Here is a 72,089-nt window from a genome sequence, read left to right on the forward strand (position 1 = left end):
CTCACATTCACTCAGAACTGCAGCTAGAGGGCGAGATGATGGGATTTGGCTGAAAACTCCTTGAAAACAAATAGTACGACAGCCTATATACTACTAAATATACTGCTAAATATATACTACTAATATACTACTCAAGCTTTGTCACCCTTTGACAAAGCTTCCCTTAAAAAAATAATGTGGTATAATTCATGGTAATATCACAGTTCTAAAAGATCTATCAGTTCTCTCACTAGAGATTTCAGGAACAGTGCTTGCCAAACCTAGCTTCACAGTAAAGTTGTCTGGCAAAATTTTTGTAGGAAGACACACATATGCCAGCCCTCTCTTATATAGCAGTAGTCAATTACAAGCAGTTCATGTCCCTATATGTGTATGTGTGTGTGTGTGTGTGTATGTATAATATATATATAATATATATATGTTAGATTCCATATATATTAAGGTCTCCAGATGATTTTTTATACAAAAGAAGGTAGTTTTGAGATATAGAAAACAATAGTTTAGGGCAAAACAACTGGCACTTGGAGACAGCGATATATTCTCTATCTATCACTAAGTAGCTATGTCGCTTTTCCTGTCACTCGGGATCCAGCATTCAGCCTGGCACAGCACAGCCCTACTCAGAACCATTTGTTGCCTGACGAGCACGGTTTAGGTTCCAGGGTGCTGCTTCTGTGCATCTCTTACCCAAGGCACTCAAACAAAAGGCAACTGCCCCCTAAAGCCGCCTAGGAAGGTCTGTAAGTTTTGTCGCTGCCAACATAAGAGATGATAATGCTTCACAGTGCTGGGAGGGCTTGAGCAGCCGAAGAGCTTGGGTAGGAGAAAAGACAAGTTAATTAACGTGTCAAATCATTCCTTTCAGAGAGCATAAATTCAATAGAAACTTGCATAATGAAATATCATTTCCATTTCCTTGCATCTTTTTGGTGTTCTGAATCATTGTTTGAGAAGTACCTACAAATTAGTACAGTTTTTGCAAAAATCACACATATGTCTGAGGAATTTTACAATATGAAATGACTCATATTATTCTTAATTTTTATGTGCTTAGGTCTAGTGTGAAATGTAATTCTGACCCTTTATATTGGTTACTGGATTGATAGGAATACTGTAACACACTAGAGAACTTGTGGAAAATATATTAAATTATTTATATATGCTAAATTCCTTAATAATGCAGAAAAATTTATAAATTTTGAATACCAACATTTCTAGTTTTTATACCTTATGTCAGGGATTGGCAAACTATATAGCTCACTGCCTGTTTCAGTAAATAAACTTTTACTGCAACATAGTTTTCCTCTTGGTTTACTTATTGTTGCTGACTTCTTTTGTGTTAAAGCATCAAACTTGAGTCATTGTCACAGACTATATATACCCTTCAAAGCCTTTTCAGAAAAAGTTTGCCGGTTCTGCTTTAGGTCATTACTGAAATAGAATGCAAAATATGTGAAAATTTTAAGAAACAATGCAATGTTTGTATTGAAATTAAGTAAATACAATACATTTTATGGAAAATACAGTCATTAATTAATATATGGCTTTTTTATTTCTCATCCAAACATTGCCAGATAATCAAAAGTTTGCCCAGACATGGACAAGAATAATTAAATCAAGTCATCTTCAATAATTTTCTGAATCATATAAAAAGATAGTTAACACATATTTTGGATTGCTCATCACCTAAATTGGGCAAGTTAGGATGATGGACTGTGTTTTTTTTAAACAAGTGGTGTTTGATGTAACTCAGTATTTAGAAATGTGTTGTATGGGCCATTTGTATTCTTATTTCAGTTCCACATAGTTACCCTGGACTTGTGGATTGTATTTCATCCTTCACTCTTAACAGGAAATGCATCATTGTGTAGAAGACAGACCCGAAAAGAGCCAGTTGTCAACTTCTGTCAAGCCCTGAGAGCAAGGTTTTCTAGATGGCCATGGCATTGTCAACCAGTGAACTCTCCTCCTTTCTGGCTCCAGTTCTTTATGGACTTTGATATTAGTCTCACAAAACTGAGAACACAAAATAGGAAAGAGCAAAATGGTTGGCCTTGACCACTCCCAACACCCCATTTCCTCCCTCAGCACACAGCAGCCTGCCAACCTGCAACAGGCCTGACTGGGTCAAGGGAAGAAACCTCAACTTAAATCGAATTTGAGTTTTGATTTCTACCCAAGATTGGGCATTTGAATTACTGAATTGAGACTCTATTATGCAAATTAAAGTAAATGATTATTTTTTTGTAACTCATGTGTGATTAGAGATGTAATGGGGCCCCACTGAATAAAACTGAGAGGCTGAGAGACATAAATAAAAAGTGCTGTATGATCACAACCCATAAGTCCTGTTCATGAAACCTAACAGTTACATATATGTTAGTGCTTTTTTAGTTACCAATGACATTCTATAAAGTAGGCTCTAGGACAGTGCTTAAGATTCCAGACTCAGGCAGTCTTGCCTGGGTTTGAGCTCCAGGTTCACCACTTAAATATGTGGCTGTAGGCAAGTTATGTAGTCTCCCTATACCTCAAACAGGCAAAACGCTTGATAAGCATATTGTAAAAGAGAACTGGAGTGAAGAGTGAAAGAGTTAATGAGTGTCCTGTGCTTAGAATTTTGCTCTTTGTATTTCTTAGTCTTTATTATTATTGCAGTATAACATATAACTTTTATACAGTATAGGCACAAATCTTAAGTGCACAACTTGGTGAGTTTTTACATGTACATACACCCACCAAAAGACAGAGATCAGCATTTAAAATATGTCATGTGTCCTAAAAGGCTCTTTATTCCCCTTCCAGTCAATACTCCCCCCACTGAAGGAAACCACTATTCTGATCTATTATCGCCATAGTTTAATCTGGCCTGTTTTTGATCTTCATGTAAATTAAATGTTACAGTGTTCACTCTGGGTTTGGTTACTTTTGCTCAATTTTTTTTTCTGCAAGATTCTGTTCTGTTGCAAAGAGAGTAGTCATTCATCTCATTGTCTCATTTATTGAATTTAATTTATACATCAAGTTCAATTTGGGATGAATTTCTGTTTTAAAAATATCAATTCTTCCAACATGATATTTCCACTGATGAGACCTTCTTTACTTTTACTCATCTATATAACAGCCTTCTGTGTCATGTATTATGCATTTCCTCACAATTAACACAAGGTGTTTACTTTTTTATCCTCTTGTAAACCATAGTGTTTTTTAAAGGATGTTCCGTTGATTGCTAATACATAGAAATACAGTATGGAGAAATCCTCAGCTACCTTGCTAAAATCCCTTTTTGATTAAAATAGATTGTAGATTCTAGGATAATGTGTAGATGTTTACAGATACCCTTAGTAAGATTAAGGATGTTTCTTTTAATTCTAGTTTTCAGAGATGCTTCCTCATAAATATATGTTAAATTTATTGATTTTTAAATATCTTTTAAGATAAATTATGTATATTTTCTCTATATATTGCTAATGTAGTAAATTATAGATGCCATAAATTTCCCTTTAATCACTATAAATGATACATTGCACAAGTTCTCCTGTGTAGTGCTAGCTATTTTTATCTACAGTAATTTGACATAAAGAAATGTTTAAGAACTTTCTTAAGCCATAATGTAGTCAAAATCTGGTCTGATTCCAAGACTCTTGCTTGTAATTACCATTTTGTGTCTGGGTGTGTATCTCATGAATAATTTGGTACTTTATATTATAATTACATTTTACAGGTAGGAAGCAGGTAGAATTTAAAAAGTCATGCATATCTCAACACATACCATGCTTTTCTTTTTTATCCAAAGAGAAATGGCTTAACCAGATTTTAGAGTACTGAAAAGGCAAAAATAGAACTTTGAGGTTTTCAGAGATAATAACTACAACAAGCAGCTACCAGCTGTAGGGTTGGAGGAAAAGGTTCGGATTATCAGAATTTAGAAGTGTGAAGAAAAGATCCTGCAGTGTTGAGATCCAGAGGTCACAGCGCTAAATTGGTGTTAGCATAGTGTCCTGTACAACTGATCTTAAAGTCTGAGACAAAGTGTTGTCCATTGTTGCTAATATACCTGAAACTTCTTCTGTGAGTCTTACGTTACCTTATATAGAAAAAGTGTATTGCATATGTGTTAAACATCTTGAAGTGGGGACATTACCCTGGGTTATGTGAATGGGCCCTAAATGGAATCACAAGTATCTTTCTAAGAAAGAGGCAGAGAGAGATTAAACACAGAGGGTGTGCAGGTGTGAGGGTGGAAACAGAAAGATGGGAAAATGGAGATCTGACTCGAATCAATGGGTTCACTCTCCCTCCAGCGCTTTCCACCCCCTCTTTGACTCCTGCAGGCTCTCGCTGTGAATGCTGATGGAAAAGCTGCAGGTCCTGGGCCAGAGGGCTGGCCTTGCAAGAACTGCCACCTCCCACCTCTTTCTGGGCCCACGGCCTTCAACGTCCTCTCCTTGTTGCCACACTGCCCTGTAAGGATCCTGTCCGGGCATCACCTGGTTCCTATGATCAACCTTAGCCATCTTCACTTGTGTCTGTGAGGCTGGCTTAAAAATTCCTGTTGTTTGCTGAACAAAAATTTTTTTTTTAAATGAATCCACTTTTAACTTTATGTCAACATCACAATTTATTATTTGTTTTTAAAAAGTTTTTTAAAAGTAGGTGCTTCAGCAATCTTACAAGCAGCCTGTGAACATCAAAGTCCTACTAAATATATTTCTTTAAACTCACTTCTAACTTTCATCAGTTATCATGGCTCTAATCAGGGTATATTATCAGGCTTTTGGGTTTTGTTCTTAGTCTGTACTTCCCCCGGTATCCAGTTGCCAACCACTGAGTTTGAAAGGTCATCTGCTGTTTTTAAAATATAACTTTTTATTGCAAAATACATATTTACTCTATAAAATGTAAAGTCTATATGTAAGTGAAAGGAAGAAAAGATCACCCATAATCATGTCACCAAGAGAGAACCACTAGAGATACTTTGGTGTAGGAATTGTTCAGATTACATATGTGAGTGTGCATATGTGTGTTCCTATGTGTGTGTATGTATGTATACAAATACATGAGTACAGTCTATTACCTGAAAATTGTCTCACTGTATGCATGCTTTATTTTAACTGGTAGTTTTGCTGGATGTTATGATGTAACTTTATCTTCAAGTCATTAAACATCTTGTCTAACAATGATGGTTTCTTCTGGTGAACATCAGAATCACCTGAGGACACCTTATTATTTAACGGATAACTGAACTCACCCTTGGGGGTCTGATTGGGTAAATTTATTATGGGGATGAATAATATCTTATCATATAAAATTATGAGTTTTTATTCATCCCATGCCTTGTTGTTGAAATGGAGGCTATTGTAAATGTATTCTCCTTGTAAGTTAATGTTATTGTGTTTGCATATATCAATAGTCATGTAAACATTTTTAAACATGCATAAATGATAAGATACTTTAATAAGTTATTGTAAATTATTTTTAAAATCAAAGAAGTTTTTCCTGCCCTAGGGAACAAGGTTTGGCAATCAGAGATTAATAAATACAACAATTTGAGTTTTTTTAAATTATAGGTTTAATGACTCATTAAAAATTGTCCCCTGTAAGTTCCAAACAACCATTCTCCAAACTGAATGTGGAAAAGTTGATTTGATATCAGCTGTTATGTAATATTTTCCTCTGTAGACTATCTATAATGTTCAGATATTTTGTATTTTTCAGCATTTTTTGTTCTTAACTCCAACTTGTAATAATTAACACATATGGTATAGTCGCAGTAACATTTGTGTCCTTTAAAGAATTTTAGGAAGTTTACATTTTTGTCAAGTTTGGAAAAAGGCATTATTTTTCTAAAGGTACTAAAGTGAGTGATTCATCTGAATTAGAAAGAAAATGAATTTTGTTATTTAACTTTCATGTATTATTGTACAACTTTACGGTAGGTATCAAGTCACTGGTTTAATTACTTTCACATAATTGATAGTAATGCAAAGTAAAGATTAATATAATGTTCTGCAGGGCATAGCGTCTCCCTATATACAGTCTAGTATAGAATTTTCCAAAGAGTGGGCTGTGAAATATTAGTATTCCTTCAAATTTAACAGGTATTCTGCAGAACTGAGTCGTGTATTAAAAAAAAAAAGAGGAATGCCATGTTAAATGATGTTAAGAGGACCTTTTAAAACAATGCAGTATTTTACTTGAATTCAGTGAAAAGCAATTATATTGGGGTTGAAAATTATCTACCCTACTACCACCTTGAAAAGTTTGTGTCCTAGAAAAACTAAAAGAGTGTAAATGACCTACTACGTACCTATTTTTTGTAGATTTATTCATGTTTTTATCAGGTATTTCTATTTTTATCTCATACCATCTTACCAGTTCAAAAAATACAGTTTTTATTTTACTTTATCATTATATTTGCCAAATGTATAAGTCATATCATCAAAGAATAACTTGTTGTGCTGATATTTGGTAAAGACCGTCCATACTCTTTGCATTTAAAAATTTCATTTGTCATTACCCATCATTTTCCATGAAAATGGATCCTTTCTCTTTATTTTTTGTCCATGCTAAAGGAATGTTTTTTATTTGTCTGCTTATATCGAGCTTTATCCCTATAACTACTTACATGCTTTTATTCCTTGTCCCCGGATAATCTGAACTGTCTATTGCCTTCTTTATGGGGTTTAGTGAAATACTGTATAGTATATCTGTTGTGGGCTTGCCACAACTTTGAGGAAAGGTCTGCTGATAGTAGACCTTTATGAAGTACACACCAAGTATTTATAATATTTTCTTTATCCCATCTTGCTTATATTTTATTTGGGGCAAAATTTGTTTTCTTCAAGATAAATGTCTAACCATGATATCAGAAATATAAATTATACTAATCACTGATAACTGTATAAGCTCAAGAGTCCATGAAGCTTTGAGTACATACCACAATCACAGGTCATGTCTGAAAAAGAGGTCTACAATTGTTCCTCATGTTTCATGTCACTACTGTGCTCTATATCCATTAACCTGCAATCCTAGGCAAAGCTGATCGGCTCAGGAATTGACAGCCATATATGGAATTGACATGAAAGGAGTCAATGACCTGTGAAGAGGTCTGACTTGAAAACTTTGATCACCTGGAATTCTCTCTTCTGGTTGGCAAATCCCCAGCTTTGGTAGAACTTTCTGATTTGGGGAGTCTGCATGAATCACACAGACAAGTAGGAGAACAGAAAGTATAAGATGCATGGAAACCCATAAACAGAAGCCCTCAGGAAGAAACAACAGTGGAAGTGGTGGTAGTAAATTACAGACAGAGACAAAGAAAAGCTGGCTCATGAGAGTGGTGCCCCGCATTAGGTCAGCCAGTGGGACCCAGCTGCTGCTGAGGGGACTTAGCTCCTTTCGTTCATGTGGGTGCTTCCACTTCCATCCCACAGTAAGTTGAGTGTCCATATTTTTCTTAAAATCTGAAAGAGTCCTACTAAATAGTGGACATATAATTACAGGGTTCTCTTCTGAAAGCATCTATGACATTTTGAGCAATTAAAATAATTGACGAAGTGAATACATAACCTTCCTCTGTCCATCAACTAATCTTTTTATAGTTCTTTGTTGATCTCTAAGAGACAGTTGGGAAACAATCGCAGCCTTATGAATGGCCAAACTCACTTTTGGTATGTTTTAAATTAGCCTTTAAAGAGGCACTAAACTTTCAAAATAAGGATGTCTCAAATGGATTTGATTAACTACATCTCATTGATCTCTTTAGATGTTGATGGAGGCTCAGCAGGATAATTACAAGCACTATAATAAATGGTGTGTTTTTATTACATTCATTCTTAGGAATCATAGTGTCAAATCTAATCTTATAATAACAATTATAATGCTATTAGGAATAGAGAAAGACTCCTGAAAGAATCAGGCTGCCACTAAATTGGTTAGTATTCTAATGTATAGTAATTTGGTAGCTGTTAGCTTAGAATTCCTTTGTTACTGTATTTGTGTCTTGACCTTAAGGACACAGATTTGATCTGAACACCAAATGACATAAAAAGATGTTAAAAGATTTTATTCTTAACATTCTAAAAAGGCACTGTATTTCTTGAATTAAGGTCTCATTTTCAATCTCATGGGATTTTCTTTGTAAAATGCGTACTAGAAGGAAAAATGTTAATTGATCTTCTCATTTACACCTTCTATCTGTTTTCATTCCAGCTGTGTCTCCTTAGATACTTGAGAAGCCGGCGGCTTTGCACCTAATGGTTTTAACTGATAGCAACTGTAATTTAATAAAACTATTCCAATTCAAAGGAAAAAATGTGAAAAATTATAATACACTTTATATTAATATGCAAAATAATGATTCTACCCTCCCTGGTCAAATTCTGGATGAAAAAATTCAACCAGCATTTTGACTTTTTCTTCCCTGGGTTATTTAAGAACCAAAGGGCATAGAGTACTTATATTTAGTTCATGGAAGCCAACGCTTCCCAACCTTGGCAATAATGATATTTTTGGACTCAATATATTTTCTTGTTGTGTGCATTGCATATTTAGGATATTAGCAGTATCCCTGGCTTCTACTAATTAGGAACCAGTAATACCCATCCAACCTCCCAGTCATAATAATCAAAAATATCTCCAGACTTTGCCAAATGACCCTTTGGAGACAAAATCAACCTGGTTGAGAATTACTGATGTAAGTAAATAATGAAAAATAGTATAGATGGTTACTTTAGATTTCACAATGACTCCAAATAATTTAATAAGGTTTGGTGAGACAGGCTACTAGAAACCCACCAATTTTAGTGTTTTATTGTTATTGTTGTTTTCTCGAATGCTTACTCTACTAAAAGAAAGCAAGTTTCTCCCTGGTCTTTTTACAGCCTTAGTTTCACTGAACTATAAACATTTCACTGTCCTCATAAAAAATATTCAGATTTATCTAACACTTTGAGTACATAAAAGAGGAAAAATAAATTTTCTGTCATGAAAGAATGAATCACTCTTTGGCCTAGTACTTTCCATATAGTGGGCATTCCATAAATATTTTTGACTATGAATGAATGGCCATAGTTCTTACTAGGCATTGAAATAATTGAAATCTACTGAATGCAGTGGTAAAAAAATTAAAGTGGGAACAGCTTATGAAAAGTATGCAGAAAATCTACAGATCAAAAGATTAAAGAGGAAACAAAACTGAACAAGAAACATACCTTAGAAGTGCTCAAACAGGAAGAGTTATGACAACGTCCTCTTTGGACAAAAAAAATAAAGATCTCACATTGGGATAATGAGAAGATGTTCAGATGGTATCAGGTCTTTGCAGGTGAAATGAAAGATTACATTATTGCCCTAGACTTCAATAAAAGAGAGTGAGTGGATGCCACAATGTTCAGTCTTCCAGGGTAGTATAGAATGAATGCTCAGCTTTCCCAGAACATGGAATCAGATTATAATAATTTCCTCTCATGAATACAACTGCCTTATAAAATAGTGGTGGTAACATCTTATAAATCTTACAACTTTCTTTTGTTGGGGAGGGAAAGAGGAGAAGGGTGGAAGACAGAATGGCCAAAAATTTTACTAATGAAATTCTTATAAAGTACTTTTTTGATAAACTCTGTAGAGGTTAAAGAATAAACTTTAAATCAATCAAATAAACAATCTTAAGGAATTATTTCATGCAACAAATATTTGTTAAGTACCTAAATGTACACGAATGAAAATGTGGTGGCTTAAAGGATTTGTTATTAAATTCTTCAGTTCTTTTATATAAATAGCAATTGTATAGCAAGTTATCTTGTATAAAGGTGATTCCAGGCTATCTGACAACAATTTATAAGGTCATTGTCATAAAATTAATTATGAGCTATTCATAACTCATGTATCTTTAAATAAAATGTTGATAGGAAATTCAGGATTTGGAACTATTCAGGAATAGGTCATATCAGTTGCTGCTCCCTTGAGAGAAATATTAAAGGCATATTAAACATTAAACCATAGCTATATGTACAAAAAGAATGGGCCTGGTTATTGATGAAATTACAATGATTTTAATTGCAATGATTCTTATTACCTAAGTATGATAATGATTATAAAGAGCAAACTTTGTAATAATTAGTCTAGTGGATAAACTCCAGATTATGGACATACTTTGTGGCATTTGGCAAATTACAGTTATCAGCATAGGTAAACATAAGAGTGCTAATTTTAGAATCTAATTCTAATTTAGAAGCATAATTCTAACTTTAGAATCTAATCCATCTCAGATGATTTTGCAAGACTACCAAAGAATGTTCAAGACTGAACTGAAATCCATCCTTCTTTGTTCTAGGACCTGAGATAATTTGCTTTTACTGTATGATTATATTAATTTCAGAACATATTATAATGAAGACGTATGTGAATAAGTATTGGGAAGACTTGAAAGTTTTACTTGTGGTCTGGAATGATCCTTTTTTGGTAATTAGGCAGAATAATGACCGGCCCTCAAACATGCCCGCATCCTAATTCATGGAACCTGTGTATATCTTACCTTACATGGCAAAAGGTATTAATGCCTTGGGTGGAATCAAGGTTGCTAATAAACTAGCCTAAAAATAGGGAAGTAATCCTGGATTATCCAAATGAGACTAACATACACAAGGGTCCTTTAAAGTGAAAGAGTGAAGCTGAGCAGTAGATTAGAGTGATGTGATGTGAGCCCTCGACCTGCTACTGCTGGTCTTGACTGTGGAGGAAGGAGGCCACCAGCCAAGGAATGCAGCAGTTCACAGAAGCCAGACACAGGCAAGGAAAGGGATTTGCCTTAGAGTAGCCAAAAGGGCCAGCACTTTGATCTTAGCGCACTGAGATCTGTGTTAGACTTCCACTTACAGAACTCCAAGTCAACAAATTTGTTTCAATTTGTTGCAGTAGCCATAGAAAACTAATACAATTGTATATTTTATTTTTACTAAATAGGTCATCATTTACTCTTGATTATATGTGTAGACTTAAAGCTATTTATTCATTCACAGTACATTTCCAAGCCATATTTCTCTCCCTTCTATCACCTAAGAATTTCTGTGCAGGTAATTACAAATACTTATTTATAATTATAAAGAATATTTTATTGTGGAAATACCTGTAAACATATTCCAAATCAAAGATCAGTAATAATGGTATTTCCTACAATGAAGGACCATTAGCAAATCTCTTATTTCAGTGTGATGGTAAGTATTGTGAGAAGTCCTAGAATAGTTTATATTTTTAGATTTTCCCCTCACTTAATAAATGTAAATATTTATATTGTGATTTTGATGAATTTGGGGAATCTCATAATCAAATAATTTACCATATTTTCCTCTGGAATGTTTGATCAATAATTATTTTAAGATATATATATATATGTGTGTGTGTGTGTGTGTGTGTGTGTGTGTGTGTGTACAACATGGGTATTAATTCTTTTTTAAACATTCATGGACATATGTATATAATGTCTTATTTTGTTCTTTTCCTCCAGTAAGGAAGTTTTTCTCATCCTTCTGTATTGTCTACATTAGGCACACTCAGAGTACATGCTTGTCCCTTAAGGCATTGAACTTCTGAGACAAAGTAACTGAAGAAATCTGTCAAAGGAAGGCTCATTTTTGAGGAGGTGGCATTACTTCTGATAAATAAAGGATAACAACACACAATCTATGGGATGAGCTAAGAAAGGGCCATTCCAGCAGAAGGTAAAACAATACAGGTCTCTGCCTTCTTGTTTCTTACATTGTAAGGGAGGAGGCAGACAGTGAAATGGGAATAAAGAAGTTAAAAAAAAAATAGACACACAGGTTGTGTTAGGAAAGAATCGGGAAACTTCTTTAGGGAGATTAGGCAGTGGTGAATAATCACATGCCCTAAATAACAGGATGTCCCGGAAGGTCTTCCTTGAAAATATACTATTTAAACTTTGACCTAAGACGTGAAAAGTAGTCAGATAAAAATTGGTAATGAAAATAAGACAATCGGAGCAAGGGTTGAAGGTGATGTAGGGCCAGGACCTTTGTAAGAATTGGGACTGTCAGGAGGTCCCACACCCCCACCCCAGTGCAGGAGACTTGCTGTGAGAGATGCTAGCTTCTGGAACCATGTCTCCAAGGGCCTTTAGAACACTATACAAAATTTGATTGCATGGCACCTTGAATAAATGGAAAGTCCCTGAATTTATTTAAACATATCAGCTGTATGATATTATGTACATTTTGGTTACAAATTGTGGGGTATTTGCACCTACTTTTCTTTTTTACTGGATCTCTTCCTCCAGTTTTTGTAGGTCACCCCAAACTTCGCCAGGTATTTACTCTTACATCGCTTTCCCAGCAAGGCTTTCTACATCTACTTTCTTGAAAATTGTTTACCACAATTTCTCATTCTCCTTTCATACTTTTATCCCTTCTTAGCACTTTTAACCATCTAAATTATACATATTCTACTGACATTTCTTATTTATTGTGTTTGCCTCCTTAGGATATAGCTCCACAAAAACAGGGTTTTTTGTCTATTGTATTCAATACTGCATCCCGTATACGTAGAAGAGTAACAGGCACATAATAAATGTCCCTGTTATGGACTGAATGTTTATGTGCTGCCCAAATTCATGTGTTGAAACCCCACCCCAAATATTATAGTAGTAGGAGGTGGGGCTTTTGGGAAGGTAACCAGGATTAGATGAAGTCAAAGGTGGAGCTTTCATGAAGGGGATCAGTGTCCTTTTAGAGTGGGGAGGGAACTTGCTCACTGTCTGCTCTGTGCCATGGAAGAATAAAATCAGGAGTCGACAGCCTACCTCCTAGAAGAGGGCTTTCACCAGATTTGACCTGGATACCACCTTGGTCTCAGACTTCTAGCCTCCTGAACTATGAGGAAAAAATTGTATAAGCTACTCCATTTATGGTATTTTTGTCAGCAATTAAAAATGACTCAAACAGTCCCCAGTAACTATTTCTTGAGTTAATAAGTGGTGTGCAAAATTCAAATCAGGAAAAATGGTTAGGATTTACATCAGTCCATGAGAGTGATTCAACTGAACTGGATGGTAAAGTGTCTAGAAGCTAAGGACTTAGTAATGGATTCAAAATGAGGGAAGAAGTACTGGGTGGGATCAAAGATAACTGCATGATATTGGTTGGCAATACATTTCACTAGAGAGAGAAAAGGGAAGAAAGCCATTGTGTCAGTCATTGTTTAGCCCAAACACAGTGTAAAATGTTGACTATCCTGCCGAGAGTGCATTCTATTAAATTTTACCTTGAAACCATCTCCCACTATTTTGCAAACATTTCATTTAATGAAGACTTTCATACATGAAAATCCTAGGTTCAGTCTCTTTAGTAACTGTTGTTTGGGTTGATTATAATTTGAACTCTCAGCACTGGGAAAGTAGCTCGTTACTTTTCCATCTTTTAAATCCCAATAAAGAATCCTTACTTTCAAGGTGTAGTACTGAGTGTTTCATGTATCGTTTCTCACAATAAGGTCTAGTGAAGAGATTTGTCATAAAGGAAAAAAGCAATTGCACGCAAAAGGAACTATTTTCTTTCAAGTTAAAATTCATTGTGAAAATAGGGAGTTTTGACTCAAGAAAATAAGTAGGTTTCAGTAGTCAGTCTCATTTTAGACACCAAATGTCTTTGTGGACTAATTATAGGCATTTACCATAATAAGTTTGCTTTCTGTTTTATGCAAGTTCTAAGTTATCAATTTAAAAAGTGCCCTTTTTATTAAGTGAAGTAAGGGTGTGTCTGTAGCTTATAAGAAATTACTAGTTATTGTATTTACAAAATAACCAAGCATTTCCACTTTCTAGAGACTATTCTTACCCATTCTTCTCACATTTCCACCGTAAGTGCCACACTTGAAAAAAGCTCAGGGATTCTGTCTTACTAAGAGAATTATTCCACTCTAGGTGGAGTTACATTTATTCTGATTTAAATACCATAAACCTTTACACAGTAGGTACTATATCCAGAAACCTCTTCGGGAATCAGCCCTACATTATCCTATTTCCCCTGTTCTTTTCAACCACAGTGACACACTCCACTATCTTTGTACGTTGCCCAAAACTGCTTTTTCCTTTTACTCTCCTTTTTTTTTCTTTAAACAATATCACTATATTATCTTAGAATGCCTTAACACTGAATGTATCCCTTCTTCTCCCTCCTTCCTTCCCTTTCTTCCTCCCGTCCCTCCCCTTTCCTTCCCTCACTTCTTCCCTCCTTTCTTCCTTCTGATTTATTTCAACCTGGTTTTTAATTTCTCTGTTACTTCAAGGTAGTCATGAAATTTGGTAAATAGCATCCTTCAATTTACAATATACATACTACTCTGCTTGATCTCCATTACCTTTCCCACCCCAACCACTCCTACATTCAGAATTTCATTTCGTTTTGGCTAAAATTCATTCTTTGCTGGTTCATTAGGCAGAAATCCTTAAGTAGCAAACTTTCAGTCTTTGCATGTTTAAATTGTATTTATTTTACTCTCACCATTGATGATGCTGTTATTGGGTATATAATCCTGGTTTTAAGGTTATTTCTCTGCTGTTTTTTAAAAGTATTACACAATTGTCTCTGATATCTGTTGTCGCTTATGAGATCTGCTATCAGTCTGATTATTTCTTCTTTGTAAATAATGTCTCTTCGCTCCAATATCTTATTAAGAATTTCATATTTTGCTCTAATTTTTGTATAGTTTCACTGTTGCTATGTCTAAATCAGAATGTGTTTTATTTTACAACCATGGACATGGTATGTCCCTTCAAAAATTCTCCTCTATTATCATTTTTAATATTGATTCTTCTCTTTTCTTTATATTCTCTTCTGAAAGTTATAGTCTTCATCTTTTGACGTTGCTGAGAAGCATTTTTCAGTTCACTAATTCTCTCTTCTTACTGGATTTCGAGCTCTTAACTCTTAGATCTGTCCTTTTCATTGCTAGGACTTCTATGAGTTTGTGTTATCAAATCTACTCATTTAGATGGGATTAAAGATGGTGGCATGGGAGAGACAGAGGCTTCCTCCTAAAACTGGATACAATTAGAAAATTTAATTGGCGCAACTAATCCTGAGAGAGCAACAGGAAAAAGGACGTCATCAGACTGCACACACCTGGAGAAAAGAGCAGACCTCAGTGAATGGGGTAACGTACCAGAGCTGTGGCTCTGTGGGACATGAGCCCCCACCCCCCACCCAAGCTCACAGGAGGGAGGAAGACAAACAGAGCAGGGAGGGAGTGGAAGGCCTGGGACTGCTGAATACCTAGCTCTGGAGATCTGCTCTGGGAGCACAAACCTACATTTCATGGTGCTTTCATGAGACTCGCATGACTACTGGGTTGGAAAGTTAATACAGGCAGAGTTCCTGGGGAGACTGGGATTCCAGCTGCTTGTGGAAAGCAGGGATCCATATCTGGCTGCTCTGGGACAAAAACTTATACCTGTGACTGGCCCACTGGCTCAGGCAGTGGAGACAGGTACAACAGCCAGGAGGCAGGGAACAGCTCTTAACCTACCCCCAGGCACCAGTACCTCTCCCCTGTGAACCCCGACATTGCTTCAGGGGCTGAGCAGCTCCAGAATAGAGCTTCTGGACACTAGAGGGCGCCATATACAAACATGAAACACCAAAGGAACCTTGTCCAGAGTAAAATTGTTAATACAACCCCCGAGAAAGATTTAAATGATATGGACCTCGTGACTCTTCCTGAAAGGGAGTTCAAAATAAAAATCATCAACATCCTAATGGAGGTATGGAAAGACATCCAAGAACTCAGGAATGAATTCAGGTCAGAGATCCAATCGTTAAAGAACACGATGGAGGGTATTAAAAGCAGTTTGGATACGGTGGAGGAGACAATAAATGAAATAGAAACTAGAGAAGAGGAATACAAAGAAGCTGAGGCACAGAGAGAAAAAAGGATCTCTAAGAATGAAAGAATATTGGGAGAACTGTGTGTCCAATCCAAGCAGAACAATACTCGCATTATAGGGATACCAGAAGAAGAAGAGAGAGAGAAAGGAATAGTAAGTGTCTTTGAGGATGTAGTTGCTGAAAACTTCCCCAATCTGGAGAAAGGCATAGTCTGTCAGGCCATGGAGATCCACAGATCCCCCAACACAAGGGACCGAAGGAAGACAAGAGCAAGACACATAGTAATTAAAATGGGAAAGATCAAGGATAAACAAAATAGCTAAGCCTCTAGCCAGACTTATTAAGAGAAAAAGAGAATCAACACACATCAACAGAATCAGAAATGAGAAAGGAAACATCACGACCGACCCAACAGAAAAGCAGCCAGGGGCAGAAATAAGATCGCATACAAAGGAAAGCCCATCAGACTAACATCAGAATTCTCAGCAGAAACCTTACAGGCCAGAAGGGAGTGGCATGATTTATTAAATGCCATGAAGCAGAAGGGCCTGGAACCAAGATTACTTTATCCAGCAAGATTCTCATTTAAATTTGAAGGAGGGATTAAACAATTTCCAGATAAGCAAAGGCTGAGAGAGTTTACCTCCCACAAACCATCTCTGCAGTCTATTTTGGAGGGACTGCTATAGATGGAAGTGTTCCTAGGGTTGGATAGCTGTCATCAGAGGTAGTAAAATCATGGTAGGGAGGGAGGAGCAACTGATTGCAAGGCAAATGCAAAATTAAATTGTCTATCCCCAAAGTCAATCAAGGGATAGACAAAAAGTACAGAATTAGATACCTAATATATAAAGAATGAAGGAGGAAGAAAAAGGAGGAGAAATAGAAAAGAACCTTTAGATTGTGTTTGTAACAGCATACTAAGTGAGTTAAGTTAGACTCTTAGATAGTAAGAAAAGTAATCTGGAACCTTTGGTAACCACGAATCTAAAGCCTGAAATGGCAATAAGAACACACCTATCGATAAGCACCCTAAATGTAAATGGACTGAATGCACCAATCAAAAGACATAGAGTCACTGAATGGATAAAAAACAAGACCCATCTATATGCTGCTTACAAGAGACTCACCTCAAACCCAAAGACGTGCACAGACTAAAAGTCAAGGGATGGAAAAAGATATTTCTTGCAAAAAATAGGGAGATAAAAGCAGGTGTTGCAGTACTAGTATCAGAGAAAATAAACTTCAAAACAAAAAAAGTAACAAAGATAAAGAAGGACATCACATAATGAAAAAGGGCTCAGTCCAACAAGAGGATATAACCATTATAAATATACATGCACCCAACACAGGAGCACCAGCATATGTGAAACAAATACTAACAGAACTAAAGGAGGAAATAGACTGCAATGCATTCATTTTAGGAGAATTCAACACACCATTCACTCCAAAGGACAGATCCACCAGACAGAAAATAAGTAAGGACACAGAGGCACTGAATAACACACTAGAACAGTTGGACCTAATAGACATCTACAGAACTCTACACCAAAAGCAACAGAATACACATTCTTCTCAAGTGCACATGGAACATTCACCAGAATAGACCACATACTACACCACAAAAAGAGCCTCAGTAAATTCAAAAAGATTGAAATCCTACCAACCAACTTTTCAGACCACAAAGGTACAAAACTAGAAATAAATTGTACCAAGAAAGCAAAAAGGCTCACAAACACATGGAGGCTTAACAAGATACTTCTAAATAGTCAATGGATCAACAACCAAATTAAAATGGAGATCCAGCAATATATGGAAACAAATGACAACAACACAAAGCCCCAACTTCAGTGGGACGCAGCAAAAGCAGTCTTAAGAGGAAAGTATATAGCGGTCCAGGCACACTTGAAGAAGGAAGAACAATCCCAAATGAATAGTCTAACATCACAATTATCAAAATTGGAAAAAGAAGAACAAATGAGGCCTAAAGTCAGCAGAAGGAGGGACATAATAAAGATCAGAGAAGAAATAAACAAAATTGAGAAGAATAAAACAATAGAAAAAATCAGTGAAACCAAGAGCTGGTTCTTGAGAAAATAAACAAAATAGCTAAGCCCCTAGCCAGACATATTAAGAGAAAAAGAGAATCAACACACATCAACAGAATCAGAAATGAGAAAGGAAACATCACGATGGACCCAACAGAAATACAAAGAATTATTAGAGACTACTATGAAAACCTATATGCTAAGAAGCTGGAAAACCTAGAAGAAATGGACAACTTCCTAGAAAAATACAACCTTCCAAAACTGACCAAGGAAGAAACACAAAATCTAAACAAACCAATTACCAGCAAAGAAATTGAAGTGGTAATCAAAAAACTACCCAAGAAAAAAACCCCTGGGTCAGATGGATTTACCTCGGAATTTTATCAGACACACAGAGAAGATAATAATACCCATTCTCCTTAAAGTTTTCCAAAAAATAGAAGAGGAGGGAATACTCCCAAACTCATTCTATGAAGCCAACATCATCCTAATACCAGAACCAGGCAAAGACCCCACCAAAAAAGAAAATTACAGACCAATATCCCGGATGAATGTAGATGCAAAAATACTCAATAAAATATTACCAAACTGAATTCAAAATTTTATCAAAAGGATCATACGCCATGACCAAGTGGGATTCATCCCAGGGATGCAAGGATGGTACAACATTCGAAAATCCATCAACATCATCCACCATGTAAACAAAAAGAAAGACAAAAACCACATGATCATCTCCATAGATGCTGAAAAAGCATTCGACAAAATTCAACATCCATTCATGATAAAAACTCTCAGCAAAATGGATATAGAGGGCAAGTACCACAACATAATAAAGGCCATATACAATAAACCCACAGGCAACACCATACTGAACAGCGAGAAGCTGAAAGCTTTTCCTCTGAGATCGGGAACAAGACAGGGATGCCCACTCTCCCCACTGTTATTTAACATAGTACTGGTGGTCCTAGCCACGGCAATCAGACAAAACAAAGAAATACAAGGAATCCAGATTGGAAAAGAAGAAGTTAAACTGTCACTATTTGCAGATGACTTGATATTGTACATAAAAAACCCTAAAGACTCCACTCCAAAACTACTAGAACTGATATCGGAATACAGCAAAGTTGCAGGATACAAAAAAAACACACAGAAATCTGTGGCTTTCCTATACACTAACAATGAGCCAATAGAAAGAGAAATCAGGAAAACAATTCCATTCACAATTGCATCAAAAAGAATAAAATACCTAGGAATAAACCTAACCAAAGAAGTGAAAGACCTATACCCTGAAAACTATAAGACACTCTTAAGAGTAATGAAAGAGGACACTAACAAATGGAAACTCATCCCATGCTCTTGGCTAGGAAGAATTAATATTGTCAAAATGGCCATCCTGGCCAAAGCAATATACAGATTTGATGCAATCCCTATCAAATTACCAACAGCATTCCTCAATGAACTGGAACAAGTAGTTCAAAAATTCATATGGAAACACCAAAGACCCCAAATAGCTAAAGCAGTCCTGAGAAAGAAGAATGAAGTGGCAGGGATCTTACTCCCCAACTTCAAGCTCTTCTACAAAGCCATAGTAATCAAGACAATTTGGTACTGGCACAAGAACAGAGCCACAGACCAGTGGAACAGATTAGAGACTCCAGACATTAACTTAAACATATATGGTCAGTTAATATTCGATAAAGGAGCCATGGACATACAATGGGGAAATGACAGTCTCTTCAACAGATGGTGCTGGCAAAACTGAACAGCTACATGTAAGAGAATGAAACTGGATCACTGTCCAACCCCATACACAAAAGTAAATTCAAAATGGATCAAAGACCTGAATGTAAGTCATGAAACCATAAAACGCTTAGAAAAAAACATAGGCAAAAATCTCTTGGATATAAACATCAGTGACTTCTTCATGAATATATCTCCCCAGGCAAGGAAAACAAAAGGAAAAATGAACATGTGGGACTATATCAGGCTGAAAAGCTTCTGTCCAGCAAAGGACACCATCAATAGAACAAAAAGGTACCCTACAGTATGGGAGAGTATATTCGTAAATGACAGATCCGATAAAGGCTTGACATCCAAAATATATAAAGAGCTCATGCACCTCAACAAACAAAAAGCAAATCATCCAATTAAAAAATGGGCAGAGGAACTGAACAGACAGTTCTCCAAAGAAGACATTCAGATGGCCAACAGACACATGAAAAGATGCTCCACATCACTAGTTATCAGAGAAATGCAAATTAAAACCACAATGAGATATCACCTCACACCAGTAAGGATCGTCACCATCCAAAAGACAAACAACAACAAATGCTGGCGATGTTGTGGAGAAAGGGGAACCCTCCTACACTGCTGGTGGGAATCTAAATTAGTTCAACCATTTTGGAAAGCAATATGGACGTTTCTCAAAATGCTCAAATAGACTTACCATTTGACCCAGGAATTCCACATCTAGGAATTTACCCTAAGAATGCAGCACTCCAGTTTGAAAAAGACATATGCACCCCTATGTTTATCACTGCACTATTTACAGTAGCCAGAAATGGAAGCAACCTAAGTGTCCATCAGTATATGAATGGATAAAGAAGATATGGTACATATACACAATGGAATATTATTCAGCCATAAGAAGAAAACAAATCCTACCATTTGCAACAACATGGATGGAGCTAGAGGGTGTTATGCTCAGTGAAATAAGCCAAGCAGAAAAAGACAAATACCAAATGATTTCACTCATCTGTGGAGTATAAGAACAAAAGAAAAACTGAAGGAACCAAAACAGCAGCAGAATCACAGAACCCAAGAATGGACTAACAGGTACCAAAGGGAAAGAGACTGGGGAGAATGGGAGGTTAGGGAGGGGTAAGGGCACGGAAGAAGAAAGGGGGTATTATGATTAGCCTGTATATTATGGGGGTGGGGGAAAGGGGAGGGCTTTGCAACACAGAGAAGACAAGTAGTGATTCTACAACATCTTACTATGAGGATGGACAGTGACTGTAATGGGGTTTGTGGCAGGGGGGACTTGGGGTAGGGGAGAGCCTAGTAAACCTAATGTTCTTCATATAATTGTAGATTAATGATAAAATAAAATAAAATAAAAAATAAAAAAAATATCTACTCATTTGTTTTCATTTTCAAGTCTACCTGCTTTTCTTTACAGTCTATTTTCTTTTTCTACTCTTTGAATATTTTCTGTTTTTAAAAAATTTTTCCTTCAAATAATTCCACTACCATTTTTTATACATACATTATCATGATTGTGGCTGCTATTATGTGTCTCCCATCACTGTTCAAATCTTTTGAATTTTAAAAAAAGTTATTTTACTGTGAGTTCATTTTCATCAAAGGCTATTTTCTTTGAGGGTCTCTTTTGCCATGGATAAATTGAAACCTAGCACTCTAATGAGTCCTTCATCTTTGATACCATTCACCATTATTAGTCTGAATTCAGATTCTTCTTGATTTTGTGTAAACAAACTATGTATTTATGTATATATGTTTGCAGTCACCATTTCCTACCAGGAGCTTCTCCTGGGGCTTCATAAAAGTTGCTGGTTCAGAAACAGTTTTATGATGAGATACTGATTTGGTCTTTTGTTTCATAATTAGTATGAATTTGAAGATTACACAGCTTGGAACATATAAACTTAGGTTCTGATGTCTGTCCACTGATCTAGATGGACATCCTAAAGCTATGCTGAACTAGTCAGTAGAGATTTTTGAGTCTTTGTGTTTTGGTTGGATAACTTTTGCAGTTCTTGGCTTACACATGCAGCAGAGTTCCAGCTCCTCTTCTCTTGGACACATAGCCCTCATCTCAATTTTTTATTGGGGCTTCAAAGCTCCAGCTCCCAGAGCTCTGAAGCCCAATACACTGTCCCAATGCACTAGAAGTATTTGGCTTCAGTCCAGTTCCTGTGTCAAAACCAGTTTCTGCCTTTTCTTTCCTAGCTCCTAGAGTCTTTCTTCTTTTGCTCCTGAGTTCAGCTTTATATTTAATTTTGTAGCTGTATTTCATCAAGCATTTAAAGTGTCAGGATGCCTAGGAGAAATGCAGTACCTCAATCTCACTGATTTATCTCAAGTTCCCAATTGTTTTCTATTAGCTCCTTCTCTACTTGCTAGAATGTATTGTCCAGAATTATTGCTAATATCTGGAGATCACTTTTACTGAATTATATCATCATTATAGGCCCTGTCTGCTTAATACTATTCTTCCATATTAACTTAATTTAAGGTTTTTGTTAAGTACAAACAACTTAAATGTCATGGTTTTATCACCATTTCATTACTACAAAAACAGAAGTCAAATTTATTCCAAATTGGCTCATTCTTCCTATTTCTAGGTGTGTTTTCACACTGCCAAATCCTTGCATAATTTTGATTATTTTGAATATTTGCTAACTATAAACATCAGCAGAGTGTTACCTATCTACTAGTCTGAACAGTCTCTTACACATTCTATTCATTAACTGTATTTCTCAACACCAAGAATTAAAATGTTTATCTGCTACATGCAGCTCTCCTTTCCACACATTTGAACCTATTTCTCTGCCCAATCACTTTTTATCAGTTTCTACTAAGCCCAGCATTCTTGGCACTTACTTTATTTGCAGTTTCTACTTTTTACTGCCTACTTCCTTCTCTTCTATAACATAAGTGCTGTCTGTCTCTGTTCTGCAAAGTACGTTAACCTATATACAGCATTTTGGGGAGAGATTTCTTGAATTTCAATGAAAAGTTTGGTTATGGATCATGATCCACAATAAAAAATCCAAACACAAACAGATGTATTTATTTTAAAAATCCATTTCAGAGAAATCATGAGAAGGCAAGATTCCTGGGTAGTAAAAGCAGGAAATGGGAATGTACTGAATCTACAAAAATGCTTTGATTTGTTTCGTAAAGTTGATCTTGTACCACTTTTCATTTGATAGTACCTTTCTAAAATTACAGACTTCACACTGTCTCTACTAAGTTGCTAAAAAAACTTCCTTTACCTATAGCCATTCTTGCTTTGGACATTGTTGCCTTCAGTGATGTCTACAAAATACTGGATACTTTGTTAGGTCAGGAATAACTTCTAGTTCTCTGTACACTGAGCATTCAACATATATGTGTTCTATTTTCTGACCAAGTATGAGAATTAGAAAACTACTATGTTTATTTTATTGGAAATATCATCCTTTGGGTTTGATAAAGATAAAAATAGATAACTCCTTGGGCATGATTGTCCCCAGAAGTACCATAGATAACACTATCAACTAGCTTACTCCCAAAAGCAGCTGGTTGGAAGATGTGCCTTTAGTCATGTTACATTTGATGTGTTTCATTGCATGCTTTGATATAATTTGTTTCAGAATATATTGCCCATTTACTGGTACTGGCACATAAACTCAAATAATTATCATTTAGCAACAGTACTTATTTCCTGTAAGTTTTACCACTTCCTTTCTTTTCAAGATTTATGTAAATAATTAAGGTAAGTTGATAGTAGACTTAGATAAATTCTTTGAATAAGTATCTATACTTCTCCATTCCAAGAAGCATTTAATTACAAGTACTTTGCACAAGTCATTGTGAGAGGCTGTTGCGAAAAAAAGGTGATAGAAGCAGTAAACAATGAATACATAAGGTCATTTCTTTCAAGATGTTCACTGTTCAGAGTTTTGCATATATTTTTAAACAATAACACTCAAAATATTCATGCTGGGGAAAACAACTAATACTTCGTGATGGAAATTATTGTTCCTATGTTTAATATTGCACAACATTGCAATATATAGAAGTTATTTACTATTTGGGAAGTACTATGCCAAATGTTTTCAATAGGTTGTATTATTTAATTTCCACGCTGTACCCATGTACAGAAGAAGAAATTGAAGCATGAAGTTAACTTATTCACCCAACTAGCAAGTGGAAAAGTATTTTATCACTGAGTGTAAGATTCTATTTTTAATATCCGATTAAGTTCATTTATTAATAGGGCTCCAATGCCTGTCAGGTTTGTTAGCCAGCTATAAAACTAAATGTGTAATATAGGCAAGTCACTTGCCTTCTATTGGCCTCGGTTTTCCCATCTATATAAAAAAAGATGAGATCATCATCTATCTCATAGTGTTCTTGCAAGAATCAAAAGAATCATGCATGTTAAACAGTTTACCTACAGTAAATGTCTATGATTTGTCATATTTAATTTTTATTATTACACATTAATTTTTATTACTACCACAATTAATAATACCAAAACAGATTTGATGTATAGTAAGTAACTTCAAGAGAACTTTCTGACAAATGGAGTTCTGCATTAATAAGATTAAGTGCTTCAAAATGTCCTATCTTCTTATCACTATACACAAATATATCTCTGATTTTGCATCAGTTATCTCAGTGTGGAGATGGTGGGGAAGCAGAGAGAAATTCATTTATTCACTCACAATAAATGTTTAGTGAATTGGTTACTGAGATAAATGGTATAAGACAAAGTGACAAAATACAAATACATTCAAGAAGCTTACTATCTATGAGAGAGAGAAAAGAAGCAGGCAGTTAAAATATGATAGGGACAAGTATCATGGTAAGGGTGTAATCATGACTTTATTGCAGAATGTAAGAATCACAAAGGTAGAGATGTTGTCTTGCTCACTCTTGAACCGCCCATACTTAGGATAACACATTGCGCACAGCAGGTACTCAACAAATATTTGACAAAGGATGAGTGCTATAGGAGAGATGCTGAGCCCAATGAAAGAGCAAGGGGAGGCTTTTTGAATGGGTGACAAATAGAAATTAGGGCAAGAAGAAAATGCAAGTTATTCCACAAAGTATTTTTCAATTTCGGAAATTCCTAGGATCAAATAGTTGTACATAGTTTCAAGAAAGGGTAAGTAGTTCACTGTGGCTGGAGCTTAGTTCTAGAGAGAGAAGAAAAGAAAAAGAGGAGATCTTGAGTCTTGCACACCTTGATAAGGAGTTTTGGCTCAAGGAAACTTGTCAGCAGCCAAGTGATGGAATCAGGTTTGCCTGTTAGAGAAAATGGAAAAAGCAGTGTGGCTGCAGTGTGGAGAGTGGCTGAGGTGAAACAAAGGAGAAGTGGGAGGAAATAGTAAGTTAAACATTAACTTTTCTACTGCATTCATATAGGCCATTTAAGCCTATTTTTTAAAATTAAATCTCTTTCATCAGGAAGCCCCTAATGACAGGATCATACTTAGTCTATGCAACATTTACCTGAGCATATTGTTAGAAGCAGACATGTAGAAACGTAGAAACAGAAGGTAAGAATTAAGCTGTTGAGGCTGAATTCCATTGATACATGAAATAAAATGCAGTTATGTTTCACTGTCTGACTGAAAAGTACTAAATATTCAATTAGAGAGAAGCAATAGAGGCTTGTTTTTGAAAATCAACACTGAAACAAACAACACCCTTTAAGAAAACTCTCCTGTTTACTCCTCATTACCGAAATTGAACTGAGCTGAAAATTTGGGGTGAAGTTCCTGAAAGCAACACATATTCTATATAAACAGCAAACAGCTGAAAGTCACAGGAATTTTGCTTTTACAAACAATTTCAACTCTAATGACTAAGAATTGTTCACAATTTTATAAAATTAAATCTCCACTTTGAACCTCAACATTTGAAACCTGGGTCCCTCTTAAATCAATGTTAGAATAGAAAGCTTTGTAAGATAGGTTTCATGCCATCACTCAATGTCTTGTATTTTGATTTAGTTTTCAACATCTAAAGGTCTTAGTTGATTAAGATGTTCCAATTTGTTACAAGTGAAAGAGACATTTTGATGCCTCTGTTGTTCACATCCTGGTTCCTAAAATTATATTTCCTAAATTAGGGGATTCCCAAATATTAGTAAAAAGTATTTGAAGTGCCACACTTTGAATGGGACAGCAGTTGGTTCATGCATCATCTCTCTCTCCAGGGGAACATTTTCTTATTACTCTATCTGCTATCTGTTGTCACCCCAAATCTGAAAGAAAGAATTTGGGACATGTGCATACTCTGTGTCCTTCTCTATATTACTGTGTCATAGCAGCAACATGCATAACTGAAGAAATACATTTCAGTTATTTTTCTATGATGTGCCTAAATATACATATATTTATCTCACTTTGGGCTCACTTAATTTATTGCTTCTATGTTTTGCTCTTTTTGAATAAATTCAGAAAAAAATTAGCAAATTTTGTTGACCTTTTTTCTGCCTCATTCACTCTGTTCATTCCATCTGTAACTCTTATTATATGTTCTGTTATTATTTTTCAGACAAAGATCCTCTGTTAAATTATGTATCTTTTCATTTTGCTTTACTTTTCATAATTTCTTTCTGTGTCTTCAAGTTCACTGTCCTTTCCTGAAATGTCCAATATGCTGTTAATTTTGTTTGATAATTTTTAAAATTTGGGTGTGATTTTTTTAATATTGGGTTTTCCTTTTTTTTCCCTTACAGTCACTATATCCTGTTCTATATCTATCAACCAATATTTCTCCTGACTGGTGCTAATTGCTTTGTTTTGTTTTTTCATGTCTAGTAATTTTATTGCACATAGACTTTGTGTTTGATACATTTTAGAGATTCTGGATTATGCCATCTTTTCCAAAGACCTAAATTTTTCCCACCAGTCAAATACACTACTGAGGGAATGCTGTAAAATGTGGAGGCTTGGTTTTATATTTTTGCATGGGAGAGATTTATTTTTATTTTGTTCTTTGATATAGGGCAGATTTCTTAACTCTAGTATGTAGTTACTCCTCCTAAGACTTGGACTTTCTGAAGTTACTATGGAAAGTCTGAGATATATATGAGATCTTGTAGTTTTATATAATCCCAACTCTAATCTCTGTATTCCTTGTGTTAAGTAAAGGCTCAAAATTCTACTCAGCTCTTTCAATATTCTAGCTGTTATTTCCTGTTGGTTCTTTGGCATTTCACCTGGCTCATGAACCATTTAAGGTTTAGCTAAATACTTGATGAGAGTCAAATGCAAATTTTGGAATATCCCTCTTTACATGGACCTCCCTTCGATGTCCAAGCATTCTTATAGTACCAGATTCCAATGTGGTTCCTTAACCCTATATAATCATGGTTTTCTTCTTAGGTTATATCTCAGTGTTTCTGGGACTTTTCCCTTAATGAAAAGTGGAATAAACAAGTGTTTCATCCTGTGTAGTTTCGTTCTTTAGGAGTTTCATTGCTTCCAAACTCAGTCTGGCTTTGATCATTCTCCAGGGCTTTCAAGTAGCTGTTTTTTAAATAATTTTTTCTAGATCTTATATATGTTATCTATAGGAGAATACTCCAATACAGGCTACTTCAGTATTATCAGAATCGATACTCTCCTTTAAAATTTGTAAAGTTTTTCTCTTCACGTTAAGTTCCTGAAATCATGTAATTAAAATAGTAATTTTAAAATAGAATGATTAAAAAATTTTGGGGAATCTAAAGGGCTTACACTTTTCTTATATCAGCTATGGAAAAGTGTTTAAAATAACACTTCTGAACAGTAAACTGTGCACTGGTATTGGTGTAGGAATGGTCTGAGAGCTAAATAGAACAAAAATGTTTATCTAGTTGTAGGTACAGGTATGATGTGAGATAAATTGACATTGGTAATCAATGGGATGAATACACTTTTTAATAAATTGTTGGGAAGTTCCGTTTAGGATAAATTATCTTCGATTGGGTTACTTACCTCTTTTAAATCCAAATTAGTAATGTGTGAATGAAAAAATATAAATATGAAGACAAAGTGACAAAACTACTAAACAAAACAAATGCAAATATTTTTACATTTTTTTCAAAGTATGAAATACAATAAAAACCCAGGAAGCAAATTAATACATTTTATTATATTGGAGTCTGTACTTTGAAAAATCTTGTATAGGAGAGTAATTCATAAGTAAATTAATTCATTTAAAAATGGGATGAACATTAATATACAGAGCAAGCAAATGATTAACATTTCTTGAATATTTGCAAACACTCATTCCTCCTCATTTTATTTTTATAGCATTGATGTCATTCTTCACACCTGAAATATTTATTTTTTGTTTCTGTTCATCCAATAAAATAAAAGGTGAGCCCTAAGAGGGAGTTATTATTATCTGTTTAATTTTAAAATGTATTTCCAGTACCAGAATATGGGTTGGCTCAGTACAGTTTTTAGTGAAAACATCAATAAAAAACATCCACCACCATAATAGAAAGATGGGCATATTATAAGAAGAGAAAATAAATTCCAAGAGAAGATATACTAAGTATCACTAATGATATGAAATATGCTCAGTATTGACATTTACAAGTTAAAGCATTTACATTTTTTATTATGTATTTGGCTAAGCTTTTAATTGCTTGATGATACACACTGTTTATAATGATATGGAGAAATATATAGTGACATAAGCTGCTGGTGGTAGTGTAAATTGGGAAGTAATACAGCAATAAAAAGAATAGATACACTGGGGTGCAGACGTTTGATTTCTGGACACTTATTCTAAAAATACAATGAGAAAACTCTGCAAAGACATCTCCGAGAATGAATATGCATGTGTGTGTGTGTGTGTGTGTGTGTGTGTGTGTGTGTATGTGTGTATGTATAGAGAGACACATGTAAAAACTATATAAATATTATATATATAGCATTTTATATATGAATTAATACACACACATTATCTTTCTCTCTCTCCATATATACACACATACTTACATACACATATGTATATATTTATAAATATATGTACACTCTCCATAAAAATATTGTCATCTATACTCTGTATACTTTTATATTTCTAAATGTATCTTGATATATATATATATATAATTATAGATATAGAAGTCTGGTATAATATTGACCCAAATATTAATAGGGTTAAGATTCTGAGTTATATTCTAATTCTCTTCAGCTCTTATTTTAAATATTTACATTGTTTAAGTGCCACAGTGTCACATCCTAAAAGAAAAAAGAATCACTGTTATTTTTAAAGTTACCATCAAAAATCTTTGTTTATTTTAATAATCTGAGGTGTATTTTCATTACTTTTTGTTAAGAACAGGAATTATCCCTATTTACCATTGTATTTCTGTCAGCAATACAGCATCTGGCAACTAGTAGGTGGTCAGCAATCAGGTACTGAATAAATGAATAGCAAGTAAATACTGAATAAAATAAATAGCAAGTGGATGTTTCAGACTGACATATAAATTCCTTACTCCTTCCCTACCTTAACATCTTTGAGAAGAATTGCCTAGAAATTTCAACTTTTTACTAATGGTCAAAATTAATTTACTTTTACCTAATGCATTTCAATCTATTTTTTTTTCTTTACCAATGAATATAGTACCCAGATTTGATTCTCTGTATTTGGAGTACTTTGTGAAAACTGCCCGATGCTAGTTGGAATTTGGAAGAAACTAGAGCCAACCTACAATCTCTGGAAATAAGAGAAAACACACCCACCTGGGGTCAATAACCCACTCTATTTCATGGGGTCATTCTGATTTCCACACTGAAGTGCTTTGTGTAGGTGAAAATGGCAACACTGATTGGTCCTAGTACACAAAGTCACAGAAGGGGTTCACTTTCCAATTAGATCCACTCAAAGAAGACAGTAATGCATCTTGCTTCAGAGACTTGAGGCTCCAACTTGCTCCTAATCCATCTGAAAGAAATGACTGATCATCTACATTATTGATAGCTGCATCTCTGTTTTCAGAAGAGCTTAACCTATCAGAATCAACTATTCTTTCATAGTTAAAAAAAATAATAATAATAGTAATAAAGTGAACAGAATCAAATGTAATCAGAATCAATTACCCAGAGTTTTTTTTATTTATTGAAATTTTGGATAATTCAAGAGTTATTCCTGATGGATAATTGTTTTGAAAGTGGTAATACTATTTTCAAAGTGATGTACCTGAACTTTAGATATATAAACCTAATTTTGATTAATCTGATTGTTTGATTAAGTAATGTGAGAAGATTTAGTCTATTCTATTGCTAACAATTCACTCATGATGGTGTCACCTTTAACACTGAGCAAAGAAGACACACGCACAGAGATATCCACATGTACATACACTTACAAAGAAAACTCTGAAGGTATTTAATTGTCTAAACAGTATCAAAAAGCTTGACAATGTCAACAGACTTATACATGCCCAGTCTGATACGAGAAAGCTAATGCGGAAACTAAAACCTTGTCAGTTCATTATCAGTTCTGAAAAAATGGGATGAAACATTTATTTCCTAAACTTGGACAGAGTTGAGTCTGTAACAGACTCCCAACCAAGAATGGAGAGACCAGGGTGAATTCAGGAATTTTACCTGAGAAGGAAAAAGGAGACTAAACAGGAATTAGCCAAAAGGATGGATGTTAAGCCACTTGGTAGTTTAGTTGGCTTTTGATATTTACGTTTCCTTATTCTAGCACACAAAAGCATATTATAAACAGTGCCATGGTGTCAACAGTTGCCCTCAGATCCCTCCCATAAACTCTGACCCTGACTTACAGACTCCTATCTCCCAACTTTAGAATGTCCATCTCCTTGCTGTAGTGTACTTCTGGGTCATCCTGCTGACTTTTCTTTAAACTTCATCCTTGGTCCTGGACTTTTGTTATTTTGGTTTTGAAATGTATCTTGCCTCTGCTTCCACTTCGTTTTAGCCTTATAGTCCTCTGTCAAGTGGGGAGGCCCTGGAATGCAGCAAACAAGTTTGGGTTTCAGGTGGTACATGTTTTACATAGATCTTCCCCTGTGAGCCTGGATGCCAGAAAAATTTTAGCCAAAATTCTGAAGCATTTTATACTGGTTAATTTTATTCCTTTAAAGATAAAGCACACTGAACATAGTTGAAGTAGATTGTGAGGTCCCTAAGGTCAGGAACCGTGTCTTGTCATTTATCATAATGCTCAATATACTGTAGGAGGTCAATGAATGCCAAATAAAAGAATCCGAAGCTGAAGAAAAGTTAAACACACATATCTTCCTTCTTAAATAAAGTCATTCTTTCAAACTACTTAAGTACTATATAGATGAAATGTTTTAGCTAATTTTGATGTAACTTTCAAAGAACCGGCAATTACCAAAGTCTTTTTTTATATCCTCTTAGATTCGTGGAGCAGCTTTTAGAAGTTACTTTTAAAATTTAAATCCAGGTTTCCAATATTTCGGGTTTTTCCAATGCTTTTGTTAAAAAATACACCTTAGTTCATTTTATTTTTCCAAAAAAGTGTCTATTTTTATTTTTGCAAAAAAATGCATCAAGTCTACATTTTTATCACAGTTTTTCTTACAACTTTTTTTCTAAGATACCATAATGCTAAAGCTTTCCAGATCTATTTCAAACCAATCCTCGATTTCACCATAATATTACCCCATATAGTTGACTTTCTCTTACATTTTTTATTGTAAGTTTTTGTTTCTATTTAATACTTAACAGTAATCTTGAAGAAAGCCCAAAATGCTAAAACCTTTTTCTGTATTTTTAGAACCATGATAACTCCTGTTCTTTATCAGGGCAGTTAATTAATTGTGCAGGTTCAAGTTAATGCATTTGCCTAAAACTTTATTTTCTAGTTTGCTTTCCAGTCTGACAATTGACAGGTAATCAAATGCTTAAATCAGCACTTTTCTACAAACTTATAAAAAGTCAGAGACCATGTCAAGCTCTCTCAGACTTATTTAATCACTCTGAGTGGAAAGGAAGGTGAATTTTGATTAAGACTAACTGAATGGATCAATAAAGACCTTGAACTTGGATATAAGTTACTACCGGCTTTTCCCAATAATGGTGCTAACTGAAAAGTGAACCCTCAAACCATTAGCACAAAATGAGCAACAGATAACTTGACAGAAGTGTTTTTTTCCTCTGCAAGTATTGCTTCCATTGTGTATACCTGTGTCAGTATTCTAGAAATTCAAATTATGCTATTCTTTCTGTTGTCCCTGTTGTTCTTTTAAAAAATATTTCTCCAGCTTACCATTTAGATAACTTTATTCCCAAGGCTCCCCTAAAAGCACAAATCAGGGAAATCACAGAAGGAATAGCAGCAGGGCCCTATTGCTGCCTACTATTTTTGCAGGTCCCTATTTTGATATAGTAGTTGAAGTTCAAAAGGCAGGGAAGGTCAAGGAAGGTGTAATACTTCAAAATCTTCAAGATCCATTGATATAAGACTTAAACAAACAAGAAATTACTTTCATTGATTAAATGTAGATTGAATTAGGAGGAAAAAATGACAGGAGCCACTAAGGTTATATCCCCCACTCATTGTTTAACTCAGCACGACTGATTCAATCTGCTGAGTCCCAAGGAAGGCCAAGATGTCACTCATGGCCTCCACACAATGCAGGATCCTTAGAAGAGCAAAATCGAAAAGTTGCACTTTATCCACTCACAGCCTGCAGCCACTGTTCTCATTCGGTCTCGTGTTAGCAGAACAATGAACTGCAGCAGGCATTGGGCTACTCCCCATAATAATTATAGACATCCCACAGGCAAAGCTGTTGTTGCTTTTAAGACATGAGTGAATGTGTCTTCTTGTAGGCATGACCTAGCAGATGGAGACTTTTTCTTTTCATTTTGCCCCAAAGCCACCTAGGTGAAATATATAAAGCATCTTGATAAAGGATATATTTTCTCCTATAGGGGCAGTTTGATTACTATAAGCTGCTCTTCTTGTTCATTCACCTTAAAAATAATTGCCACTCTGTGGTGGAAGAAGTCAAGTATAGCCACAGAGGCAGGGATAGACCTTTTGCTCCATCCTGCTAATTTGTGTCACCTACTGCACTGCCTTATGTATTGATGGTAGAAAAAAAAATGAAGCAGAAAATTAATCTGAAAGGATTTTTTGTCCTGCTGTCACTTTGTACAACATTTAGTTCAGTTGACATGACACTGTGCCTTTTGTTACATAAAACTGTCACATTGTCCCCTTCTGGTTAGCTGCAGTTGCTGCCCAAATCAATAATATCTGTCAAAACTGTCAAATAATGAAAGGATCCTATGATATGTTGGTCGCAGTGAATGATATTTTTGACTATCTCTTTAAATGTTACCAAATTAGTTTCAAATATATATTAGAAATGAAGAAATGACATAAGCTTTGTAAATGCTATAACAAACTTGGAAATCAGGACATGGTTTAGGTACATTAAATACATATTATTTGATACACTTCTTATGATTTTAAAGAAAATTTTTAAAAGTCAATTTCAGATGAATTCCTTTTATAGAATGAAAACTTTAACTCCTAAGCACAGAGGTAACTTGAAAACCCTGAGCTTCTATTCATTTTTCCCTGTATGTAATGATAACCTTCAGATATCAGAGAGAGAGTTTCTTTCAGATTAGTTACCAGTGGAGGAACTCCTGAGGCCTGGGTGGATCCTGAGAGGGAGTTGTCACTTACTATTCCAGCCAGGAGACTCAGCTTTTGTCCTCTCACATTATTTGTCAGCAGGAGACCAAGTCATAGCTATAACTGGAGACACAGGTCTTAAATATTTCTGGTCAGTCCCTCCAGTTGGAAACTACTGGGGAAGTTCAAGAGTGGCTCTTTGAGTGAAATAAAGAATTGTTGTTTTTTTTTATATTTTAATTCAACTGATCTTACTACACTTTGCCTATTTTGGGATAGCATCTTCAGGTCTTCGTGTTTTGGGTCTCTAACCAAGCAAAGAGCACACACACAGATTGTGCTATTCACAGATTCCCTGAGCCATCTGTTCTATGCTTTTTTAAAATTTGAATTTTAGCATTTGAGTTTAGCATGCTCTCAGCAGCCCGCCTGACCCCTCTAAATACCTTTCACACCCAAGTTTTTTCACTAATCAGAAATATTTCTCTCTTTTACCCCTGAGGTGACCTAGGGTGCTTAGATTCATGATACCTCTCTAGAATTACTTTGAATCCCCAAATCTATGGACTATGGAAATCTAAAGGTTGTCCGGCTCCCATACAGAGTGCTGTGACTGTCTACACGTGCTCTCTCTGCTTAGCCACTGACTTGGCTCAAATGTGAAAATCAGTATCTCTGAGTTCTCCAAAGAATTTACTAACATATAAGCATTAAGATATTGATATATTTTGAATTAAAGATGATGAATTTATATTGTAAACATTTTCCAGTGTCCTTTCAGGCATTTTCTCATATTATATTAGTATTAGTATCATATTATATTAGTACCATAGGTTCCTACACACAAAAGTAATGAGAATGCATTCAGCAAATTATTATTTAGTCTCTATTATGCCTTACATGTGTCATTCTTTAGGATTTTAATAAAAAATCTTTTAAATTTAAAAATACATCTGATACAAAGATGGCCACTGTCCATTCATTAATTTTAGTAGTGGGAAATAAGATTTAACTCTGTCAGTAATGCACTGAATCATTACTTGTTCTATAAAATTCTGCAAGCCTTCATAAATGCTAGGCAAAAATATGGTCTTAGGTACAATAATAAATATAGTCAAATTTACCAAGAGTGTTTAAAATAAGTTAATCTTTATAATATCTGTAAGCTTCATAACAGATAGTCACTTAAATTGATAAGAATAATGGGATGCAATAAAGTCAAAGATTTGTTTCATTTCTTATAGAATAATATTCTGACAAAATTCCTAGACTTTCTAAATTCATGAAAGTGCCAATACCTAAACCATCTAAATTTGTGGCCACAGAAATATTCAGCTGTAGAAGTCTTAGATCGAATCTAGAATTCAGGCATTTGTTAATCAGGCCAAAGGATTCTGGGTTATGCTTGCTAATGCTCTATCTTATGATTGATTTGGACTATTTCTGTATAATAATTTTTCATAAAAGTAGAAATCAAGTCGAGTTTGGGAACAGTGGATCATCATTTAAGAGGTTATGTGGTTTAGAGATAGAACCACATCTATTTTTGATTTCTTGATGCCCCAGCTTTCTTGAAATTATGTCTAAATTTTAGGATCAGGAGCCTTCACAAAGTAGCAAGAGAAAACTAAGAATTAATCCAGTACATGAACAAACCAGTTGCCACATAGGTGTCAGGGTTTGAACAAAATGATATTTAAAAGGAAAGACATCTGAATTTGTTGGAAACAGATAGAGTGGTATTTAGAGTGGGATTTCTAGTGTTGGGTTTTTTTTCTTTTGAAAGATTAACAGAGTTAACAAATTTGCAGTTCTTCTGATGGAGGGAGAAAATACGCAAAAGGTGGCATACATGATCAATATCAGCTGTTAAAGAGGAGGCACTACTACAGATCCCAAAGACATTCAAAGAAATTAAGAAAATAGGACAACCTATTCCATGCCAACACATTAAACAATTATGCAAAATGGGCAACTTCCTTACAAACACAGGTTATCAAAACTGACTAGAAATTGCAGATATGAACAGCCCTACACCCATTAAGTAAATTAAATTGCAATTTAAAACTTTGAGCAAAGAAAATGAAGTGTATCAAACATCTAATACAGAAAAAATACCAATCACACACAAGTGCTTTAAAAAAAGAATTGGGGACATTTCTCAAATATTTTATGAGAACACAAAACCAACACAAAAATCAAACAAAGATACAAGAAAAGAAATTACACAGCATAGCTTTGCATGATGCAAACAATAAGACTATGCAAGAATAAAAAAGAAGACACTACTTTGTGACCAAGTATGTATCCCTGGAATGTTATATTAATATTCAAAAAGCAATTGATGTAATTCATACATTAACATAATAAACGGGAAAGCATTGGTCATATTTATAGACATAACAAAAGCATTTGAAAACATTCAACAGCCATTCATGACAAAACTCTCAAAATACTAGAAATAGAGCACAACACCCTGAACCTGATGAATAACCCTATGAAAAGTTACAATAGCATCATATTCGATGGCAAAATAAGTGTTTTGCCCTTAATATTGGGAACAAGGCAAAGATTTTTCTCTTCCCACTTCTATTAAACCTTTTATCAAAGGTCCTTGCCAGCTGAATAGGTAAGCAAAGGAAATAAAGGCATACAGGTTTGAAAGAAAGAAGCAAAATTGTCTGAATTCACAAATGGCATAATTGTGTACATGGAAAATTCGAAGCATCTGTATTCCACACAGCAACTCCTTTCCGGTTCCCAGACCTGATTCCAATACGTGTGTGAGGGTGTGTGGGGGAGTCATCCCATGCACGACACCAAGCAATACTCAAGCACCAGCAGGGTGTCCAAGAACTCAATTCTGATGCTGTCTGCCCAGAGGAGGTAGCACCAGGTTCCGCAGGTTAAGGAATCAGCCCTACAAGACTGCCCTCCATGTCCCATGCCTGATGCCAGCCACAATCCCCTGTGCTTCTGACCAACTGGCTACAGATTGGAGGTTCCAAGGACCTCCCCTTTAGGTCCGATTAATTTTCTGGAGAGACTCAAGAACTCAGAAAAACACCTTTATCAGTTTAATAAAGGATACCGTAAGGATACAAGTTAACAGCCAGATAAAGAGAGACTTGAGGCAAAGTCCCAAATAAAGGAGCTTCTGTCTTTGTGGAGCTTGGGGTCAGGCTTGGTGACACATGGAAGCATCCCGTTTCCCCAAGCATGGACTTCTCCAACAGAGAAGCAGGATGCAAAAGGGAGATAATGCTCTTCTCATGGGTTGTGAGGGCTTCATTGCACAGTCATGATTGACCAAATCATCGGCCATTGGCTGATTTAACCTCCAGCCCCCACCCTTGGGTGGGGCCCAAAATATCTCATTAATACAAGACTCGTTTCACCTTTAAGGCTCTGAAGTGTTTTCAGGAACTGTGGATGAAGACCAGATTTACCTGGGAAATATATATTTGGTCATCTGAATGACCAAATATGTATTTCTTGAAACTCATTTTATCACAGCATATAATAAAATAGGCTACTAGAACTAATAACTGGATCTAACAATTTTGATAATAAAATGTACTTTCCTTTTTTGGGAGAAAATGGGTTAAGTTTTTGTTTGTAATGCAACTGATTTATGTTCTGTGGGTGTAGGGTTTTTTTGTTTCTTTTTTTCATGGTATTAAAGAATAGAAAAACAATTTTGTTGATGTTAGCAATGAAGGGGTAGACTTGAGTCGGTACCTATCATTTGTATCTGCTCTGACATTTTGGAATATTCCTTCAACATTAAAAAAATATCTGTATTGCAAATCCCTCTTTATTTATATAGAGTAAAAACAATCACTGTAGTTTTAACCTTCCTTGGCATTTAATACAGGTTTCAGCTAGCAGATGAATCAGTCAACACTTTGACTAATACAAAACTATTGAGCAATCAAGTAGGGAATACATCTTGCTGACACTGGTGACTACAAGCATTGTATTTTTCTGTGGGAGAAGACAGAGGCGGAAGCTTCCAGGCACTACTAAAAACAGAGTAATTTTGATGCTGGAGACAAGGGCAGATTCCTGACCCCATCAGATTCTACATAGTTTTGCAATTGACAGGAATGTCCCCTGAATTAATAGATAAAGTCCTAATCATGATGGAAGTGTACTGAATCTAATGAAATCCTTCCTTAGCTTCAGTTTACTAGAGAGGACTCACTGGTAGGAATTTGAAAATCTTGGTGGATTTAACAAGATCCAGTGCAAGAATTCTTTAAATACAGCACATTTGTGGTTTTGGAGCCTGATTTTTTTACTTATCTAAACCATATACCTTGCTGTGGAGCCTTTAGTACCATCGTGTACATGGAAAATTCTAAGGCATCTGTATTCTGAAACACAGCAACTCCTTTCCGGTTGCTGGACCTGATTCCAATATGTGTGTGGCGGTGTAGGGGGGAGTTATCCCATGCACAACACCAAGCAATTCTCAAGCACCAGCAGAGTGTCCAAGAACTCAATTCTGATATTATCTGCCCAGAGGAGATACCTTTCTGGGACCACTAGATTTCATTTCACTCTGCAGAGGAACATCAGTTGCATGAAAAGTCTAAAACTGAACTTTGTTTCCTTCTCCCCTGCTTTTCTGCCGTATGCTCCTGTCTTAAGGGAGTACGTGTGTAACTCTTTGCTACTGCCCAACTGGTGAGCACAAGGCTAATGTAAACCAATTGAAAGGAGAAAAATACATTGATTTAAATATCAAAATTTTGCTGTTTGCATATTTACATATTTGCTGCTTTTTAACAAAACAAGCACTCCTTTCCCAGCATCCATGAAATAGAAATATTTAGAAAATACCTCCTCAAACCATAAATAAATTATAAAGAAATAAATTACATAGACCATATTTTCTATCTACAAGAAAAATAATGCAGAAAATTATTTTTTCTGTCTCAATTGCTCAGTTATTTTAAAAACATCAAATAACTCTTGAATCACAGCCAAAAATACACTGATTACAGACTCTTAAAAGAAATCATTAACAATGAGAACTCTAAGTTTCTTAGCTGCTGCCAAACGATATCCATTATAATGGAAAATCTCACCCATCTTGGTGAGCCTTCCAAGTCTCAGTTGGACTTCAATATTTTTTTGCAAGCATTTAATCAGTTACTTTTTTTAAAGGATATTAATCTTCAAATATATTTGTAGAAATCCCAATTCTAAAAGTTACCTCTTGTGTTCATGAAGGACTGAAATTAGGATAAAATTGGCTTTTCTTCATTATTGTCTCAGAGCTGGATATGAGCATGCTCTGTCACGCTGCTTGCTGCTCCCAGCTGTAATTAAATTATATTGAAAGGCAAGTCCCAGTAATCCTGAATTTTCCCAGAGTAATCAAATTCTACATTTTTAATACATAAATAAACACCTTCTCAACATCTTCCTTTTATTTTTCTCCTAGAGAATGTTTTGCTGTGTCTTTTATTGAAGCACAGACCACAGGATCCTTGGGAAACCACCTCTCTGGGGTCTGAAAGTAACTCTTGAGTGGGCAATGTGATAAAATGACTTGTGTTTAAACAGGTATGTTTTCCAACTTTTTTCAACCTATGGGTATTCCCTATCTATCAGAAACTGAGGTGTTCTTAAGTGAGATCCAACTTAATGGCAGATCTTAAAAGGTCCTTTCTGCAGGTTATCAGCCTGCATCAAAGGCTAACTTGAAGTTCTCCAGCTGCTCTTTCCTGCCTCAATCAAGAAGTGCTTTTGGCCATTTCAGCTGAATTCTTTATAAAGGTGTTACCAGTTCTGGGACCCAGGCTTAGTAGCTTTCTCCTTCCTTACACTGCACACTGTAAAGAAGACCAATTTGATTTTTGGAACCATAGGAAATGTGGCTGTCTTATGCTATGTGAGATTTAGAATAGGCAACATGAGGTCAATTTCAAGGTGTATGTTTTTAACTGTATAGGTCATTCCACTAGAAATTTTACCTATCCTACCAGAAACTTAGAAACTAGTATCCCACATAGGGAGCATTAGGAGAGACACTAGAAAAGCAAGTGAATGGTGTGCGTCTTGAACACTGAGTACATCTCCAAATTCCTCCCTCCATTATCAGCAGATATGACAAAAACAATGTTATGTAAATCCAGTATATCAAAGAGGAGAACGATCCTTGCACTTTTAATTCAAAAACATTTAAATAAAAAGAAATGTTGACTATCACAAAGATACCCAGTCTAAGCAGAAATAAATACAGAACAGTAGAGAATTTAAAATAGGAAATAATGACAATATATGTATTACAAACTTTTTGTTATATTTTTATCAATTTTGAAGAAAATTGTTTAAAACTGTGTACTCTAAGACTTTGCCTACTTCTACTGGAATTTTATTAGGTTTGCTTTTTATATGTTCTTACTTTGTGGGCTAGGTGCACGAAGGTATGTATGTGCATATATGTGTGTGGATATATATATATATATATATATATATATATATATATATATATATATATATATATATATATATATATTTGATAACAGATTGTCCTTATTACCAACAGAAAATAAGGAGTGTGCTATTATATTTAGCCATACTAGTTCTGGAATCATATCACCTGGAACCTAATCAAGTCTTTGCCACTTAATAGCTGTCACTGGGCAAGTCAGTTAAACCCTTTGTGACTTAGTTTCCTGAAAAAAATGTGAATGAAGGTAATAACAGTTTTTTTCTCATAGCTTTGTTATGAATATTGAAAGAGCTAATATTTGGTATATTACCAGGACTTAATGAACACTCCATCAACACTTGCCATAGTATTCTAGATTACTCATCTCTGTCATTTTTAAGGCTTTGAACCCACAATTCTATTTTTTACATAAATATAACTTGTTTTCATCTTGTTAGCATTTGCAGAGCATATATTTTTCATTTTCTTTGTAGTCACTCTTCCAATTCAGTTTTGAACGTCTCTTACAGCAAACACAGTTTTTGTTTTCTAGTTTTATTCTTCCTCTGGTTAGCCACTATTATCATTGATACTTGAAACTGTATTTATAACCATATCAGACATAAATATTCATTAGTATCTAGAACTTTAGTTCCAGGTTGTTAACTTTATGAAATCAGTTTATTGAAAAGGAATAAGTATCAATGAGTTTTAGATTTTGATCCTCTTTCTACTACTTCTTGAATCTGACTTCTTCCTCTAGTATATTTTTCTTTTTTTCTGCTTTTGTTTTTTATCTTAATATGTTCTCTGGTAAATTTTTCAGGAAAAGTTCTATCATTTAAAAATATTCTGAGTGTTTTCCTACCTAAATATTTGCTTGACCTTGATAAGAGTGAGGTTCTCCATTACTGAGATAGAGGTGGCCATGGAGCAAGGACCTGAGAGTGGCCTCTAAGAGCTAAGAACAGTCCCCAGCTGAGAGTGGAGCTCAATCCTACAGCCACAGTGAACTGAATCCTACCAACAACTTGAATGAACTTAGGAGAAGATTCTTTCCAGAGCTTGTAGGTAAGAATCCAGCTGAGCTGACAGCTTGAGTTTGGCACTGTAAGATCCTAACAGGAAAAGCTAGTCAAGTCCATGTGGACTTCTCATCTATAGAACTACAAACTAATAAATGGGTGTTGTTTTAATTCACTACATTTATAGCAATATTTTACACAGCAATACAAAAGTAATAAATGTGCAATCATCCTCTTGTTGAAGGACATCTTGGTTCTCACAAGGTTGGGCAGTTATGAATAAAGTTGTTTTAAATGTCCATGTGATGGTATTTGTGTGAACATAGTTTTCAATTTATTTGGATAAATGCCAAGGAGAGCAATTGTTGGATTATATGATGAGGGTGTGTTTGACTTTTATAAAACCTTCTAAATTGTCTTCCAACTAGCTGAACCATTTTGCATCCCTATCACCAATGAATGCTAAGTTCCTGTTACCTCATATCCTCACCAGCATTTGGTGTTGTGTTTTCGATTTTAGCAATTGTAATAAGTATAGAGGCATATCATTGTTATTCTAATTTAATATTCAGTAATGAGATGATGTTGAACATGTTTTCATATGTTTATTTACCATCTGTATATATTTTCTGATGATGTGTATGTTCAGATATTTTATCCAGTTTTTAATTAGGTTGTTTATTTTCTCATTGTTGAGTTGTATATTCTGGATATCAATCTTTTATCAAATTCATCAGATTTTTTTCTCAATCGGTGGTTTGTCACTTCATTCACTTAACAGTGGTGCCTTTTGCAGAGCAGAAGTTTTTAATTTTAATGAAGTCCAACTGATCTAAGGCCTGATCTTTTCTTTCATGGATCATGCTTTTAATGTTGTATCTAAATACTCATTGTCAAACTCAAGGTCACCTATGTTTTTGCCTGCATTCTCTTCTTGGAGATTATAGTCTTGCATTTCACACTGAGGTCCATGATTAATCGTTGTGAAAGGTGTAAGGTCCATATGTGGGCTCATTTTTTTTTTTTTGGCATGTGGATGTCCTGTTGTTACAGCACTATTTGTTTAAAAAGCTTTTCTCTTTGAATTACTTCTGTTCGTTTTTCAAATTTCAGTTGCCTATATTTGTTTGAGTCTACTTTGGTGCCCACTATTCAGTTCACTGATCTTATTTTTCTATTCATTTAACAATACTCCCCTGTCTTAATTATTGTAGATTTAGAAAAAAAGGATGAAATAGTTTGACTTTGTTCCTCTCTTTCAATTCTGTGTTGGCTACTGTGGGCCTTTTTCCTTTCCATATGAACTTCAGAATAAGGTTGTTGATAACCACAAACTTAGTTACTAGAATTTTTATTGAGATTGTGTTGAATTCAGAGATCAGGTTCGAAGAACTGACATTTTAACAATATTGAGTCTTCCTATTTGTGAGTATGGAATATCTCTCCATTTACTTAGACCTTTGATTTTTAAAGTAGGTTTTTTAATGCTCCTGTAGCCCTTAGTTTGTGGACATTGTAGAGTTCATGCTAAATTGCAGAAATCTCTCTCCCTAGACTTTCTAACTCTCATCCATGCCTCTGTTTCCATGACCTGGGATATATACTGAAATCTTATTTTGACTTATTTGGATACATGTTTCAGTGATGTAACAGAGATAGAGCTGATACAGTAGCTTTTCTACTGAACCCTGTAGTTCCAAGATCATACTGCCTCTGAATTCTTCCCATAGTTGCTTTTTGTGATTCACCAGGTCATTGCCCTTTTTAAATGTCTTCACATTCATAGTTTTCCTTACAGCCTGGTGGGTTCACACAGTCCTCACGTTAGCAGGTTGTGCTGCAGTGAGTGGGAGGAGGCAGTGAGATGCGTGAAAGGGAAAGCTGAGGGTGAAAGGTCTCCAGCACCTCTGTTAGTTGTTATTTACACTCTGAGTTGGCTTCGAGAAGCTTAGTAATGTTCACTGTCCTACCGTTTGCCATAAAATTAGCTAATGGGGCAATGTTATATGGATCTCCTAGTAAGGATATTCACAGACTTAAAAAAAATCCTGCTGGGCACCAACAATATCCCTAAGTAAATTAAAGAAAACAAGGTATATTAAGGTTGAGAATCATTTCACTCTCACACAGGCACAAACTTTTTCTCTCAAATCAGTGATGAATAACCAAAAGAAGGGTAATGCCCATAGTATTTTTGAGAGTTGGATAAGAATTCTGTTTTTTGTCAGCTCTGCCTGTGGATGATGTCATTTATTGCAAGACATTATTACACTGACAAGGAAAACTGGTCATATGTAAGTTGTTTCCCTTGATACCAGTAATAATGGTTGAAATGCATAAAAAATTGTCTCAGCTTGAGATTTTATTTAGGGTTGATTTTCTTTTCATGCATTATATAGGATTATAAATTTTCTGAAGAACAATGCATATCTATCCATATAAACAGCTGAATCTTCTGTTGAATAGCAGAGGAAACAATGAAGGGAATATGGGCAAACAGAAGGGTGGTGGTGGGGTAGGGGGATTGTTTTAAAGAAATGTGTTGGTGTAGTTGTCATAGGATTTGCCTAAAAAATTATTAAAATAATGGGTGAGTACTCTGCTTTGAGCCTCTGAAACAGCTCAATCATATGTTGCAAAAAAATAGGAACACCGACAAAATGTACAGACAGCTCCATACCCAGCCTTATTTCCCTACTAAACCAAATTCCCCTGGTTACCGACTCTGACCAAGACCAGCTCAGACAGAATCTTGTTTAATAATCTCTGCCTGAAACCACCCTATGACCTAATCTACCAAGACAAAACTTTCTAAAACCTGAGTGCTGAAGCTGTTCCAGTATTCCATGTGAATAAATTCATTCAGCCAGTGGCAAGTTTCTAATGAACTCAGTTTGATGTTTGATCCCAACATGTTTTCCAGTGGTCTTTGAGGGAAATTTGATCTTAATTATAAATACCATTATGTGAATTTTTTTACACTACTTCAGTTTTTAATAAACTTTATAGTTTTTAAGTCTTAGAAATATTTCCTTTTCTATGTATAGGGTTCATCTTTTACATTATTTTACTGCTATAATGCTATGAATTAGTCTAATTCAATGACCAGTTCCCTACTGAATTTTTCTATTCTCAGCCCAATACTGTGCTTTTATAAATAATACTTTCTAAAGTTTGATAATTGATAACCAACCTTCTTATTAAAAAGTGCTCCATCAATTTTTCCCTTTTATTCTTCCATGAACAGCTTATTAAATTTTAAAAAATTCTGTTGTGACTTTGATTAAGATTATACTGAACAATTGATAAATTTGGGGAAAGTCTGTTAATGCTGGATCTTTCCATCTAGGGGCCAATTTATTTTATATTTATTCAATTCTATTTTAGAGAAAGGCATGGGGGAAAGAAAGCTATTAATATCACCTATTTCAGCACTGTGAAAGATGTAGAGAAGAGGAAGTCAAGAAAAAAATAGACTATATATCTAAGTTTCATCAATATGTTAATTATAATTTATTGTGGGGTCATAGAATTAATAAGAATATTTTTATTTTCTTATTCATATATTTTAAATTTTTGAAACTTTTATAATTAGAATATTTTATATAATAAAGATCCATAAAACCATTTTATAATATTATAAAATGCTAAAAGCTTAAAAAATGATCTGTTTTATTCTATTATTATTTTTCATTCAAGTGGAAATTAAAATAAATGTTATAAGTTGCACTTGGTTATTTTATTTTATTATTTTATGCAGTGATAAATGATTAGTTGCTAATATTTTACTTATAAAATTTGCACTGATATTTTTGATTTGTGTTACTTTTTAAAATATCTTACTTTCTGTATTGGTAGTCAAAAAGTCAAAAGATTTGTTCATCATTTTTCTGGGATAGATAATATTTCTTTAAAAAAGTAATTATCTCTTTCTTCAAAGTTTGCTAAATCTCACCTGTAAAATACTCTTGTCCTGGCACCTTGTTAAGAGGTATATACTTGACTGCTCTCTCAATATCTTCAAAAATCTAACCATTTATTTTTTACAAAAACTTTCAGGAAATTTTGATCATTTAACTTTTTGGAAAAGATAATTAATATACGTCAATGGTTTCCAACTTGGGCACTCCTTGGAGGATGTTTGGGGATGTCTGTGGGCATTTTTACTCTTACAATGACTGGGTAGGGGTACTAGATATTATTGATAGATTGCAGGCACAGTGAACCCATCTAATATATGGAAGAGTCTTACACACACATGCATGCATATACCTAAAACAACCCCAAAACAGTCATCACTCAAATTCGTACTCTTCGAATGACATAGGCTTATATATGCAGATTCCTTGGTGTAATGTTATATATAATATTCTTTTATACATTTAAGTAAACAGGTTTCATTTTTAATTATCTCCAGTGTATCATTTTTAATGCTTTATTTTGCATTTTGCATCATCTAAACCTTTCAGATTTGCAGAAGACTTGTTAACTGAATTTGTACATTTTTAAAAACATCTTTTTGTTAAAATCCATATTTCTTCTCTTCACTCTTAATTTTTATTTTGAGATAGCACATATCAATATCAAAACCAGGACACTGATATTGAGAACTTCACTGACCTTATTCATATGTCACCATTTTATATGCACTTATTTGTATGTGTAAATGTGCGAGGGTGTGTGTACATGCATGTTTAATTCTATGCATTTTTATCATATATGTGCATTCATGTGACCACCACCACTACAGTAACGATGCAGAACGGTTTCATCAAGTAACTACAGCCCCCTCTACTCCCTCCGTTCATCCTAATCCAGTCTCTGGTAACCGTTAACTGATTCTCCATCTCTACTCTTTTGACATTTCAAGATTTTTATATGAATGAAATCATTTATGTGATTTATTTGGTATTGGCTTTTTGATATATCATTTATGGGGTATTTGGGGTTTTTTTTCCACTCAGCGTAATTCCCTTTAAATCTAGCCAACTTCTTGAATGTATCAATAGTTCATTTTTTTATATAGCCAAGTACTATCTCTTGAGGTGTATGTGCAACATTGTGTAACCATTCACAGGTTGATGGCATTGGTTGTTTAAAGTTTTGGCTATTATGAAAAAAGCTGTTATGAACATTTATGTACAGATTTTTGTGTTTTCTTATCTTTGGGATAAATGATCAGGTGTGCAATTGCTGGATTGTATAAGGAAGTAGTTAGATCATTAAAATCTACAATACACTTTTCCAAAATGATTGTAACATTTTACATTCCCACTAGTAATATTTAAGTGATCCAGTTTTTCTGAATTCTTGATAGCACTTGGTGTTTTCCTTATTCTTTGCTTTAATAAGCTTTATTTTTTAAAAGAGTTTTACGTTTACAACACTGAGTGAAATTTGCAGAAATGTCCCATATTACACACTGTCCCACACATGTCTAGCCCCAGTCATTCTCAAAGTGTCCCACCAAAATGATACATTTGTTTTAGTTGATGAACCTACATTGGTACGTCATTATTACCCAAAGTCTGTAATTTATATTAGGATTCATCCTTGATGTTGTTAATTATATGGGTTTGGACAAATGTATAATTACCTGTGTCCACCACTATAGTATCACAAAGAATAGTTTGCTGCCCTAAAGATCCTCTGTGCTCCACATATGCATTTCTCTCTTCCCACTAACCCCTATCAACTACTGATCTTTTTACTATCTCTCTAGGCTGCCTTTTCCAGATCTGCTTTATAGTTGGAATTGTAAAGTATGTAGCATTTTTGGATTGGCTTTTTTCACTTAGTAGCATACATTTAAGTCTCCACCATATCTTGTCACAGCCTGATAACTCATTTCTTTTTAAGACTGAGTAATATTCCATTGGCTGATGTATCACATTTAATTTATGCACTTATCTAGTAAAATACATCTTAGTTGATTCCAAATTTTGCAAATTATGACTAAAAAACACCCCTGTACAGGTTTTTGTGTGGGTATAAGTTTAAACTCTTGGGTAAATACCAAGGAGTGCAATTTAACTACCAAACTGTCTTCCGAAGTGGCAATACCATTTTATATTCCCACGAGCAATAATGAGATCTCCTCTTGCTGCACATCCTTGCTAGAATTTGGTGATCTCAGTGTTCTGGATTTTGGCCATTCTGATAGCTGTGCAGTGGTATCTCATTGTTGTCTTAATTTGTGTTTTCCTGATGATATATGATGTGGAGCACTTTTGCACATGCTTATTTGCCATCTATACATCTTCTATGGGGAGGTATTTGTTAAAGTCTTTGGCCCATTTATTGAATAGTTTGTATTCTTATTGTTGGATTCTAAGAGTACTTTGTGTATTTTGGATCACAGCCTTTTATAAGGTATGACCTTGCAAAGATTTTCTCCTAGATCGTAGCTAGTCTTTTTATTCTCTTGACAGCATCTTTTGCAGAGCAGAAATTTTTAATTTTAATGAAGTGCACTGTATCAATTCTTTCTCTTATTGGTTGTGCTTTTGATGTTGTACCTAAAAAGTCACTAAATTCAACATCCTCTACATTTTCTCCTATGTAATCTTCTAGGAGAATTATAGTTTTGCATTTTACATTTAGGTCTGTTTTTGTGAAAGGTGTAAGACCTCTGTCTAGGTTCCTTTTTTAAACAGGTGGATGTCCATTTCTTCCAGCACCATTTGTTGAAAAGACTCTCTTTACTCCATTGCATTGTCTTTGCTCCTTTGTCAAAGATCAGTTGACTATATTTATGTGGGTCTTCTTCTGAGCACTCTTCCTGTTTCATTGATCTATTTGTCTGTTTTTTCAACAATACCACACTGTTTTTTTAATAACTGTAGCTTTATAGTAGGTCTTGAAGTTGGATGGTTTCAGTCCTCCAACTTTAATCTTATTCTATATTGTGTTGGATATTCTGGGTCTTTTGTCTTTCCACATAAAATCATTTTCCATTTAGAATCAGTTTGTCAAGATCCACAAAATAACTTGCTGGGGTTTTTATTGAAATTGCTTAGAATTTACAGATCAATTTAGGAAAACGTGAATTTTTGTAATATTTTTTTCCATCCATGAACATGGAATGTCTCCATTTATTTAATTATTCTTTGATTTCTTTCATATGAGTTTTTATAATTTTTAAATAAATTTCTCATATATATTTATTTACAATAAACATTTACAACTAATCCAAGTCTGCATTCAAATAAAACTATCACTTTGCATTGATATAATATACTTGATTTATTTATTTAATACATTGTTTTTAGTATTATTTTGAGCAGTTATCTATTAGATCAATTAAGAATAGAAAAAATTAAAAATTACTACTTTACCCTCACTCAGCTCTTCTCTGATGTTCTTAATTTCTTTATGTAGATTCAAGTTTCTGATCTATATTATTATCTTTCTCTCTAAAGAACTCCTTTTGAAGTTTTGTATAAGATAGATCTTCTGGCAACAAATACCTTCAATTGTTGTTTGTCTGAAAAGCCTTACCTTTCCTTATTTTGAAAGATAATTTTTCAGGTTACCGAATTCTCAGTTGCTAGGTTTTTCTCTCTTTATTTCAGTCCACTTTCTTCTTGCTTGCACGTTCTCTTTACCTTGAGAGAACATTAATTTTTACCTCCTTCTTCTATGGCAGAGTTTTTTTCTCCCCTCTGGCTCCTTTCAGAATTTTTCTTTATCTTTTATGAAGTTTGAGTGAATGCCTAGGTTTATTTTTTGCATTTATCTCACTTGCTGTTCTCTGAGCTTCCTGGATCTATAGTTCATATTTGACATTAAATCAGGCAAATTCTCAGAGTAGGCCATTAGTAATGTCATATTAAGGAACTTGGTATCTGTGTATATAATACTGTCAAACATTTTTTGGAAAACTACCAGATATAATAGGATTGGTTGGTTGTTCCTAACATCACTGGACAAAATGGCTAAAAAAGAAAAAAAAGATGAGCTCAAGGATTTGAATTACCAACTCAAGCAAACAAGCAAGCAAGCAAGATAGATAGATAGATAGATAGATAGATAGGTAATAGATAGAACCAATTTGTATTCCCTATGATGAACCATTGTATTGTATCTTTATCCATTCTTCTAATGTAAACTATTTGTGTTTTTACTTTTTTTCTCATGGTCTTTAGGTACATAGGAGTATGTGTACTCTGACTAAATGTGTGTTATCTTTAAAGTGTCTTCTATAGACTATATTAGTTGTGGGTTGATGTCTTATTCAATGGTATAATCTCTGCCTCGTAACTAAAGTTTTTAGACCAAGAGTTGGCAAAGTATGGTCTATGGGCCAAATCAGACCCACTGATTGATTTTATAAATAAAGTTTTATTGGTATGCAGCCACATTCATTTGTTTACATATTGGCTGTAAACAATGGCTGTTTTCACACTACAATAGTAGAGTTGAGTAGTTGTGATAGAGATCTGGAATATGTATGGTTGCTCATTGTGATGGTTAAATTATGTGTAAACTTGGTTAGTTATAGTACCCAGTATGCTCTAAATTGGCATTTGATATATGGTGGTATTTCTCCCAAAGTCAAGATTCATAGGTCCAGGAATAAAAAATTTGAAGTGGGAGGGCACTTCTCACTCTTACTCCCAGTGACCCACCAGGAACATTTTTGCTTACTGTTTCTGAGCCCTTATGCTCTGTTTGTCTACAGGTCTTGGTATTAAAGGGAGGAATGCTTCCAGCAGAAGACCCAATAATGATTCTACTGAACTGGAAGTTAGAACTGCCACTGAGCCACTTTAGCCTCCTCATGTTCTGAATAAACAGGCAAAAGAGGCAGTTAATGTGCTGAGTAGGGTGACTGATTCTGATTTACTAAGGAGAAATTGAACTCCTACATGGATGTAAGGGACAGTATATCTGGCATCCAGGAGATCTTTCAGGGCATTGGTTAGTACTATGATACCCTGATTTAAAGTCAGTGAAGAACTGCAACAACTTAATTTCAGCAGGACTATCAATGTCCCAGGCCTTTGACAAATGAAGGTTTGGGTCACCCCACCAAGTAAAAAACCATGACCAGCTGAGGTACTTACTGACACAGAATAGGTAGTGGAAGAAGATAGTTACAAATATAAGCTATAACCATGTGACCAGTTATAAAAACTAGGACTGTAATTCTCATGAGTATTTCTTCCCTATTTTTTATGAATATACTTGCGTGTGTGTATATATAGCAAGTATCTTTTTTTCCAGTTATCCATTTACATTATTCCTAGTTGACTTTCTTTTTATTAAAATATCATTGATAAACAATCTCATGATGGTTTCTGATACAAAACACAGTAGTTCAACATTCATTCATGTTATCAAGCCTTCACTCCCTCCAGTGCAATCACTGTCCATCAACATAGAAAGATGTTACATAATCATTAACTGTATTCTCCATGCTGTCCTACCATCCCCATGACCAACCTATATTGTGATTGTGAATTATTGTGCCCCTTAGTCCACTTCTCCCTTCCTCAAACCCTCCCCTTTGGTAACCACTAGTCCCTTCTTGATGTCTATGAGTCTACTGCTTTTTTGTTCCTTCTGTTTTGTTTTGTTTTTATACCCCACAAATAAGTGAAATCATTTGGTATTTGTCTTTCTCTACCTGACTTATTTCACTGAGCATAAACACCCTGTAGATCCATCCGTGTTTTTTTCAAATGGAAGGATTTCTTTTCTTTTTATGGCTGAATAATATTCCATTGTGTATATGTACCACATCTCCTTTATCCATTCATTTGTTGATGTACACTTAGGTTGTTTCCACATCGTAGCTATTATAAATTGTGCCACAATAAACATAGGGGTGCATATGTCTTTTCAAATCAGGTATCTTATTTTCTTTGGGTAAATTCCTAGGAATGGAATTACTGGGTCAAATGGTATTTGTGTTTTTAGTTTTTTGAAGAACCTCCATATTGCCTTCCACAACGTTTGCACCAATTTACATTCTCACCAACAGTGTAGGAGGATTCCCATTTCACCACATCCTTGCCAGCATTTGTTGTTTCTTGTCTTTTGGATAGTGGCCATCCTAACTGGTGTGGTGTGATATCTCATTGTGGTTTTAAATTGCATTTCTCTGATGATTAGTGATGTTGAGCATCTTTTTCATGTGCCTGTTGGCCATCTGTATTTCTTCTTTGAAGAAGTGTCTGTTTTGGTTCTCTGTCTTATTTTTGAAACAGGTTATTTGTTTTTTGGGTATTGAAGTGTATGAGTTATTTATATATTTTGGTTGATGCAAATATCTTTGTATTTATCTCTCTTATCCCTTTATTATGTCATATAAAATGCATTTGCTTTATATTATAGCATTTAATTATCATTATATTTACATCATAGTATTTAAGTAACAGGATATCAAAGAGAAGAATGAACATAATTCAAGCACTTTGCCTTCTTTTCTGGGGAAAGGGTTAATACATTTTTGGTTGTATAGAGAATAGTTTCATCATGTTAGGTGGAAGTGTTACATTATTATTATCTTTATTTGGATATTATGTATGGTTTTGGGATGTTTGTATGGCCATCAAATTGACTAGGGGTGGATGTGATGGGTAAAGATATGTTTTAACTTGTCTAGGCTATGGTGTCCCATTTGCCGAATACTAATCTAGATGTTGCTGTAATGGTATTTTAAAATGTGATTTATGTTTAAATCAGTAGACTTTGAGTAATAAGACCTATATCTGCTGGTCCCTTCTTAGTTTGCTAGCTCAGGCTATTTCTTTATGCTTCCTACCTTCAGAAATATACAACAGAAGCAAGCACCATCATCTCTGTTCATAGAAAAAGTAATGCTTATGGAATGAGTGTGAATTTTGGAGGTGATAGAAATTCTATAAAGACAAAGGTAAGGATGTTTTAATGGAATTTCTGTTTCTACATCAAAACTCTTCGAGACGAACTAGACATTGTGTTGAACATCTATCTGCCTTACCAGTATCCTTTCTCATGCTCTTCAGTTAATGTGATAAGGGAAAAAAATTAACACAACAATTTCCTGATAATAATATAAATCTGTATTTTTGGACTCTCAAAAGAGGTCCATGGAGAACTAAGGAAACATTCTATCCCTGAAAGGAATTATGACATCCTCCAGACAATATTTAGCCTTCTATTGTCCTCATTATAAAGGGAATAATATCTGTAAAGACTTTAAAGTATATATCTTTGGTGTACATGTCAACTGATGACTAAGACAATGAAAGTGATGGTTATACATCTAAGCCAGGGGTTCTCAACAGTAGCACTAATAACACTTTGGGCTGAACACTTCTTTCTTGTGAGGGGACTACCCTGTGTATCAGTGGATATTTAGCAGCCCCTTACCTTCTTACCATTAGAGTCCAGGGGCCCCATCTCTAATTATGATAACCAAAATGTCTCCATATGTTACCAAATGCCTCCTATTGGTAAGAATCATTCCCTGTTGAGAACCACTGATTTAAGTTAGTATCTCTTTAAATCAGAATAGCAGGGCCAGAGGAAAGTTCCCTTTCCAAGGAAAACATGCATATTTAGATTTCTCATGCTCACATTCTAAGAGCCCTTATCTATTGCTCTGAAACCTTATGTCTTATCTATTTTGTAATGGAAACGTATTTCCATATTAGTCATGCAGTTTGCAGACAGTGAGGTAAATAAAAGCTGAAAAATTTTCCACCATTTGCCCAAATTATTCTATAATAAAACCAGAATTATAAGTCTCCTCAACTCCAGTTCAAGGTTACTACTCCAGTTCAAGGTTTCTATTAGGTGAAGTTTGTAGTAACCTATAAATTCTGTTCCATTTCAAAGAATATATCATTTCAGATCAACCAAATTTCAATCATTCTTGGAACATCTAAAACTTACACACACACACACACACACACACACACGCATACATGGGGAAACAGGAAAGGATATTTGCATATATTTTTCCAATTTTTCCCTTTAAAATATATATTATTTTGCACTACTTGAATAAAGGAATAAAAACAAAGTACATCCAGCGCTTAAAGTCCCTCAAACTTTTAAGTGGGTTTCCCTTAATACCAGTTTATAAACCTTTTTTTTACAGATCCTCTGTTAGGTGGCTGCAGTTTAATTAAAAATCACAGTCTAAACCATTCATAATTTTCAAAGTGTTCTTAGGGCAAATGTTTTAGTATACTACTAATAAAATATAAATGTAACCATAATAGTACCAGTGATACGAACTCATTTTTTCAGTCACATTTCTTGAGCTTTTTGGCTTATTATTTATTGAGTCTGCACAATCCTAAGAAAAATTTACTATTTCCTCATATTATGGGTGAAGAAACTGGGGGTTAGAGAGGAATGAGTGGGCAAGGGGGTTAAGCACTTTACCTGGAATTGCATAATTTTGAAGTGAGGGAGCCAGAGTTTGAACCTAGCTGCTTGTTGTAGCTGTAAAGCCCATATTATTAATCAGTGACCTAGACAAGTCCCACTGAAAGTCTTTTTAGTTCATTCATTTGCCCTCATTCATTCATGAACCGTTTGTTAAGGTTTTGAAAATGTAACTTGGCTTTGTTGCTACAGTAGCCATACACTTCAGAATGAAGTTTTTATTTTTGCCGTCTTAGAAAATTGAGGGAAGATGTCTGAATGAAGGACTCTTCTACTGCATGTTGGACAGCTAAAAGCTACTTCAGGATCTCTAATAGAGGTGTAAGTGTTGAAAAGCTCATTCCGTGATGTCTAAATATGCACTTTCATTACTCTCCTTTTGATAGATTCTTATCCTTTATAACCTACATTTTATTTGTGCTATGTGTATAGTTTTTCACTCATGTTAACCTATTAGTGGGAGAGCTCTCTTAAACCTGTATGGTCAAAATACAATTCAGAACATATACATCCAAGATACCTAGGAGACATGACATTTTACTCCAGATACATATGAGAATAGATGGGACTAAGATGTATTCTTATATACTTAACAGCAAAACATATCTTGGAAAATAAATGACCTAAATGTAATACTTTGCAACTGAAAAATAATTGACATTTTGTTATAATGATCCAAGATGCTGAATAAATTATCTTTTTAACATTTAAACAATTATACACTTTACATCCTGAATTTCTGTTCTAATGAGTATTGCTATGATTTATCTATAAATATTGTATTTCAGGTTTTTATGAATTGTAGTCCTCTTGCCAATCAATAATGTGTTGACTATTACATTAGTGTTGTAATGTTACAAACAGAAATGTGATAGTCTCACTTGTAATGCTGTCTTTAATGGTGTTTAAAATATTAACACTATATGTGTAAAGCATGATTATAATAAGGCACATATTTACCCACTTTTGATTATGATCCTAAGTTCTAAAATCTAATTCTTTTTCCAAATCAATAAAGTTATTTTACAAATGTGTAATTGCTAAGAAAAAAATGCATCCTTTAAAGAAGACAATGTTTTAAACATCCACAGTATTGAATTCACGTGACTTTAAGCAAAAAGGAAAATACTGTCAACAAAATAGATTTCCTACAATGCAATTTATGCTATCACATTGAGGGATTAGCACAATATATTCTCCTGTTTATAAATAGAAATTTGAGTTATTAAGTAATGGCTCACAGAACAGAACACCCATATTCTGGAAATATTTTGAAGAAAGGCTTTGATATGCTAGAGTAAGATATATAAAGTATATCACCACTCAGAAATATTTAGAATATTTCAGATACTAGAAATGACATAGTCTTTGTATATGGTATGCCTCTAGTACAATTTAGACCACCATTTGTCCTCAAGTAGGTCTATTTAAAGTATAATTGACTGCCCTAGCAATTATTGTGAATAGCAGCTGTCTGCTGGTAAAAAGGCATATATATAATGAGGGAGAAAGGATCAAATACATGCAATAGAAAGAAAAGCATAAAGAAAATATCTATATGAGGTATTTTAGCCCAGATTTTATACTTGAAAGGGACAAGGCCTATTAGCCATTTCCAATTAGGGGCTATAAAAAAATGAATGAAAGTACTCATCTATTTATGAAAAGCAGCTGGGACTCCCTAAATCCAAAACTAGCAAAAGTTTATTTGTTCTAAAATTGTTACAGCTTACAGCATTTCATTTATTTTCATTAGCTATGTTAGGTTTTATTAAACTTTGTTGTATCATGTACCTTCTACAACACACAAAAACACCTTGCTTTGTTTTTCTCCTAAATAGCTACATAATTAGATGGATTATTTCATGTGTCTGTGCCTGTGTTTGCTGAAGAGAACAAGCCAGATAAATTAGCACTTAGCAGAACTCACAATAGCACATAATATGCCCTTGTGTTTCATATAAAGCTTTATTTGTCATTCAGGGCTGGTTGGCAAAACTGACTTTGCTTTTGAAAATGACAGGTGGTACTCTGGTGAGCCCTGTATGGAAAAAGAAACAACCTTCACCAAGACAGTTTCTGTCAATAGCTTCCATGATTTAGTATTCAGTCTGGGTTCTGTTTTCTTCTAAGTTCTGTTTCATTTGCATCTCTTAGGTCCAGCATAGCCAAGGCACTTTGATAATTGGGATTCTATACCACAAGTCTAGAAAGGCAGGCTTCCTTTCGTCTCTGCAGGCCTGATTAAAAGACAGGTGAAGTTCAGTATATTTCAATACGATTCAACATTCCATGTCAGGAATCAATAGCCCTCCTTCTTTTTTTAGGGGTTATTAAATTGCAGCTGTAACATTAGCCTTCTTTATCTAATTGATTGTCTTTTCACAGGGCTAAGAAAATCAATAGCAGTCAATGGGACTGCCCTGTTTCTACCTAATAGATGTTTTCTCCTAATTGGCTGCCTGGGTGGTTTCACGGAGCTCAGTATGTTTTCAGAAGTCCACAGTATGTTGCAACCCTTGTAAACTATTTTACCCTGTACAACAGTTATTGATTTTATAATGAAATCTAGAAAACTCAATAGCAATCAGGAATATAGATCAGGATTCCTAGGTACCGCTATGACAAAGGGCAAACTCACTTAGCTGCCACTTCAAACTGTGATCCAATTAAACGTGTCCTTAAAACATTACATTTTCCAAAGACTTTGATCAAAGTCACTTGATGAGTGGCCCAAGACCTGGCTCAAAATCCAAGAATCAAAATATGTAATTAAAAAAGAACATAGTTTTTAATTGACTATTTACTTAAAAAATGTGATAGATTGAAATCATTAAGGGTAAATGATGAATTTGCAGAGGAAAAAATGTGACCTATCAAGTCATTATGCATCATATTCAGTCAACTATACTAATTTCCTGAGAATTAATAATAAAAATGCTTATTTTTAAGTGAATAATAAAATATTGACTTACCTAATTCTTTAAATTCATATCATCATTGTAAGCAACCCTTTCCCTGTATGGGAGAAGCACAGGTATTTTCCAATTGGTCTTGCATGGATGAATCTAAGGCTCCACCATTAAATGCTGTTAGATTTTTAACTCTGAATTGAGTTTGAACATTTACCTATATAAATAGGATGTTATAAATCAGTTTCTGCTACAATGAAACTATCAGGTTCTCAGTAACAACTGGTTACTCTTTAAAAAAAAACACAATTTAAAAGATGTATTAAATATGACTTTAAATTTTTATTTCTCTCCATTTAGAAAGAAATGTTCTTTATTTTCTAAATGGCAGAGAGAATAAGATTCTTTTCATATCTGTAAGGCAATGTGATAACCATTATACTACAAAAACTCTCTTTGTATTTGTTTTGTCACATTTGCTTTGCTATGGCAGACTTCTATAGTTTATTACTAATTATTACAGAGATAAATTTTTAAATCTTACCATTTTTTTATAACTTGAGATTTAGTCTGGATATGTCTGTGAGATATATTCTTATTGCCCTTTTAATCTAACTCTGGTTGAGATTTGCATGTTGATATTCTTAAATCCCACTTGTTTTGATTCTCACCTAATAGTAAAATGAAGAGTAAAAAGTCAGAAATCTCCACTAAACCTTGCAATTTTGTTAACAATTTTCCTTTTCCCCTTGTTATGATAACAAACAGGACATTGTCATTTCTCATATTAAAATCATCTGCTTGAAAGCAGTTTCCTAACATTTCCCAGATCAGTATTCGTGTAGTTTAGTCTTGATCATTCTTCACTGAATTGACATGCTGTGCTTCATAAAGTGTCATGCCATTCAGTATGCCTAAGCATGATGGGGATGCAGTTCCGTCGTCAGTGACAGTCAGCCCGTGTCTGTGAAGCAGTCTCGAGCTCTAAAATCATGTATCTGACGTATATGTCAATTTGACCTAAACTCCACCAGTTCTTCCTCTATTATCTAGCAAATAAATAAATAAATAAATCACGCCATAAACCTAATGCCACTTACAAGAATTGGACTTGCACTCATACGTACTATTCTTAAAGAACCCATGTTCAAGAATACATGAAGTAAACATCTTTTTATTTCACCAAGCTTCACAGAATGGGAGTAGGGACTAAGTGTGGGGAAGAACATTGAAGATAATGATACCTTTCTCAAACCCAACTAGACAAATGTCAAAGATAGGCACTCAAATATCAACCAGACATTGTCCACATGCCTCAGAACATAATGCTGGTTTGTCTAATTCAAAGACTGAATGAGAATCCTTCCTTGCTTGGCAGCACAGACGAAATAACAGTGGAATAAACAAAGTTAGTTTCCCATTCCCTTTCCCCTCCCCTCTGGTGGCCTTCTTTCAATTCTCAAGCACTCAGCACTATGGAGAGTATTCCTGCTCTCCTGTCTCCTATTTATGGATCCTCAGGACAGAGCATGATAAACTGATTTGTGCTACATATGAATGACTGATAAAGTCAAACATATCATCTCCCCTAAGCACAGCAACTCTTAATGTAGGTCAAAAATCTAATGCCAAGAGTCTGAATCATTACTGCTGAAACTTTAGATCGTAGATATGGGGTTTGGCATTTTTTTAGACTCATTTTTTGCTGGATACTAGGTTCTCACAGCATGTTTGAAGTAGCTTAGAACGTAGTATGACTGTACTCAGAAGGCTACAGTTAAGTATGATAGAAAATACTTAAGTATTTAGGGAACTGAAATATGCAACATTTTTTAATTATTTATCATCAAGAATATTGCTTTAATTGACACAGGTATCATAGCCATTTACAAATGTACAAAGTGTTTTTTGTCTAGAAAAATTTCTAATTCAGTTATTGTGCTAGTTAGGGCTTTACATGCTTTCAAATACATTAAAGTCTATAAACCAGTAAGTTAATTTTAATTACCCCAATATCCTTCCTCATTTTGGTATGTAACTAGCAATGTGAGTTCTTGAAGCGAGAAAAAAAAACTTCTATGGAATCAGAGTATCAATCTTTGCCATCAGAAAGTTTTGGTTACACCTGGAGTATTTCTTTCATTTGTTCACATAGTAGTGATCAATGAATCAAATTTATTCTCCTGTATCTTCAATTGATATTAACCCTTTTATAAGAACAGCACTATTATTTTCAAGCCTAAGTCTAAATGGCTTTAGTTAATGGATTAAATATTTGTATACATATACATATGGATTAAATATATATGTATATATGTATGTGTTTGTGTATATATGTGTTTTTATACATATACATATATAGTATATGTATGTGTGTGTATATGTATATTGCTCACCAAATACAAGCACATGTATATGCATCTGTTCATACAGTAGCTGCTGTGACTAGGCGAGATAAATTTCAATGATAAGTTTGTTCTTCCTACATTTCCACTGAAGAGCTCATAGAAAAAATGACATTATCAAGTTATAAAATAATGTTCTCAGTGCAGCTGCTGTTTCTTCATCTTGTCCTCCTTCAATAACATCACCACTGTCATAATTATTGTTATAATTCCAATGTGATTGTAGTTCAAATGATAAGGATGGTGATTTTGTAGCTTATTTTATTTGAAGGGCTGCAGTTATCTTTTTATACACTTTCTCACATCTCAAGTAACCCAACTCAAGAGACCTCTTTAGATTTCAAAACCTAAAATATTTGTATCAGAGAACAGGGGTAAATGAAGGGAAACATAATTTATCTTTCTCTTTTTAGTGCTCTTTTTAGGATTGGGAACAAGTATAATGCATTTTAATCCCAATAATCTAAACACTTTTTAAATTCCCCTCCCCTTTTTAACTTCCTACATACAAAGATGAATAATTGCTCTCAGACTTTCATGGCATTTCTTTTTCAAACCAGAGAAACAGAATGAAGGTTTGAACACAGCAGTTTTACCTATAGATTTAATTTATAATCTTATGTTTAAATTCTCACATGATAGATCAGAAATAGTAATCATTCAATCACTTTATTTGCATATCTAAGACAGAATATATCGTTTGCTTTTATACTAAGCATATGAACAGGTGGTTGTCATGCAAATATTCACTAGCGTCTGCATAACCACCATCTAGGTGGTACCCTAGAGTAACCCTGCATAAACAAGGCCATAGGAGATAGCTAGAAAGAACAATGTGCACACTCAAAGAGATGAATGAAATATTTTAAATGACACTCTGATTTCCCTCCACAGAAGCCAAGTTAAAAGCAGAATATTCCATTTGGATTGTGTTCTCTCTTCCCTTCATATACTGTAGTAAATGAAAACCATATTAAGAGAAAAAATACAATCCTCAGAAAATCATGTTTATTATACTGAGAACTAAGGAAGATCTGGAATGAAGAAAACAAGGCATTTATCTGTGATCTCTGCTAAAGAAGCTGGATGGTTTAGGAATTGATACAAAATGATAACAGTGTAGTAGCTAAATTCTAACCTCTGCAGGCTGGACTGTCACAGGTTATTGAAAAGCCTGTTGGCAACAACAGAGTCTGTCTTGAGTTGGAAATAGTTAGAATACAGGTCTCTCTCTGACAACATAATGAGCCGTAATTGTTACAACACTTGGTCTTCACATGAAAATTAGAGTTACCTTATTCAGTATCAATCCTGAAGTGGGTGTTCATGATTTTTAAATATTATTTAGATTTTTGCATCCAAAGAATTATAAATCATTTGTGTAGCTGATTTACCAAATGAGAACAAGTTTGATGATGACCCTTATCATGAATATAGGTAGCATATCAAAATCATGAAATAATTTCTTCCAGAACAATTTTTTATGTTCTGCTATGTCACAAAGGAAACGTGATTTCAAAAGAAATTAATAGCTCAACTGGGATACCAGTTGTGACAAAGACACTCTTTGACACTGTGTTGATGCTGTGTATGTGTTGAAAATTGAACGAAAGCCTCCTAGAAAACTGACACTGAAAGATGTAATAGAGTAGTTGAAGATTTTTAAACCCTTCCTCATTCTATGAAGAATCATTTAATTTTTTAGATATTTATTTCTATGTACATTTATTTAGATATTATTTCTAAAAGGTTAGCCTGATATGTAAAGACAGAATTTCTTCTAAAATATGGAATAAAAGTGAATATTCTTTAGAAATGGAAAAGAAAAACTAACTCTGCTTCCAACTGGGAGAGTGATTGCTATCTAGCCTTAAATCCCTACCAGATTTATTCTTTCCTGGTCCTCCAGGGATTTGGATAAAGTGAGGAGAAATGAACAGTGTGGGAATAGTGCAGGAAGTCAGAGCAGGATGGTATGTATGAACACTAGGGTAAAACGAAAGTCCCTGTATGCTCTTATTTCTTGAAGGCAATCATTTTGCCTTAGCAGTCTCAACAACTGATATTTTCAAGTATATTCTATATAATATGTTGATATATTAATATAATATTATATATGTATGGTGTTTTGGTGAGATATTTAAGTGAGTTCACTGGAGTCAATGTACTCAATCACTTAACATAGATTTGTAGCATGCCAAAATTGCAGGTGTTCTTCTAGTACTCGGTGAATACAACAAAGTTCCTGTCCTCATGAATCTTAACATTGTAGAAGGCTGTTATGAAAAAGAATATTATCACTATTTAACTAAACTGACTATTTAATGACCATGAGCAAGTCAGAGTGTCTCTTAGTCTCAGTTTTAGACTCCATAAAACAAGACCTTTTGTCTATACTTTATTTCAGCACATATTATTTAAATAAATATTTATTGATATATGTTAATGTAATTATATATGCTGATATAATTATATATGCTGTATAATTCTCAGTCTGGTAGCCAATGGCCATAAGCCATATGCCTTTTCATAAATTCAAATGACTTTTTCTACTGTCATGATATTATTTTTGTTTCAGTAATCATACTTGCAAATCCCAAATGACTATATCACTCTTCATCTTCAATATTCAGATTAATCAGTCAGTCATCAGAACCACTTTTTCCTGTCCAATTTTATGGTAAACATCCTTTCAAATTTTATTAATAAATTACTTCAATAAGCTCCAAGCAAAACCCTAAATTAGTATCTTCAGAAATTCCAAATGAAAAAAGAAAAAGAAATTCTAAATGGTTTTCCAAGCGTATCGTCATTCATAGTGAAATGCAAAGTTCAAGCAATTGAAAATTGCCTTCATTCTATACTTACGTAAATTTTCTGAAATATATTCTCTTTAAATATATTAATATGTTCTGTCAATTTATTAATAATAGCTACTTATATCTAAAAATAACACATATACAGATTCAACAGAGAAAATTGAAAAAAATCCCCTGAAAAGCTGGCAAAACCAAATGTTATCCTCAATACCACTGTGGATTAAAATCTCTGTTAATTTCTTAGTGAATAAATTCTCACTTTAATTTCACACTTACAAAAACACAGATAATGATATGCATATTAAAGTTTTTAAGGTATTACTTACATATAATGAAATGTATCGATTTTTAGTAAGCAGATTAAGAATTCTGCTCCCAGTTACAATGTATGTGTGTGGAGGAGAATTCCGCATGCCACCAAGCAATGCTCCGTGACGCCAGCTGGGTGTCCTACAATTGAAGTAAATACTGACACCAACTGCCCATCATCAGATCCCCCAGGTAAGGGCCCAGTCTTACAAGACAATACCACACACACACACATTTCAGATGCCAGTTGCTAAGTCCAGCTTGTCACCTGTGCTTCTGACTAACCAGCTATAAATCAGGGACTCCATAGCCCCCTTCTTGGTTCAGTTAATTTGCAAGAGCAGCTCACAGAACTCAGAGAAACATTTTATTTACTAGATTTATGGTTTATTATGAAAGATTCTAACTTTCAAAGAGCCAGATGGAAGAGGTGCATAGGGCAAAGTATGGGGGAAAGAGCTCGGAGCTTCCATGCCCTCTCTGAGCGCCACTCTCCCCAAATCTCCATGTGTTCATCAACTGGGAAGCTCCCTGAACAGAAGTCCTTTGAGTTTGTATGGAGGCTTCATTACATAGACATGATTAAGTAAATCACTGGTTATTGGGGATTGAACTCAATCTCTAGCCCCTCACCTCTCTGAGAAGTCTGGGGCTGCGGTTGGGAATGGGACAGAAGTTCCAATCCTGTAATCACATGGTTGTCTCCACCTGCAACCAGCCCCCATCCTAAGAGGCATTTCAAAAATCATCTCATTGTCATGAACCCAGTTGTGGTGGAAAGGGGCTTGTTATAAATAACAAGACACCCCAATGTCACCTTTATGGCTCTGAAGGAATTCCACGAACTGAGGACAAGAGACCAAATATTATAACAAAATATGCTCCCATTGCTCCTATCCCTTGAAAATTTCAAGAGTTTTGGGAGCTGTGAGTACAGAACTGTGGACCAAATACATATGAGAAATATACTTTAGTCATCTGAATGACCATATATCTATATATATAAATCATAGTGTTGCACAGGTTAATAAATAATAACAATTTTACACACTCATGTAACCATCATCTCAGTCAAAATATAGAACACTTCTGTAATTCCAATAAGCTCCCTCCTTCCACTTTTGAGTTAATCCCTCTCCCAGCTTTCACCTAAGACAACCATTGATTTTTGTTACTGTAATATAAATTTGCCTTTTCTGGAATTTTATATAAATGGAATCATATATGTACTCTTTTTTGTCTTCCTTTTTTCACTTCCCATGATATTTTGTAATTTTTTTTTTACTGTGGTAAGAATACTTAACATGAGATCTACCTTTCTAACAAGTTTTTAAGTACACAATATACCATTGTTAACTATAGGCACAGTGTTGTACAGTGTTGACTAACACTTAGTCATCTTTAATAACCGAAATACACTCTTTGAACAGGAACTCCCCATTTTCCTCTCCCCCTGGCTGCTGATAACTGCCATTCTAATCCCTGTTCTGTGAATCTGACTATTTAAGATGCCTCATATAAGTGGAATCATGCAATATTTGTCCTTCTGTGCCTGGCTTACTTCACTTAGCATAATGCCTTCCAGGTCTATCCATGTTGTCACGTATGGCAGGATTTCCTTCTTTTTTAAGAATGAATAATGTTCCATAGTATGTGTATACCACATTTTCTTTATCCATTCACCCATCAATGAACAGTTAGGTTATTTCCATATCTTGGCTACTGTATTGTTATTTTATTATTATTATTATTACTGTAATGACCATGGGAATCCCTATCTCTTCAAGATCCCGATTTCAGTTCTTTTGAATATATACCCAAGGGCAGGATTGCTGGATCACATGGTATTTCTATATTTAATTTTTTGAAGAATTTCCATACTGTTTTTCATAGCAGCTGCTCCATTTATATTCCTACCATTAAAGAATAACTGATAATGAATATGTTGAAAAGCCACAGGATTTAAGCTCAATGTACAAAAATCAATTGTATCTATATCTAGCAAGGAACAATTAGCAAATGAATTTATAATTAACAATAGTTTTAAGATCATAAAGGTGATTAGAATTAATATAAAAATACATGTGCAAACATTGACATTCAAAAGTGGAAAATACTGCTGAGAGAAATAAAGAAGTTCTAATAAATTGAAGGGTATATTATGTTAATAGATTAGAAAACCTATAGTTTTAAAATGTACATTTTCTGTTGGTATGTAGAATAAAGACAATCTCAGCTGGACTTTTTCATCTAAAAATGTTCTCATTTCATTCTCATTTTTGAAGAGTATTTTCTCTAGCTATAGGATTTTTTTAAAAGTGATTTTAAAAAGTAAATTTTTCAGCATTGGTTTTCAGCAGTTTAACAAAGAATTGCCCCCCAAAAAAATTTGACTTGTAAGTCATTTTCATCAAATTTTGGCCATTATTTACTCAAGGTTTTTTTGCTCCATTATTCTTTTTTTACTGATGCTTTTTTTAAGGATTTGATGTTAGATTTTGTTAAAGAAGGTATAGAATAGAACTTTACTTTAGGTCATGGTCCTTACAGTTAATTTACAGCCTCTTTTGCTCTAGTTTACACACTAGATGCCCAGATTTTTCAGTGTGCTTATATGTTAACCATGTCTCCTTTCTGCATGTGCCCGTCCTGCAAAGTCCCCTGGCACTATTTAATCTGTGCCACTCAGTGCTGTCCTGTTATAAAGCCCACAAAAACCACTTTCTGTCAAGCCTTCTGTAGTTTTGCCCTGCTCTTGGCCTAATACTCACAGAAAAGCCCCACACAACCTCCTGATGATTCTGTGCACAGATCTCTACCATCTAGAGGCCTATCCAGGGCTTCAGTTACTCCTAATTTTGTAGGGTTCTGTTAGAACCCTAGTTTTTGTGCCATAGTCAGAAAAGTGTCCCCTACAGAAGTTTGGGTGATCATAGGATCACATCCTACATTTCTCTTTATTTGTGCATAATAGTCTGCTCTTTAGTTAACCAATATCTGAAACAGAAATCTCATGCATTTCATCAGTTACACCTTTCAGTGAGAGAGTGAGTCTAGTACTAGTTACTCTCATAGCTCCAAACAAAAGTCCACATTTACTGTTTGAACATTTTTTTCACTTGTTAAAAGATGGTGAATGTTTTATCCATGCCAACAAGATTCTTAAACTTTGTATAATATTCTGTTAGAAAACTGAATTAGTTTACATAATATATCGTCTATTATGGGCATTTAAGTAATACCTAATATTTTTTAGGGCTTTCTATGTGCCATGGATTGGGCCAAATCATCTACAGAAAAAAGCTCACTTAATCCTCACAACTACCTGTGAGGTAGGGTACAACATTTAATTTTTCTGATAAGGAAACAAAAGCATGGAGAATTAAAATAATTTACTCAAAATCATAAGATTAGCAGAGTGAAGCTGATATTTAAGCCTAACTATAATATACAATTCAAGTTTTATGTGCTTACCTCATATCTTTGATGGATGAAAAATGGTATCACACTTAAGATTTTATTAATATAGAGGCTTAATTTTCTTTTAGTTTGACCATAAGTATTTCAGATTCTAACCTACTAATCACTTAGTATATGCTTGTATGCTACCTCTGCTTTTTAAAGAAAAGTCAGTCATATTATGAAATTATATAAACATTCACCTGTATGTTCTTAGGGTATTTTTGTTCATTTTATTTAATTTAAAACCATTGATTTTTTTCTCTCAATACTTCAGTTCCTATCACTAGACATTTATTAGGTAAGCATGATATCATTGACTTAAATTACAGCAATTTCACTTACAAAATATTTAAGTATGTGTAGGCATGTTTCTGAGCTTTCTATTTTATGGTTTTATTTTCCTTGTCTACATTCCACATGAACCTGAGAGTAAATTTATTATTTATGCAAATGTGGATTTTTTATCAACATGAATGTTTTATATCACAATTCATGTATACATTTATTTACAGAAATTTAGCAAGATGAGAAAGCATTCTTTTCTTCATGTATATTATTCAATATTTTTAAACTTGGAAATGATGATTCATCTAAGGCTAAAATTACTGGATTATACATTTTCCCCACTGAAATCTATAATCTTCTTGTCTTTGCTCTTGTAAGTTGTCATCAACTTCTGAATTAGGTTGATTGATTAGTTTTGCCCTTAAATTTATTCTCCACATAATGGAGATATTTCAATATTTCTGTGAATATCTTTACCCCATTTCCAGTCTCTTCTTCCTTCTCAGCACTGTAGACCTCACGCTGCACTTCCCTGTCACCTTCCAGGAGAGCCCTGCGACTGTTGTTCTACTAGGGGTCAGTCACAGTAGCACTGGCTTCCCAAAGTACCCAACCATCTGAATCATAATTGATCTTGTTACTGTCTATGCAATATGTTGATGAGTACAGAGAAGGAGACATTTTAGTGTTTTCCATTTTCTATAGAACCAATGCACAACCATGGATGAATATGGTAAATCATTAATTTTGTTGAGTCCTCAAAAATTCTAAGTTGTTTACTTTGAATAAAGGATATCTTTGAAAGACAGATTTACTATCTCCAGCAAGAAAGGTTTTGTTAGAATATATTAAAGCAGTCTAAAAAATAAATTGTGCCCTTTAAGTAACAAAAGGCTATTTTAAGGATCAAAAATGCATTCTAAATGTATATTAAAACTGTAGGTCATGGCAGGCCTTTGGTAGACCCAAATGCATGGTGAGAAATCATAAATGAACCTAGTAATGATATACGAAGTTACCTTACATGGTAGTAGAAACACCCTTGAATGCCAGTATTACCAGGACTGAGCCTAATGGTACCAAGAACAAAGATTTCTTTGATCCTTTCCTTTCTGATCTGGAAAGTTCTTTACTTTGTAGGCTACCCTGACCAGTTAACTTCAGGCTTTGCTTTATGAAAAACAAAGGATGCATCAGGGAACCTCATATGCACCCTGTATTTATGTCTGGTGTACATTATCTGCACTGCTTTGTGACTATTTGATAATAAACCAAAGGTGGAAAATCTTAACACTAAAAGTTGTCGATCTTCACAATATTCAAAGAAGGGCCAACCCATTATTGCCACTTATAGATCAGGCCATTGGAAAGATGATTTAGGATTATACATTTTATATTTGAGATGCTTATACATTTGTGACATATATACAAAACTGTGTAAAATGATTGTTTATTATCCATTTTATATCTGCTACCAGGACATACATATGCATTATTGCTACATTTTGAATCATACTGTCACTTCAAATATAATAGAGTAACCATTTGCAAACCATGTCCTATGAAACCTATTGAAGGTTTATTGTTTGATGTCTATGACAAGATGTATACATTTTGAGTGAAGACATGTTTTTAAATGGAAGATTTTTAAATACAGCATATTAGCATTTATCTAATTTATTTCTCTACTGTCTTCAAATTACATCTTTATCTCCACCAAGTAGTCATACCTGGAAAATTATACAGAATGTGTACCCTGAGGTTAAAGGAATAATACTCCCTTCCCTCAAGACATCTACATCCTAGTTCCAAACCCCTGGAAACTGCAAATATTACCTTATGTGTCAAAAGGGATATTGCTAATTCATTTAACATAGAGACCTTGAGACAGAGAGATTAGCCTAGATGATCTGACCCAATATAATCAATTTAAGTCCTTTAAAGGGAAGAATCCTTACCAGCTGGGGTCAAGGGCAGATGTGGCTATAGAATGGACAGTCAGCGAGATGCAATGTTGCCAGCTTCAATGGAGGAAGGTGGCTGTGAGCCAAAGCATGTGGGGAGCTTCTGAAAGTTTGGAATGGCAAAGAAGTGGATTATCTCCTAGAATGTCCAGAGAGGCAGGCAGCCCTGTGGACACCTTCGTTTTAGCCTAGTGAGACGTGTTGGATTTCTCCCCTACAAAGCCGTACTTTTCTAAACCACTAAATTTGTGGTAATCTGAGAACTGTAATGTACCACAATCATTAGAAAAGTTAATAAATTTATTTAACAGTTGCTCAACATATATCCCCAATATTATTATTTTAATTTCTTTTGAACATGGGCCTTTCATCACAAACCTGCATTATGCTTTTTACTGGTGCCCACTACATTGAATAGCTGTTTGTTATATAAATATAGGTTTGTACACAGAGTTGTACATAGGCATATTTATAGATTTTGCTTTTTGATTAGATGACATTTAAAATATAAATGATTAGGGACACTCTTTAAAAAGCTCTTCTCAGAACATTTTGACTCTGGAGCATATACAATATTGGGTAATGTGAAATTTCCTCAAATACAGCTACCCAGTAGCTTTGAATATCTTCCTCCTGTTTTGTAATTTCTCACATTCTCAATGAAGAACCCAGAAAATTTTAATTTTCAGATTCCCTTGAAGAAAAGTGCAAGCACCTGACCCAGGTTCTATTAATGGAAGCATCTATGCAAACTTGGTTTTGGAAGCAAGCGATGTATGGAAGGGCTTTTTGTGGGGGATACCCCTTCACAGCGGTAAGGACTTTTGGCTGTTTAAGGATGGCGGAGTGGTAGAGCTTCTAGCATGTAGTCCTGAGCAGGAAAGGCAATGATGTGCTTGCTAGAGGAAAAAAGCCCTCTGTAGCTGGCATTGGCATTGTTGTTGACTTCATACCTTCTGTGTTTGGTTCTCTGGACCTTCTGTTAATGTCCTTTAATACATTATTTTTCTGCTAAAACTAGCCATAGCTTTCTGATGCTCATAACTGAAAATCGTGATTGATTTAACCACACAATTGTTAAGTGCCTGCTACAGGCAAAAGGAGGGTTAAGGTGCCCAAGCAGCTCCAAATAGGAGAAATTATTTACTGGTTATAATTAGAAGGTTACTCTTCCAGCCAAAAAGAGTTGCAAGTATTTGCTAATTTTTAATATCTATTAACCTGTGAAATTTTAATTTGTTTATTTTCTATGTAAAGATAAAAAGAGATGCCATGTAGAATAGATTCAGTTTTCTTCAGGAACAAATCAGGTAAAAACCCAGGGGCACTCAGAAGAAAGTGTAGCCTTGATTGGTAAGTGCTGTAGTTTAAAATGTGCAGATATATTGGCAGACTGGACTCCTTCCATAGTGCAGTAATAAATACTAGATGTGAAGGGAATTTTTTTGATAAGTAGGGACTGAGAATAGTGGCTTGAAGCATACAACCATCATTTTAGTATAAACTACTACCTGGCATAGGATAAGATAGATTTTTTTTAAAGTACCTATAAAAAAAAGTTGTTTATGTTCTAGCCCAAATGACACTTCCAAAGGAAGCCTGCCTTGATCTCTCCAACTAGATCAGGAACCCATGCTAAATATTTCCAAATCACTTGGTACTTGCTACTCATATTACTTAGGACACCTAATTATTTGCTTGTAAAGGCAAAGGCAGCTTTGGCCTTGCTTAATTACTGTTGTATCCTCAGCATCTGCTATAGAATGCCACATAGAATATACTCAGTAAAACATTTTTGTCTGACTGATTGAGTCAGGCCATCTATCCTGGCTGTATCACAAGGTACATCTATGAATTTGGACAATTAAATTGATTTCCTAAGCTATTTTCCTGATCTGTAAAATTATGAGGATTTGGAAAATTGAACATATTTTTCTTAGTTTCATTTAATATATCTGTTTTTATACATGGATGCATCTATAAATTTTATTTATTATGTGTAAATATATAATTTAACATATAACTACTGAACCTATTTCAGAAAACCAGTGGTATAAAAGCAGGTATACTGAGAACTCAGAAACTTTGGGTAATGATGTTATAATTTCCACTTTTTTTTCCCCAAACACAAATGTAATGTAAGGTTGTTTTAAATATGTAAGAAATGGAAATATTACTCAATGCCCCACCCTTAATTCCCAAGCAATCATTAAATACCTTTATTCCATTATAATTATAATATACATACGTAACACACATATATTATATGTATAATATAATACACATATAATACCACTGAAATAGTAAATACCATTATAATCTTTTTAAGCCATCTTTTCATGAAATACTCAGACAAAAATGTAACAAAAATTGAGATAATTTTCTTTTCTAGTAATTTTGAAATATTTAGAGAGCTAAATATCATCTAACTCAAAGACATGATTTCCTGTGATTTGTAAAATTTTACAGGACATTTTTTGTTAAAATCTCAGTCCCCTTCCACCAAATTTCTTTATTCATAAATGTGTATGGTACATAATATAAAACATTTAAAGAAAAGTCTTTAATTTTCAGAATTACATCAAAGCATATGTTAATAAGTTCTTTGCATTTTGTTTAATTCAATTTATATTTTAAAATAACTTGCCAACAATGCTTTTATGATACTTTCATTTAAACTCTACATTTTGGGATTTTCATAATTTTTTCCATTGTTTTAAAATGTTTATCAATGCTTCTGATACTTGTCAATGTCAGAGGTTTCATTCATTATGGAAAAATCAGCTCATGAACAATAAGTAATTGACTATATCAGGCCATGATTTAATTACAGAAAGTATTTGTCTCAAATAAAAAATGTGTCATCTAAAACGCCATCATTTTATCACAGTACCTTTTATGTGGCATTGCTGGTGCACATAGACATAATCTGAATGACTTTATTCTGCACATATTGAGATTTTTTCAATACTTAAAAAATAATTGTGTAAAGAAAAAAATCAGAGGCAAAAATCTTTCTTCAGTTATGATAAAGAACAGTCATTTTGTAGAGTATCTAGTTATCTTATAATTATGGGAAAATAAGTTATAGAGATTATGGGAATTAGTACATAGTAATAACTCAAATTATATTAAACAAGCAATATCATTGTTAAGATTTTATTGATATTTAGAGAGTAGAGGATTTTATCTAATGACACAAACTCCTCAGTTCTAAATTAGTTTTTTAAAAAAATTTGCAAATGTATATGTGATTTTCAATTATTTAGGATCATGTTCCTAATCCATATTGAGTTAGGGAAGCAAAAAGAAAAATAAGCTTTTAATATCTCTAAAATGTTGACCTATGGAGAAATGAATAATGTTTTCATTTGTATGAGGGTTAAATACAAGGAGTAATATAAGAGAATTCAAAGCACAAGTGTCATGGAAATAGAAAAATCATGCAGCTTTTGATAACAAATGAATATGTGACCTCAATAAACGCCTGTATGAAATGTAGAAGACCCAAGAACTTAAAATCATGGCTGTCACTCTATGTTGATTAGTGTCCTCTGGGGGCAGCCCAAGATGGTCTTAGACATGCAAGTGATACAGTGAGGGAATTGCTTTTGCGAGGTAAAGAGGAAGGGGGCAGAAGTAGGTGGGGAGAGCCTTTGGAAGACCACATGATGCTGAAGGCTTGGTGGAGAGAAACAGAAGGAGGGATTAGGTAGGAAAAGCTCCAGGCCACAGCACCGTTTTGAGAAAGCCTGGACCAGGCAGATGAGGAACTGCTAGACAGTCTGTTGTTTCAAAGTCTGTTGAATATGTGGAATTAACTCTTGTTAATAAATGGAGCCCCAGGTGCTGGATGGTGAATTGTGGTTGAGCATCAGACCACAAGAGAATTGAAAAAGAAATAGGAAAGGGAACTGAAATTGGAATGGAGAAGTTTATTACTCACAGGTCCTGGAGGAAGTATCTGGCATGCTTTAAGGAGCCACATGTGAGGTCAAGGCAGAGAACACACACAGAGAGGGGAACCTGGGTGGAAGCCTTTGCTAGGGGCTGTTGGTGAAGGGCCACATGGTCCCCAGGCTCAGTCTGGAATAATCAGTTCAAACCAAAAGAGCAGGATTTTGGTAAGTCACACAGAGGTTTTATCTAAAGGGACCATAAAGGGAAGGCACTGGGAGGGAGGGGAGGCTTGATCACAGTGGCTGTTAGAGAGGTCATATCAGGAACTTACATTTGCCTGTGACTCTTCAGGCTGCTATCTAGGGAATGCTCCTACATGAGGGGGCTAGTATCAACTTAAGGTCCCTGTATGCTGCTTGGCCAAACAAAATGGATGTTAAAGCAGCAACACCATGAAGTAGCTTTGTTAAGGGCCCAACACTTGCCTACAGGAGGAATTCCAGATCAAGGGGGGATGACCAGCTATAGGACTTCTAGTGCTCAGTCACTGGGTGGGTGCAGCCACAAGTAAGAGAGGCCTTGGTTGGCCATCTTGATTCATTTGAAAGGACAGCTGCTGAAGTCTGTCTGCCATTTATGCTTTCTGCAGAAAGCTTTTTAAATGGAGTTCTCAGTGGCCAGGAGAATCTCTTCAGAAACATATTGACAAGTAACATCTAAACTAAGAAGGCAAACACTTATTTGTCAACACTTACGTTGTAAATAGCACATTTAAAATTTTGCTTTATATATCAGAGTAATATGAAACCATAATAAAGGCATGAAAC

At 34.6% G+C, this 72,089-nt stretch overlaps 1 long non-coding RNA gene across 1 annotated transcript; it reads left to right on the top strand.

Moving 5' to 3' along the window:
• The first annotated feature begins 40,495 nt into the window (after window positions 1-40,495).
• On the top strand, window positions 40,496-53,794 carry LOC108398681 (uncharacterized). The gene is made up of 3 exons (XR_001853490.3): window positions 40,496-40,865; window positions 51,597-51,701; window positions 53,443-53,794. It is a non-coding gene; the product is annotated as an uncharacterized lncRNA (long non-coding RNA).
• The last annotated feature ends 18,295 nt before the right edge of the window (window positions 53,795-72,089 follow it).

Source organism: Manis javanica, chromosome 1 (assembly GCF_040802235.1).
Source record: "Manis javanica isolate MJ-LG chromosome 1, MJ_LKY, whole genome shotgun sequence".
Classification (NCBI taxonomy): Eukaryota; Metazoa; Chordata; class Mammalia; order Pholidota; family Manidae; genus Manis; species Manis javanica.